At 45.4% G+C, this 71,942-nt stretch overlaps 2 protein-coding genes and 4 long non-coding RNA genes across 10 annotated transcripts; all 6 read right to left on the minus strand.

The window, feature by feature from the left end:
* Positions 1-16,972: 16,972 nt before the first annotated feature.
* On the minus strand, positions 16,973-18,949 carry LOC308175591 (uncharacterized protein). Of its 3 annotated transcripts, XR_013937962.1 has the most exons (9): positions 18,830-18,949; positions 18,688-18,748; positions 18,557-18,607; positions 18,201-18,245; positions 18,053-18,117; positions 17,814-17,931; positions 17,538-17,606; positions 17,365-17,444; positions 16,973-17,103 (listed from the first exon to the last, which is right to left on the minus strand). XR_013937962.1 is itself a non-coding variant. In XM_080551231.1 (8 exons), exons 1-8 carry the CDS (start codon positions 18,874-18,876, stop codon positions 17,101-17,103), a joined length of 459 nt encoding a protein of 152 aa, XP_080407357.1. In that variant the 5' UTR covers positions 18,877-18,949; the 3' UTR covers positions 17,039-17,100. The 3 variants fall into 3 exon arrangements, 2 of the variants coding, with proteins under 2 accessions (XP_080407357.1, XP_080407356.1); XM_080551231.1 differs by lacking the exon at positions 17,365-17,444 and having other exon boundaries at positions 17,039-17,103; XM_080551230.1 differs by having other exon boundaries at positions 17,046-17,444.
* A 3,116-nt stretch (positions 18,950-22,065) lies between these two features.
* LOC308175604 lies at positions 22,066-23,411 on the minus strand. Of its 3 annotated transcripts, XR_013937966.1 has the most exons (6): positions 23,294-23,339; positions 23,146-23,210; positions 22,907-23,024; positions 22,631-22,699; positions 22,458-22,537; positions 22,066-22,196 (listed from the first exon to the last, which is right to left on the minus strand). It is a non-coding gene; the product is annotated as an uncharacterized lncRNA (long non-coding RNA). The 3 variants fall into 3 exon arrangements; XR_013937967.1 differs by having other exon boundaries at positions 22,907-23,210; XR_013937965.1 differs by having other exon boundaries at positions 22,907-23,411.
* A 356-nt stretch (positions 23,412-23,767) lies between these two features.
* LOC308175606 lies at positions 23,768-25,734 on the minus strand. Its single transcript, XR_013937968.1, has 3 exons — positions 25,696-25,734; positions 25,003-25,153; positions 23,768-24,459 (listed from the first exon to the last, which is right to left on the minus strand). It is a non-coding gene; the product is annotated as an uncharacterized lncRNA (long non-coding RNA).
* A 3,306-nt stretch (positions 25,735-29,040) lies between these two features.
* Positions 29,041-30,056, minus strand: LOC308175593. The gene is made up of 3 exons (XR_013937963.1): positions 30,008-30,056; positions 29,756-29,917; positions 29,041-29,563 (listed from the first exon to the last, which is right to left on the minus strand). It is a non-coding gene; the product is annotated as an uncharacterized lncRNA (long non-coding RNA).
* A 431-nt stretch (positions 30,057-30,487) lies between these two features.
* On the minus strand, positions 30,488-31,393 carry LOC308175594. Its single transcript, XR_013937964.1, has 4 exons — positions 31,318-31,393; positions 31,117-31,212; positions 30,800-30,979; positions 30,488-30,576 (listed from the first exon to the last, which is right to left on the minus strand). It is a non-coding gene; the product is annotated as an uncharacterized lncRNA (long non-coding RNA).
* Positions 31,394-63,634: 32,241 nt separating this feature from the next.
* LOC308175602 (tripartite motif-containing protein 16-like) lies at positions 63,635-70,413 on the minus strand (the record flags this gene model as incomplete). The annotated part of the gene is made up of 6 exons (XM_080551238.1): positions 63,635-64,164; positions 66,577-66,636; positions 67,136-67,295; positions 67,820-68,053; positions 68,877-68,972; positions 69,838-70,413. 6 exons carry the CDS (start codon positions 70,411-70,413, stop codon positions 63,635-63,637), a joined length of 1,656 nt encoding a protein of 551 aa, XP_080407364.1.
* Between the last annotated feature and the right edge of the window lie 1,529 nt (positions 70,414-71,942).

The following is a 71,942-nucleotide window of genomic DNA, read 5'->3' on the forward strand; positions in this document are numbered from 1 at the left end:
TTGCTGAACTGCAAGCCCTCGAACAGCAGGCCCCCATCAAGGATGAACGGGCGCTGGATGACTTCGCGCTCCGCGTGCACACCTTGGTTGGAATGCTGAAGACGCAGGGCCCAGCTGGCGCCAGCGAGATCAACAGCACCTCCAACGTAGAGCGGCTGCTCCGCAAGATCCCACGCTTCCGGCAGGAGAGGTTCCGGCGACAGCAGCGCGTTCGTAACCCCGGGAAGTTGGGTCTGAGCATGGCTGCCTTCGCGGAGTTCCTACTGGAGGAAGTGCATGACACCAACGTAGACGCCATGGGTTACGCTGAGCCGAAGAAGGAGAGGGAGAAGGGAGACCGCTGGGACAGGCCGAGCTCGAACAGAGGACGCCCAGTAGGAGTGCTGCACACGGAGGAGGAGCCTCGGAGAGAGAGGAAAGCCCGACCTGAGGGAAAGGATTCCTCTCAACCCCCTCAAAAGGGACGGAGAGGTCCACCGCCATGTCCGTACTGCACCAGCGAGCACTGGTTCAATGAGTGCAGTGACTTCAACAACCTGAGTACCGAGGCCAAGCAGAGGTGGCTCGAGGAGAACAAGAGGTGCTGGAACTGTGGGCGCGACCATCTGGCTAAGAACTGCACCTTGAGGAGAAAGTGCAACCGCTGTGAGGAGGTCCACCTCAACATCCTACACGAGGTCTCCCTCGCCAGGTCCACGGAGGGCACCAGAAGCCCTAGGTCCGGTAGCGCACCGGAAGAGGAAACACCTGTCTACTATCTAGACCCAACCCAGAGCAGCGGCTCCAAGGTCCTACTGAAGGTGGTGAAGGTCCGACTTCACCACAACAACGCTGTGTACGACACGTACGCCGTTCTAGACGACGGGTCGGAACGGACCATCCTTCTCCAGGAGGCAGTGCGCCAGTTGGGGCTCCAAGGGACTGAGGAGAAGCTGACTCTGCGCACGATACGTCGCGACCTTAAAGAGGTCACCGGGGCGAGAATCAACTTCTCTATCTCCCCGGCGGGGCGGCCGTCGGACAGATATCGGCTTCAGAATGTCTTCACCGCAGACCAGCTAGCGCTCTCCCGCTACGACTACCCCCTGGAGAGATTACGCGCAAGATATTCCCACCTACGGCGAGTAGACCTACATCCGATAGAAGGAGCGGAGCCAACCCTTCTCATCGGCTCGGACAACGCTGCACTGATCGTGTCGCTCCGTCCTCCGCTGAGAGGACCACGAGGCTGCCCGATGGCTGTTAAGACTGCGCTTGGGTGGGCCCTCCAAGGCGCTACCGAGTGGAGAGATAGAGACGGGAGAGCTACGTCATCCCTCCATGTCCGAACCGAAGAAGTGCAGACCATCAACTGCCTTCACACCAGTGTGGACTCCATGAATGCGGCGCTACTAGACAACGTCCAGAAGCTGTGGACGCTAGACGTTGCGCCCTACAAGAATGAGAAGCTCTACGTACGGTCAAAGGAGGACGTCTACGCCATAGACCTCCTTAAAGCAAAGACAGTGCGTATCGAAGTCCAGGGCGTGAAGAGATACGTCACACCACTACTCCGAAGAGAACCCATGCCAGAGTTTCGAGTATCCCCTCGAACCGTCCTACAGTGTCTGACCAGCACTGAGAAGCGTATGAGGAAGGACGAGGTCCTTGCTGCTTCTTACAGAACGGAGATGAAGAAACTGACGGAGTCCGGTCTGGTGAAGAAGCTTGAGCCAGCCGAGGCGAACCAGAGTGCCGAGTCTTGGTACCTCCCGCACCACAATGTTCACCACAACGGGAAGAACCGAGTGGTCTTCAACTGTAGCTACCAGGTGGGGAAGCTCAACCTCAACCACTATCTTCTCCCTGGTCCAACCTTGACCCCAGCCCTCTTGGGAGTTCTGGTGCGATTCCGTCAGCAGCCGATCGCAGTCAGTGGTGACATTAAGCGAATGTTTCACCAGGTCAGGATGTTGGAGGAAGACAAGCCACTCATGAGGTTTCTCTGGAGAGAGGACCCGAGCGACCCCGACCCCTCTATCTACCAGTGGGAGGTGCTACCCTTCGGGACAACCTGCAGCCCCTGTTGCGCCACCTATGCGCTACAGACTCACGCCGCGCAGGAGACGGCACCTCCTGGAGTGTTTGACGCCGTCCATAAGAGCTTTTACGTGGACAACTGCCTCCACAGTTCGAAGACAGCCACGGAAGCCCGTCAGCTAGTCCAGGACCTGCGTGCTCATCTCCAGGAGGGTGGATTTGAGATCTGCCAGTGGGCCAGCAACGACCCGCAAGTCATCAGAGACCTCCCGAAGGAGGCCACCTCGACCAGCAGCGAGGCTTGGGTCTCTCACTCACCAGATGATGCTCAGGAGATGACGCTCGGACTTATCTGGCAGTTCCAGACCGACACTCTACGCTATCGCAATAAGCCTGCCAAGCCCCAACGCGTCACGATGAGAACGATATACAGCACTCTAGCGAGCCAGTACGACCCACTGGGATATATCGCTCCCTTCACGACGATGGCCAAGGTGCTTGTCCGGGAGCTGTGGGCCCAAGAACGAGGATGGGACGATCCTCTGCCTCGTCACCTAGAAGAGAAGTGGAAGGCCTGGGAGCAGGAACTTCCCACTCTCCAGCACATCAAGCTGCAGCGGAGCTACTTCCCTCCCTCCACGGACCTAGAGAGGAGTGTCATCACGCTACATGTATTCTGCGACGCCTCGGAGATGGCGTACGGGTCCGTGGCATACGTCAGAGCGGCAGAGCTTGGAGGTGAAGTCCACGTCTCGTTTGTCCTGGCACGTTCCCGAGTGGCGCCGAAAAAGCAACAGTCCATCCCAAGACTGGAGCTGTGTGCTGCCCTGAACGGCGCGCAACTGGGAAGGTTCCTGCTCGACGAGCTCCAGCTACCTCTGATGAGCGTCACCATGTGGTCAGACTCAACTACCGTCCTCCAGTGGTTGAAGTCCAGCTCATGTCGGTATAAGGTGTTCGTGGGCACCCGAGTCGCAGAGATTCTGGAGTTGACTGAGGTGAACTGCTGGCGTTATGTAGACACCAAGAGGAACCCTGCTGACGTCATCACGAGAGGGGCAACTCTCCAGGATCTGGCTGAGCCCCACCTGTATCACACGGGACCAGACTTCCTACAGGAGCGGGAGTCAGAGTGGCCAGCCACGCCGGCGTTAGCAGAAGACAGAGAGGACAAAGAGCTGCGTAAGACGTTGTTCTGCGGAGCCACCCAGGTCGTAGACCCTGAGACTACTCCGGGAGAGGAGTGTGAGACGCTCGAAGCGCTGCAGAAGAGGATGTTCTGCTCCAAGGCCGGTCTACCCCTAGATACTACGCTCAGCGCCGAAGATTACACCGCGGCGGAGCTCCTGGTGCTGCAGAGTGCCCAACAGGATGCCTTCTCCCGAGAGCTGGAGTGTCTCGAGAAAGGGAAGCCGATCCCCTCGGACAGTAGACTCCGCGGCTTAGCTCCAGAGCTCGACGGTGTTCTCATTCGCGTGGGTGGCAGACTGCGCCGCGCTCAAGATCTAGACCTAGACACGAAGCATCCCATCGTGCTTCCCACTAAGCATCAGGTCACCAGATTGGTCATCAAGCACCATGATGACAAAGTGCAGCACGCGGGTGGAGAGCGTGTCTTCGCGGAGGTACGACGGAGATTCTGGATACTCCATGGACGGGAGGCGGTACGGAGATATCAAAGGTCCTGCTCGGACTGCCAGAGGTGGCGAGCCACGCCGCCGCAGCCCATGATGTCCGATCTGCCCGAGGACCGGCTGCGACTGAGACAGGCTCCGTTCCACTCTACTGGGGTCGACTGTTTCGGGCCACTCCTAGTCCGAAACCGGCGAGCCTCCGAAAAGCGGTGGGGCATCATCTACACGTGCCTGACGACGAGAGCAATGCACCTTGAAGTTCTGCACCAGCTCACAAGCGACAGCTTCCTCATGTCCTTCAAGAGGTTCACCTCCAGGCGAGGGACCCCTAAGACCCTCCGGTCGGACAGAGGCACCAACTTCGTCGGTGGTGAGGCCGAGCTGAGGGCGAGCTACGCTGCGATGACTGAGGAGGCCCGTGACAGACTCGCCTCCCAGCAAGTGAAGTTTGAGTTCAACCCCCCAAATGCTCCACACTTCGGGGGAGCCTGGGAGCGGGAGATTCGCTCAGTAAAGAACGTCCTACGTACCATTCTCGGACAGAAGGTGCCTACCGATGAGGTGCTCGAGACTGTACTAGCAGAGATTGAGGGCATCTTGAACTCCCGGCCCCTAGGCTATACCTCCAGTGATGTAGCAGATCTGGATCCCATTACGCCCAACTTCTTGCTGATGGGGCGGCGAGACTCTGCACTGCCTCAGGTAGTCTACGACCCTGCAGAGCTCACCGGAAGAAGATGGTGGAGGCACAGCCAGGTGCTCGCGGACCAGTTTTGGAGGCAGTTCATACTGCACTACCTGCCGACCCTGCAAGTCAGGCAGAAGTGGACGAGGGAGAGAGACAACTTGTCCGAAGGTGCCGTGGTACTGGTGATCGACCAGTCCCTTCCACGCGCCGCCTGGCAGACAGGCAGAGTGACCAAGGTCCTGCCGGGTCCGGATGGAAGGGTGCGGACGGCCATCGTGGACGTTGGTGGTCGCACTTACACCCGACCTGTGGCACGCCTGATTGAGCTCCCTCAAATTACAAAGGACACTATCACCTCATACCTCACGCTGCTAGAGCAGCCTAGCCAGTGTGCCTTCCATAGTTAAATGAAACCGAGGGTTTCATGGGGCGGCTGTTATGAAGGCCCACAATTTAGAGCCAGTTAGTTTCCCCAAATCAGCCCTATTTTGCCCCTGTTATTTCCTTAATTATTTTCCATACTATTCATGTACGTTTTCATGAAGGTGTATGTATTGTTATTGTAATTGTATAAGTTCTGTCTTAGATTTGTTCAGTATTGTGCAAGCGCCAGATTAGTGGGCGTGGTTTTGATTGGCGTACGTGACTTGATGTATGTCCGGTTGGTGTCTATAGCGACGGAAGTGGTCTGTGCGTTAGTGTGACGAGAGTGAGAAGGAGAAGGAGAAGGAGCCCGAGGTGGAGATAGAGTACATCACAGAGGAACCAGAGATCTTCGACCCCAACTTCATCTTCTTCAAGAGGATCTTCGAGGCCTTCAAGCTGACAGACGACGTGAAGAAGAGTTCGGAGTTTTAGTGAGTTAACAGCGCTAGCCCAGTTTAGCTGTGTCACCGTTAGCCAGCCTTGCTAGCCGCCGGCTGCCAACGTTGGCGCATAGCGAGACCCAAGCCGGACAGAGCCGTCGCCTCCGAGGTGGATTGCGACCGACCGCTGACACCACCGGAGCTGACCGTGGACCACCGGACCTGAGCCATTCACACCTCGTCGTTTGCTACGAAGACGCCCCTTTCCCTTCAAATTGCAACGTCACTCCCCCCCCTTGTCTGCTGCCTTCCTCGAGTCACATGCGAGCTCCAATCAGGCCTCAACGCGCTCATTTCAGTCCGGGACTCTAAGCCTTTTCAGGCCAGGTACTGTGTGTGAGTGAGGGAGTGAGTGTGTGTGTGGCCGGCGGGGAGGGAGTATCTTGGGATGTATATATAATTTGTATAAATAAATGTGTTTGTTCATATTCGATACATTGCTGTGTGTTTAGTTGTCTGTATTGTTTAGTTTAACAGCAAATCTAGTATTGGGTTTAAGTATTGTCTTATCGTGTGATTAACTGAGTTATAGCTTGTATTATAATCTATTATATATATATAACTGTGATATGCTAGTCTAAAGGGTGGCTGGCGCCCCCTGCCTCTATCCTCCTACACTGCCGATTTAGCTCAGAGTTAGTTAGATAACCAGCCCTTCCTAAATTCTACAGTCCTTTAGCTACTCCCTGGTTACAGTTAAGTTACAGGTCGAATCCGCAGCACCGTTTAATGTGAAGGCGGGCAGATTTTTGAGCCCCCTAGCAACACATTTTGATTGGATAAAAGCTCTAACATAAAGGCCAGCCCTCCAAATCTCAATCGGAGACTGGAAGCAGCGCAACCAAGAGGAAAGCTATGAAATGAAGAGAATAGACTATGGGGAATCATTAATACATATTTGTGGAAAATATATATTAAAATAAAATGTATATTCTGATGATGTTTAGGCCAGCAGAGAAGGCCTTGCTGGCCCTGACGGCACACCACTGGTTATATCATGTTCTGACTAACAGCGGCTGTTTCTCCAGCGTTCCTGTCACATTGAATTTCGGAACGCCATTAAAATAAATCTGCCCTCCGTGTCTAATGTTATCTACAGACGTTACATGTTTTAAGGCTGATCTGTGCATGATACTGGTGCGTTTTGACATACTTCATGTTGCATTCCCCCCTTTGATGGCAGATGATGCCTGAAATTTACCTTAAGTTCAGCCGCGAAGTTCTTGCATGGTTTTCCTATCTCAGTGCAGACTGGCAGGGTAGGAGCACAGGATGATAGCCTACAGATCACCTATTCTGCCATGGTCTGATAATGAAGCATTGTTCTTTTTTGTTTGATGACTTTGATCCGTTAATAGTGTAAAACCGAGCGTCAATGCTTTTCTATGACACTACTGATGACGTATCAGGGTCTTGAAGGGTTGTCCCATTTCATAGGGAAAGATTTCAACCACTATGGCTTGTGGCTCTGTTCAGAGGCCTTGGCTCCAAAGCAAGTGGCACTCCAACACAGATAACATTTGCGTATCTGCAACTTCTGCACATGCTTCTGGTTAGGGGTGTAACGGATCGCCCCCCACGGTTCGGCACGCATGTGTACCGCGGATCAATTGCAAAATGTAACCAAGTAATAATATTACTTAATATTAGTTAATATCCCTTGTAAATCACAATGTAGAGTTGCCATGAAAAGATAGACGCGACAGTTGCGTGCTTTCTTTTACTCTAAAGCGCAATGATAGGTTGATAATGGGGGGAAAAATCCAGAACAACAAGGCTGCGTTCGTAAATTCGCTCTGGAATCTGATCAGCATTCATGGAACGCCTCTTGTCCAATCAAATTACTTGGTCCCTTTATGACGTCGGACCCAGTGTGCTCGCCGGCGCTCTCAGAGCAAATTTACGAACGCAGCCCAAGTGTTTCATGGCGAGTGCTGCTAATGTTGGCGACAGAGAAGAACTCGAAATGCCTCCCTCGTCATTTAAATCCCATGTATGGGAACACTTTGGCTTCTCTGTCAATTATAACAATGACGGACAGTGTCATTGGAAGTGTGGTTGATAAAAAAGTTACGGTGTTTAAGCGTTGTGCAACGAGAAAGTCGTACGAGCATGGCCACACATTTGACGGGAGTGTTGACGGGAGGCACGAAAAAGGCAGCTTGATAACTTCTGATAATGTAGCCAATTTTTTCATACCATGTTTAAAGTAAGGTTTCACTTTATTATATAGTTAAAAGTGGCAGAAAACATGTTTATTTGTCTGCTTTAAAGAGCCCAGTGATTCACTGCTGCAACCAGGTGCCTCCTCCCTCTCTCCAACTGCATCATTAAGTTGAATGAATGAATTAATGAATGAATGGTCTTTATTGTCATTAATATAGTACAGGTACCATACAACGAAATTTGTGAGGGGGGGCTCCCCTGGTGCTAGGAAAAAAATACTAAAAACAAGAAGGGAAAAGAGCTGGTTTACATAAATAAAGGCTACAGCTGCACAACAGCGGAGAGAAACGCGCTACAGAGAGTCGTGAGAACAGCACAGAAGATCACCGGCGCCCCCCTCCCCTCTCTGGAAGAGCTGTACAACACACGCTGTCTCAGGAAGGCCTCCAAGATCTCCAGGGACCCGACCCACCCTGGGCACGTACACTTTATCAGGCTGCCCTCGAAAAGGAGGTACAGGACCCCGGCCGCTAAGACAAACAGACTGAAGAACTGCTTCTACCACAGGGCCGTCAAGGCCCTGAACACAGCAAAGGCCTAAGTTCTGGGCCCAGGACAGTCTGGACGGATTGTATGGCAGCTAGTGCTGAGGCACAAACATGTACATTTCAAGCCTGCAAACTGTGACACTTTAAATAACGTGAAAAAATACTTTTGTGCAATATGACAACCCTAGTTGACTATCTGTGCAGTATAGTACAGTGGATTGTGTACATAGCCTTTATTTATGTAAACCAGCTCCTTACCTTCTTGTGATTTTATTCTTTTTCTAAAAGTTTTTTTTTTTTCCCTTTCCTAACACCAGGGGAGCCACCCCTCCTAAATTTCGTTGTTTGGTACCTGTACTGTAGCAATGACAATAAAGTCCATTCATTCATTCATTCATATATACACTATCCACTATACTATACTATACAAATAAAACACTGTGCTGTACTCTATGCTATGCTATAAATATCCTAACATTTCCTATCTCTGAACCTTATGTGCACGAGGGTTGTCATATTGCACATAGTATTATTGCACATTCACACATTGAATGTGTGTTTCTGTTTAATATGTAGCCTAATGTTTGAGTGTAGAATATGTTATGTATGTATACACACACACATATATATATATACCAGTTTTGACATCTTGAATGTTGTTGGGTTTTACACAGTAAAAGTGGTGTTTTTACAGAATTCGAGGAAAAAGCTTTTTATTTGTATTTGTATGTTTTGTGTTGATCCGAAAAATGATCCGATCCGTGACTCAAAAACCGTGACACGATCCGATCCGTGACTTAGGTGATCCGTTACACCCCTACTTCTGGTGCATACTGGGAACTGGAGTCCTAAGGTTATAAACACATATCACCAGACACACTGCTGACATATTTTAGTTTAACAAGCATGAGAGAGTGGCTCGTTTAGGTTAATGAGCATGTGACAATGAATTGGCTCAAGTTGTTTGCGTCATTGATAGGGCTGTCCCTAACGACTATTTTTCTAACGATTAATCTAGCGATTATTTTTCCGGTTAGTCGATTACTCTAACGACTAATTTAACAATTAGTCTAACAATATTTTTTTTTACTGTTCGATTAATGTATCACTTAATTTTCCTCAAAATAATGGCTGTATTGTCTCTCTCTGTTTAACAGTGTCTATATAAAGCACTCTGGGTAATAGCTGCTGCTCTTATAAAACAAAGCAGTGTATGACATGCACATTTCTCAGACGGCCGCCCCTTTAAATGATCAGCTGATGTATGGGGGCTGTCTGTGGGCCCACAATTAAACACAGACACCTTTAATTCGGCGAACTGCTACTACTACTACTGTAACTGCCTCTGTCAAACAGCCCCAGACACAGGGCAGACTCACTGCTATGTTTAGCCAACTTGAATGCCAACATGGCCATCAGGGTTTTTCCTGGCTCAAAATGAGGCGGAGGTGGTACCAGTGGTGTTTGACATCGGGGGGGACCCATGAAGCAGGGCTGTCTGGGGGTCCTTAAACATCAAACACTTAATTTCTTGCTTTCTGGTGAATTAATATGCACCAATTTGTGCCCTTTCTGCATCAATTTATGGTGGAATTATTTATGTAAAGGAAAACACAATATTCAGGCACCAGATGACCATTCAAAATATAATGTAATATAATGCAATATAAGGCTTTCTGTACTTTCAAATATGTATTCTCCTTGAGCAGTCAACATACTATCAGCTATTTTGCTAGCAGAAACGAAAGCTAACTTATTTGCGAAACAGCGCCCCCGCCACCATGTCGGCGCAGTGCAGCAATTGCAGTTAGAAATGACAGAAATCCACCGAGTGCAACGCTTGTAGAAAATACGACCGTCAGTTTGTCGAGAGCTGGAGGCGGCTAGAAATATGACGGAGGCGGCCGCCTCATAATTCTCTATGCAGGAAAAACCCTGGCCATTTAGAAGTCTGTCCATCACCACAACACATAGCTAGCGAGTAGCTACAAGGCTAGCTAACGTTACTCTCGCTGCTATGTTATGATTAGCTAAATTGATGCTAACGTAGCATGCGAGCTACGAGCTAGATAACGTAGGTGCGAGCACCACAATGACAATAGGCTACCTTAGCTAGCCAGCTACATAGCTAACGTTACTAACACCAGAAGACAAGACATACAAACTGTATAGAAGATTGATACATTGAAAAAGGCATGAATATTTTCTGTTTTTCTCCCTCCCCTCCACCCACCCCTCCCTCTCAAACATGTCTGCATGCATATATACATATAGATTTGCCCATCTACACACACACAAATATAAACAAGTTTACGACTAGCAGATCTTCTAGTAGGCACCCACTTCTTTACATATTTCATAGGGTTCCAACACTCAAGAGGAGGTCCAACTAGTTAAATAAAGATAAGAGCTGAGGTGTTTTCAATTCTCAGTTGTGTGCGCAAAGGTGTGACAACATTATTCATTTCTGAAAACCCTCTTTCCCAATCTGCACTACTCACAGGAATGGTATCAATTGCATGTCTGAGTTTAAGAAGGGCTTTCTGCATGGTGATCTGTGTATGGTCTATTATGTTTGGCAATATAATATGCTATATTGAAGACATTCTTAGTGGAGGCTAGACACTCCTCTTGTGTTTTCAGAAAGTTTGACTCCAAAGTGTTTTCACCCAGTTTTTTGTTTTGTTTGTTTTTCTACTATTTCTTCTGCTAGCTTGTGGCTCTGTGAGACACTGTGTTCTTGTATCTTCTTTCTCAAAGATTTCATTTGTTTCTCCCTGGTTCTGCCATATTGGCCAATGGAGTCCACCTGGAGTCCTTATCAAACTCTACCTAGCTATGACAGATTCAGTTAATCCATTAATCAGATACCCAAAGCTAAATATATAAGGTGCAATAAATTATTTTTAGAAACACTCCAGAGATGTGGTGTTACTTCTGGCACTGCTGAGTCTATGGAAGCAGCACTTGTTCTCATGTTGTTTCTAATCCTGTATATGTTCCTATTCTTACAGGAGAGAGCTCCAACCCAGACTCAGACATGGAGCCCAGCTCCACCGCATCAGGAAGCCATAAACAACACAGACGGAGGAGGAGGAGCTCAAGACAGAAGAATCACCACTGTTTAGATTGCAGTGAGAGTTTCATTTGTCCAACTCACCTTAAATCACAACCACAGACTCAAGGAGGACAGAAGACTCACTCTTGTCTTCAGTGTGGAAAGAGATTTGGTTGTATGAGCAAACTAAAGAGACACCAGAGAATACACACAGGAGAGAAGCCATTCTGCTGCTCCCAGTGTGGGAAGGGTTTCAGTGATGCAGGAAACCTAAAGAAACACCAGAGAATACACACAGGAGAGAAGCCATTCTGCTGCTCCCAGTGTGGCCAGAGTTTCAGTCAGGCAGGAGACCTAAAGACACACCAGAGAATACACACAGGAGAGAAGCCATTCTGCTGCTCCCAGTGTGGGCAGAGTTTCAGTCAGGCAGGATCCCTAAAGACACACCAGAGAATACACACAGGAGAGAAGCCATTCTGCTGCTCCCAGTGTGGGAAGAGTTTCAGGGATGCAGGAAACCTAAAGAGTCACCAGAGAATACACACAGGAGAGAAGCCATTCTGCTGCTCCCAGTGTGGGAAGGGTTTCAGTCACACAGGAGACCTAAAGAGACACCAGAGAATACACACAGGAGAGAAGCCATTCTGCTGCTCCCAGTGTGGGCAGAGTTTCAGTAAGGCAGGAAACCTAAAGAGACACCAGAGAAGCCATTCTACTGCTCCCAGTGTGGGAAGAGTTTCAGTCACGCAGACGCTCTAAAGAGGCATCAGAGAATACACACAGGAGAGAAGCCATTCTGTCCTGTGTGGACACATTGACATTGTTTAATGATGGGGGGGGGGGTTTAAATGTGATTTTCTTATTTTTTATGTTATGAAAGTTTAAAGGTTGAAGAGCCTCAATGTAACAAACTACAGTTTTAAGATCACTTTCTTATACTTATAGTTTGTTGTCTCAGTGTTATGTTTGTATTTCTGTTCAGTTCAGTTGTGTACGTGTTTTTGTAGTCCACTAAATCTAGGACTACAATTCCCCAGATGTCTAGCCATTAGGTGAAATATTTGACACGTGTGTTGTGCATTGGCTAATAAAGTGATGCTGTTTGAACCCTTTATACTCCTGCATTCACTTGTCACTGCTTTATGCCTGAAGAAGGTCTATGACCGAAAGCTTGCAATAAAATAATGATTTTTGCACAGATTTCAGTGTGCGGATGCTGCTTTATTCACTCTAAAACAATTCATAATCAAAGAGTGTAAAAGCTGTACAGTAATAATAATAATAACTTTTATTTGTATAGCGCTTTTCCTGCAAGCGTTGCAGCTGAAAGTGCTCCAATCGTTATATAATCATAATATAATTATTTAGTCATTTAAAGGCAATATTAAAAAGATGGGGTTTTAGCCTTGACTTGAACATATGTGCTGAGGTTGCATTCCTAATGTAAACTGGCAGTGCATTCCACAATTTGGGAGCATAAAATGAGAATGCAGCCTCACCACCTTACATGTGGTACACAGAAAAAAACAGCGTCAGATGACCAGAGAGCTCTATTGGGCTGATCTGCTAGCGAAAGGTCTGAACATATTCTGGTGCTGTGCCAGTGAGAGCTTTATAAACAAGCAGAAGGATCTTGAAATATATTCTGAACTTAATGTGCATGGCTTTTATTTACCTCAACACAAGAGAGCACCATGCTATTATAGAGACAGACTGTTATAGAGACAGGCTGTTATAGAGACAGACTATTATAGAGACAAGATGTTATAGAGACAGACTATTATAGAGACAGACTGTTATAGAGAGAGGCTGTTATAGAGACAGACTATTATAGAGACAGACTGTTTCAGAGACAGGCTGTTATAGAGACAGACTATTATAGAGACAGACTATTATAGAGACAGACTATTATAGAGAGAGGCTGTTATAGAGACAGGCTATTATAGAGACAGACTATTATAGAGACAGACTGTTATAGAGACAGACTTTATAGAGACAGACTGTTATAGAGACAGACTATTATAGAGACAGACTGTTATAGAGACATACTATTATAGAGACAGACTATTATAGAGACAGACTATTATAGAGACAGACTGTTATAGAGACAGACTATTATAGAGACAGACTGTTATAGAGACAGACTATTATAGAGACAGACTATTATAGAGACAGACTGTTTCAGAGACAGGCTGTTATAGAGACAGGCTGTTATAGAGACAGACTATTATAGAGACAGACTATTATAGAGACAGACTGTTATAGAGACAGACTATTATAGAGACAGACTATTATAGAGACAGACTGTTATAGAGACAGACTATTATAGAGACAGACTATTATAGAGACAGACTGTTATAGAGACAGACTATTATAGAGACAGACTATTATAGAGACAGACTATTATAGAGACAGACTGTTATAGAGACAGACTATTATAGAGACAGACTGTTTCAGAGACAGACTATTATAGAGACAGACTGTTATAGAGACAGGCTGTTATAGAGACAGACTATTATAGAGACAGACTATTATAGAGACAGGCTATTATAGAGACAGACTATTATAGAGACAGGCTGTTATAGAGACAGACTATTATAGAAAGAGGCTGTTATAGAGACAGGCTATTATAGAGACAGACTATTATAGAGACAGGCTATTATAGAGACAGACTATTATAGAGACAGGCTATTATAGAGACAGGCTATTATAGAGACAGACTGTTATAGAGACAGACTATTATAGAGACAGGCTGTTATAGAGACAGGCTGTTATAGAGACAGGCTGTTATAGAGACAGACTATTATAGAGACAGACTATTATAGAGACAGACTGTTATAGAGACAGACTATTATAGAGACAGGCTGTTATAGAGACAGACTGTTATAGAGACAGGCTATTATAGACACAGACTATTATAGAGACAGACTATTATAGAGACAGGCTGTTATAGAAACATACTTTTATTGAGACAGACTATTATAGAGACAGACTATTAAAGAGAGAGGCTGTTATAGAGACAGACTATTATAGAGAGAGGCTGTTATAGAGACAGACTATTATAGAGACAGGCTATTATAGAGACAGACTATTATAGAGACAGACTATTATAGAGAGAGGCTGTTATAGAGACAGACTATTATAGAGACAGGCTATTATAGAGACAGACTATTATAGAGACAGACTATTATAGCGACAGGCTATTATAGAGACAGACTATTATAGAGACAGGCTATTATAGAGACAGACTATTATAGAGACAGACTATTATAGAGACAGACTATTATAGAAACAGACTATTATAGAGACAGACTGTTTCAGAGACAGGCTCTTATCTTTTCAGGAAGGTACAGTATGTCTAATATGCAAGGTCATTTATCCTATTTAGTGCCCCAAAAAAGTAGCTTATACCTTAGGTAGATTGTCAGTCAGATAATAATTATATTTAAGACACCCTGACCCTATTTCTTGACTCAAAGTGAACTTTAAACATTTCATGAGGAAAAATATGATACTATCAGCTCCCACAAACGTTGCTAATCATTAACAAAAAGGCCTCAAAGAAATGAGAGAATCACACTGAACATTTCTACCATAACATGAACGATACCACAACCACATATGATGATTTAATTAACAACAATTAATTAGCAATAACACATCTTCTTCTTCGGCGTATGGGTTGTTGTTTTCCACTCCACCAGGCTCGGGGCCGAGGGGCTACCCTTTTACCACCCCGAGACCTGGTTGAGGGAGTAGGGTCCATCTGCGCGCAACAAATGAGTAGGGTCCATCTGCGCGCAACAAATCCAACACCCGGAAATGTGTTATGCAAATATGCAGGCGCGGTATGATGACGTATGGTACATCACATTTCCGGGTGATGGATTTGATGCGCGCAGCGCAGATGGATACACTAGGAGTAAACCATGAATCGCCTTACTACGGCCTTACTACGGTGAAAACTACGGAAAAAAACTAATATGTAGAGTACAGTCCTATCAATTGTTCGAAAAGGAGTAGGAAGAAGCCTGTCCTACCCCTGTTTATACTTAACAATTATGCTTACATTATATAATACAATTAATTAATACATATATTTCAGTATCATCCGTTCTAATACTTTTTCATTAAAAATAATTTAAACCTTTTTTTAAATAGAGCAATAGAGCAATATTTCTGCTTTCCTTCATATTTTCTTCATATTTTTGACATTAGGAACAAGTTATTAGTGTGATCACGATATCCGACCTCATGTACAATCTGTACTGCAGTAAAAATGTGGAACGCCCTTCCTATAATCTTAAAGGAGTGCAAAACACTGCCCACCTTCAAAACCACTCTCAAAAAACATTTACAGGAGGCTGCAATCCGTAACTGGACCCTCTAAATCAAAAATCAGATTAAAAGACCCGAACTACCCACTGTACATACTTTGTGTTTTGTCCCCCGCCCCCACCTGTGGTGTATGTCCCCACCTGCCCTACCCGCTGTACATACCTGATGTTTTGTTGTATTGTTCTTCCCATGATGGATGTATTTTTATCTTGTAGATAGTAATAGTTATTTGTCTGTATTATCTTGTAGATAGTACTAGTTTGTTTTGTCGGTCTTACATGTAACGATGAATTGAGAATCAAGGACCCCAATTGAAATAAGCCAGTGGCTTTCTTGGGTTTTTATCCTGTTAGTTGACCTTGTATGTAATATGTACTTTCATGTACCTACTTCTGCAAATCTTCTAATAAAGTTTTCAATCAATCAATCAAAATCCTCATAGCTTTTTTCTGTAGTGTAATCAATGGGTTTAAAGTGCTTTTATATTCATTTCCCCATATCTCCACACAGTAACTCAAATAGGGTAAGACAAGACAACAATATAGAGTATACAACATCCTCTGTTCCAGAATATGTTTTGCCCTGCACAATACTGCAATACTCCTTGATACTTTGGATCTAACGTATCTTATATGAGATTTCCAACAGAATTTACTGGGCTTAAAGTGCAGACTCTCAGCTTTAGGTTAAGGGTATTCACATCCAAATTGAAGGAAGGGTTTATGAATTATAGCTCTTATGTATAATAACCAAAAGTAATTAGACAATTGACTCAAAAGCTGTTTCATGGGCCAGTGTGGGCTATTTATTCCTTCATTATTTCTTTATCAATTAAGCAGGTAAAAGGTCTGAGTTGATTCCAAGTGTGGCATTTGCATTTGGAGGCTGTTGCTGTATACGCACAACATGCAGTCAACAGAGCTCTCAATGCAACTGAAACAGGCCATCCTTAGGCTGTAAAATGCACTTCAATTACATCTGGATTGTTTCATTTCAAATCCTTTGTGGTGGCATACAGAGACAAAATTATGGAAATTGTGTCACTGTCCAAATACTTCCAGACCTAACTGTATATAAATAAAAGAATGTCAATGACCCCAGGTGAGGGACTTTATTAGGTCAAACAGGTTTGAGGGGTCAGGCAAAGGACTTGGTGGAGTCAGGCAAGGGTCAGGCGATCATCGTTGTAATCCATGGAGCAGGGCAGGAACCGTGGTGCAAGGTGCTGGGCTGGAGGTGTCCATGGTGCTGAGTGCACACTGATGAGCTAAATAAAACATTCTATTTCTGATGTCAACAGCACTAGGGCTCCTTCACAAAACCCTTACTGGAATCTTCATACACTCTGTGAATTAGTCTTTACTTTCTGATGAGTCAACAGCAATAACCCCATCCAGTGCGACATGTAGATAGCATATATTTAGAATATGTAAAATGCAAACACCAGAAATGCAAGAAAGTTTATGAGGTATACCAAATGGAATTAATAACAAGTGTTACAACCCTTCTGTCTAGAGTAAAATAAGGGCCTAACAGGGTAGAGTGCAGAATGTACAGGTGTGTTGCAACACAAATGCCCCAAAAAAGTGTACAAGGGATCAAATCAATTCAAGCTTTATTTGTATAGCGCATCTCACAAGATACGACTCAATGCGCTTCAATCAAGACATCATTGCTGATTGCACTTTAGCACAAGTGCTCTTTCAACATTGTCTCTATGGTCTTTCAGCTTCCTTTTCTTCTCACATTTTCGACCATATAATGGTGAGACAGCTGCTTCTCACTGTTGAGACAAAATGTTATAAAGAAGTGATTAATAATTAATTTAAGAAACTCACATTCATCAGTGGTTGCAAACTGTCATGGAATTTGTATTAGCACTCTCCTCATGTTTCCAAAATGCATTGCAAATGCAATGCACTAACAAGTCATTGGTCACTCTTCGTTGGTGTTGAACTTGTTGAGCCCTTTCCTAAAATAATAATACAGTGCTTAACCATGTTACAATGAAAAGGTGCAGTTAAGTACTGAATGAGTCACTCACTTTCTTTCCTTGATCATTCTACCTCAAGTGTCCTGATATAAAGTGTGGTTTCACTTTCCAGGCTTCTGACATCTTTGTCCCTGGTAACAGGATACACACATAAGCATGACTATGTGTACAGCTGTGAATGGTGGATAGTATGTTTGTATGCAATAAACTTCATTCACACTAACCAATTCTTTAGGAGGAAAGCTGTAAGGCCTCTTGAAGTATGTGTGGTCCTCGTCAGTGTCCAGTGGCATCTGTACAGAGTCCACCATTATTGCCAGTATGTTTTACATGAAAGGGTTAACTACTTCAAAAAGAGATCCAGGCTGGATTCAGAATGACACAGTACCACTAAACATATTGCATGTGCCATAAAGTTGCATGGAGTATGTGTTTTAGGAGCAGTAGCCCATTCAGAAACAGGCACACGGTCATAGATACTTAGTGAGAGATGCACTGACCATGGTGTTGCTTGCATGACTCCTTTTAACACTTGAATAGGTCCTGAATACAGGTGGGACACTGTCGTGAAGGGTCGCTCTGCCTTCCTCACTAAAGTGAGCAAACTTCCTTCCATATCTGAAATTAACACACATTATCTTCACCGGAAGGTTGAATTGTAGGGCCAGGTGTTACCCCAAAGTCCTCTTGATAATAAATGTACAAATACAATTATTATTTTTGTAGCACTGCAGCATACCCTTCCAGCCCAAGGTTTTCCACCAGGACAATACACCACCACCTTCTCAGGAGAGACATGTCATCCTAAAGAAAGAGCAGTTACTCAATTTGCATTCAAAGTCTTATAGCATATTGATATAATGGGTTCTTGTTTTCTTAATACTTACAATGCTGAAGTCAAAGGTAGCCTCCATGGCGAAATACCAGGCATACTGTAATGAGAAAAGACACAAAGACAAGATTACCATGTGACAGCTTATAACTCAGTGAGAAGGTAGTCACACACATCCAATGAAATGTACATGGCTGATAACTCCATAGGAAAGTGATATGAGAGGTCTGCACACATGAATGTTCCTTAATACCTTTTATTGCACACCTTTTTATTTGCAAATGCACAAACAGAATGTTGGTCAGGACTAAGTGGTGGTCAGTCATTGTTACATACATTTACACATTTTTTTGATGGTTTTAAGGAACAATCAAGTGTGCCATATCACTTGGTGGCATTACCATAACTCACCATTATCATGAAGACACCACAGTCATTGCCACTGGTCTGCCTCGGAAGCCCCTGTACGAAGAAAAGTTAGTTAGAGAATAGTAGGTAATTATGACTATAGCTATAATATGATAGTAACATTCAAACAATACCTCCAAATCCAGACCAGTCTTCTCTGTCCAGGATCCCGCAACAATTTTCTCAGCAACACCCCTGGGCAACCAAGAATAAAACTAAGTCAAACAAAGAAGTACACACCTCCTACAGGAGAGAAAAAAGGAACAACATTCGTACCACTGCTGCTTCAGAACCACTTCACACCATGCAAGTCGGTCGATCATGCTTATTTGCAAAAGTTCAATGAGGAGGATTTCTCTGTGTTTCTCTTTCCTTGTGTTGGAAATGTGTCTATTTAAGTCCACTCCAGCTTTCGGGAAGCCAATCCTTTCTGAATGTTGGACAAACAATCAGTACATAATGCATGCATTGCCACAATGCCTCCTGATTGAACACAAGTCTTTAGAAATGGCAGTAACATTAGACAGGTCAGGGGACCGCCAGGACACACATCATAGGCAGGTCAGGGGACCGCCAGGACAAACATCATAGGCAGGTCAGGGGAACGTGACCGCCAGGACACACATCATAGGCAGGTCAGGGGAACGTGACCGCCAGGCAGGTCAGGGGAACGTGACTGCCAGAGCAAAAAATATTTGGGGCAACCTTAATAGTGTTCTGTAGGCTTCAGAGGTGAATCCCCTTGGAGTTTTGAAATACTGCGAATCTAGAAAGAAAATTTCTTTCTGGTGTGGCCTCATTACCTACAGGGAATAACGCATTCTGGACAATAAGCAAAAAGGACACTTTGGGGGTAATACAATAGACACAAACTCACAAGCAAATGGCATATGAAGGTTAAAGCTGAGAAATGCTCAACTACATTGTATGTCTTTATAATCTACTACTGTGGATGTCATATGTTGCATATAAAGTTATGCTCTGTATATATATAGGAAAGCAGAAATATTGCTCTATTGCTCTATTTAAAAAAAGGTTTAAATTATTTTTAATGAAAAAGTATTAGAACGGATGATACTGAAATATATGTATTAATTAATTGGATTATATAATGTAAGCATAATTGTTAAGTATAAACAGGGGTAGGACAGGCTTCTTCCTACTCCTTTTCGAACAATTGATAGGACTGTACTCTACATATTAGTTTTTTCCCGTAGTTTTCACCCGGAAATGTGATGTACCATACGTCATCATACCGCGCCTGCATATTTGCATAACACATTTCCGGGTGTTGGATTTGTTGCGCGCAGATGGATACTATAGCAACAAATCCAACACCCGGAAATGTGTTATGCAAATATGCAGGCGCGGTATGATGACGTATGGTACATCACATTTCCGGGTGATGGATTTGATGCGCGCAGCGCAGATGGATACACTAGGAGTAAACCATGAATCGCCTTACTACGGCCTTACTACGGTGAAAACTACGGAAAAAAACTAATATGTAGAGTACAGTCCTATCAATTGTTCGAAAAGGAGTAGGAAGAAGCCTGTCCTACCCCTGTTTATACTTAACAATTATGCTTACATTATATAATCCAATTAATTAATACATATATTTCAGTATCATCCGTTCTAATACTTTTTCATTAAAAATAATTTAAACCTTTTTTTAAATAGAGCAATAGAGCAATATTTCTGCTTTCCTTCATATTTTCTTCATATTTTTGACATTAGGAACAAGTTATTAGTGTGATCACGATATCCGACCTCATGTACAATCTGTACTGCAGTAAAAATGTGGAACGCCCTTCCTATAATCTTAAAGGAGTGCAAAACACTGCCCACCTTCAAAACCACTCTCAAAAAACATTTACAGGAGGCTGCAATCCGTAACTGGACCCTCTAAATCAAAAATCAGATTAAAAGACCCGAACTACCCACTGTACATACTTTGTGTTTTGTCCCCCGCCCCCACCTGTGGTGTATGTCCCCACCTGCCCTACCCGCTGTACATACCTGATGTTTTGTTGTATTGTTCTTCCCATGATGGATGTATTTTTATCTTGTAGATAGTAATAGTTATTTGTCTGTATTATCTTGTAGATAGTACTAGTTTGTTTTGTCGGTCTTACATGTAACGATGAATTGAGAATCAAGGACCCCAATTGAAATAAGCCAGTGGCTTTCTTGGGTTTTTATCCTGTTAGTTGACCTTGTATGTAATATGTACTTTCATGTACCTACTTCTGCAAATCTTCTAATAAAGTTTTCAATCAATCAATCAAAATCCTCATAGCTTTTTTCTGTAGTGTAATCAATGGGTTTAAAGTGCTTTTATATTCATTTCCCCATATCTCCACACAGTAACTCAAATAGGGTAAGACAAGACAACAATATAGAGTATACAACATCCTCTGTTCCAGAATATGTTTTGCCCTGCACAATACTGCAATACTCCTTGATACTTTGGATCTAACGTATCTTATATGAGATTTCCAACAGAATTTACTGGGCTTAAAGTGCAGACTCTCAGCTTTAGGTTAAGGGTATTCACATCCAAATTGAAGGAAGGGTTTATGAATTATAGCTCTTATGTATAATAACCAAAAGTAATTAGACAATTGACTCAAAAGCTGTTTCATGGGCCAGTGTGGGCTATTTATTCCTTCATTATTTCTTTATCAATTAAGCAGGTAAAAGGTCTGAGTTGATTCCAAGTGTGGCATTTGCATTTGGAGGCTGTTGCTGTATACGCACAACATGCAGTCAACAGAGCTCTCAATGCAACTGAAACAGGCCATCCTTAGGCTGTAAAATGCACTTCAATTACATCTGGATTGTTTCATTTCAAATCCTTTGTGGTGGCATACAGAGACAAAATTATGGAAATTGTGTCACTGTCCAAATACTTCCAGACCTAACTGTATATAAATAAAAGAATGTCAATGACCCCAGGTGAGGGACTTTATTAGGTCAAACAGGTTTGAGGGGTCAGGCAAAGGACTTGGTGGAGTCAGGCAAGGGTCAGGCGATCATCGTTGTAATCCATGGAGCAGGGCAGGAACCGTGGTGCAAGGTGCTGGGCTGGAGGTGTCCATGGTGCTGAGTGCACACTGATGAGCTAAATAAAACATTCTATTTCTGATGTCAACAGCACTAGGGCTCCTTCACAAAACCCTTACTGGAATCTTCATACACTCTGTGAATTAGTCTTTACTTTCTGATGAGTCAACAGCAATAACCCCATCCAGTGCGACATGTAGATAGCATATATTTAGAATATGTAAAATGCAAACACCAGAAATGCAAGAAAGTTTATGAGGTATACCAAATGGAATTAATAACAAGTGTTACAACCCTTCTGTCTAGAGTAAAATAAGGGCCTAACAGGGTAGAGTGCAGAATGTACAGGTGTGTTGCAACACAAATGCCCAAAAAAAGTGTACAAGCGATCAAATCAATTCAAGCTTTATTTGTATAGCGCATCTCACAAGATACGACTCAATGCGCTTCAATCAAGACATCATTGCTGATTGCACTTTAGCACAAGTGCTCTTTCAACATTGTCTCTATGGTCTTTCAGCTTCCTTTTCTTCTCACATTTTCGACCATATAATGGTGAGACAGCTGCTTCTCACTGTTGAGACAAAATGTTATAAAGAAGTGATTAATAATTAATTTAAGAAACTCACATTCATCAGTGGTTGCAAACTGTCATGGAATTTGTATTAGCACTCTCCTCATGTTTCCAAAATGCATTGCAAATGCAATGCACTAACAAGTCATTGGTCACTCTTCGTTGGTGTTGAACTTGTTGAGCCCTTTCCTAAAATAATAATACAGTGCTTAACCATGTTACAATGAAAAGGTGCAGTTAAGTACTGAATGAGTCACTCACTTTCTTTCCTTGATCATTCTACCTCAAGTGTCCTGATATAAAGTGTGGTTTCACTTTCCAGGCTTCTGACATCTTTGTCCCTGGTAACAGGATACACACATAAGCATGACTATGTGTACAGCTGTGAATGGTGGATAGTATGTTTGTATGCAATAAACTTCATTCACACTAACCAATTCTTTAGGAGGAAAGCTGTAAGGCCTCTTGAAGTACGTGTGGTCCTCGTCAGTGTCCAGTGGCATCTGTACAGAGTCCACCATTATTGCCAGTATGTTTTACATGAAAGGGTTAACTACTTCAAAAAGAGATCCAGGCTGGATTCAGAATGACACAGTACCACTAAACATATTGCATGTGCCATAAAGTTGCATGGAGTATGTGTTTTAGGAGCAGTAGCCCATTCAGAAACAGGCACACGGTCATAGATACTTAGTGAGAGATGCACTGACCATGGTGTTGCTTGCATGACTCCTTTTAACACTTGAATAGGTCCTGAATACAGGTGGGACACTGTCGTGAAGGGTCGCTCTGCCTTCCTCACTAAAGTGAGCAAACTTCCTTCCATATCTGAAATTAACACACATTATCTTCACCGGAAGGTTGAATTGTAGGGCCAGGTGTTACCCCAAAGTCCTCTTGATAATAAATGTACAAATACAATTATTATTTTTGTAGCACTGCAGCATACCCTTCCAGCCCAATGTTTTCCACCAGGACAATACACCACCACCTTCTCAGGAGAGACATGTCATCCTAAAGAAAGAGCAGTTACTCAATTTGCATTCAAAGTCTTATAGCATATTGATATAATGGGTTCTTGTTTTCTTAATACTTACAATGCTGAAGTCAAAGGTAGCCTCCATGGCGAAATACCAGGCATACTGTAATGAGAAAAGACACAAAGACAAGATTACCATGTGACAGCTTATAACTCAGTGAGAAGGTAGTCACACACATCCAATGAAATGTACATGGCTGATAACTCCATAGGAAAGTGATATGAGAGGTCTGCACACATGAATGTTCCTTAATACCTTTTATTGCACACCTTTTTATTTGCAAATGCACAAACAGAATGTTGGTCAGGACTAAGTGGTGGTCAGTCATTGTTACATACATTTACACATTTTTTTGATGGTTTTAAGGAACAATCAAGTGTGCCATATCACTTGGTGGCATTACCATAACTCACCATTATCATGAAGACACCAACAACAGTAGTTTATGGAATGTTCATAGTGGACCATGACCCTCCCCAATCTTGAATAGGAGGAGATGTGTGGTTCCAACACTGAAAAGAAAATGCGTCCCTGTTCTTGGCCAGGGTTCACCTCAACACTGAGTGGTGCAGCTTCTTCACCAGCAGCCAGCTTCCTTCTCAGACACACACTCTCTGTGTCCTTGCTAAACCATTTGTTCAGGACCATTTCTGAGAGAATCCCTTCATCAAGATCAATGGCTGACTTGGTGTTCACAGGACAGTACACCAAGGACCGAACATGGTTGCAGTCAAAACCCGATAGGCTACTTCGACGTGCATAGTCATATGCCTTGCTGCATGTCTCTAATTCACAGGTTACCTGGTTATTACCCCAGGAACATTTTTGGACATGAATCCAGTGCACAGGACCCCTAAAGGTCTTGGAAACAGCAAACATTCCCTTTTTGTTATCTATGCAGAATGATTGTAGATGGTGATTTGCTGTAATGTCTAATGGATTTGATGAGTGGTACCTTTCGATGTGCTTCTTGACGTTCTTCTTGTTGAGTACTAAGTTACAAAAACAACATGTTGTTGATTGGTACCTTGACCTCGATATCTGGGGGGCTGTCTGAGACGTAGTTGCTGGAGCCGTCGTCCCCACAGCAGCTGGGAGTTGAGTGCAACACTTTTTTAAGTGATTAAGAAAATACTCCTTACGCATAATGACTCGGGGGCAAAAGCCACAGTGATAATGGCTGTTGGTCACACAGTCACAGTGGCATTTATAAAAAGCATATCCTAAAAGAAATAAAGAAAGTGATTTAGAAGATAGGCCTACTAGAAACATACCAATAAGTTGTATTTTTGTAAATACATAATTTGAAAAAAGGTGTTTGTGAGAACAATACATAATCATGTCACTAACAATAATAGACCCCTGGTCTGAGGTAGATTACTCTTCCTGCTACGACTGGTGAATTGATGATTCACTTGCTTAGTCAAATGTATTGATTAAAAGTCGCTTTGGAAACAGGCGTCTGCTAAATGCCCAAACTTTTATTAAATAAAAATTCGATAACATAGGGTCCATGCCTATAACTTGAACTTTTGCATTTGAATTAATAATTAAACCCACATTAGGTAATTAATTCAGCGTTGCTAACAGGTCAGAACCGTAATATAAATCTAATGTGGAATGTGAAAGCTCACACAAACATCAAATGAGCCCACAATGTCTGATCTAAAACTAATTTACACCAAGGATGTGCTGGGGCACAGAAATAACACATTAACACCATTTAAAATTCAAATGATGACATGATAATATATAGGTGGACTTACCTCCATATTTCACAGCAGAACTATGGTGGAACTGCATATGAGATAGAAGAGCAGGGTACTTCCCTGCCTTGTGACAACATGGACACTGGAATGTGTCCAAGTCCAATCTCTTAAGCGCAGGATATTGTCCATCTGGAAACATCATGTTGGTCTATGGAAGAATAAAATATAATTAGGTGAATGTATCGAATGTGACTCCAAATAACTTTCATTTCCTTTAAATTGAATATTTCATTCCTTTAATTCATCTTGCTTGAAAATATGTGACCTGAGCTCAAAATATTATATGTGCAACCTACATACAACAGTGAACACACTACCAAAGTTCGAAAATAGCATATAGTTCATCTTTAACTTAGTGTTAGTTGTAATAATTACCACGTGAAAGTCATTCCCTTCCCCCCACCTGAGCGCGGCGTTTTTTAGCCCTGCCGGCTGTACATGTTTATCTTTGTTTTGTCACTATTTGCACTTCTGGTTATATGCATAACTGCATTTTGTTGTTGGTACTTGTACTCAGCAATGACAATAAAGTTGAATCTAATCTCATATCTGATAACGCTAAACCACATAGAATTACCCAATTAGATGAACAAAACTACAGCCAAATGCGTAACACATGCAACAACCTAAATAATAAATACATATATGAAAACTATAACATGTTCATTAATAATATTTCGAAATTCTCACCTGAGCTGCATTTGCCATTGTACTTGTAATTCTTCTTCTAGCGAACTATCAGATCCTTCAAAATCTCGCGGATTCTCGCGGTTTCTTTTACCGACGCGCTTACGATGACGTGGCCCAACACATTTCCGGGTGTTGGATTTGTTGCGCGCAGATGGATACTATAGGATACTTGGGCCAACGGGATGCATGGTCTGTCGGTATTAGATGACGAGACGATGACGTGGCTTCTGGAGGGGTGTCCAGAAATATAGCCCGGGTGAGCCCCTCAACCCAAGTATATCCAGCTGCAGACATCAAATCTATCACCCGGAAACGTGATGGACCATACGTCATCATACCGCGCCTGCATATTTGCATAGACTACATCATCGCCTTACTACGGTGTAAACTACGGTGGAAACCATGACCACATTTCCAGCAATGGATTTGGTCACAGACAGAATTTGTGTTATTTTAGCTGTTTACCAAAACATCTTAGTTACAGTCATACACAAGTTACAGTCATATAATGCATATGAATGAATGAATGAATCTTTATTTCGAACATGATTTAAAAATAAAAATAATAAATAACAAATAACTAATATGTAGAGTACAGTCCTATCAATTGTTCGAAAAGGAGTAGGAAGAAGCCTGTCCTACCCCTGTTTATACTTAACAATTATGCTTACATTATATAATCCAATTAATTAATACATATATTTCAGTATCATCCGTTCTAATACTTTTTCATTAAAAATAATTTAATCCTTTTTTTAAATAGAGCAATAGAGCAATATTTCTGCTTTCCTTCATATTTTCTTCATATTTTTGACATTAGGAACAAGTTATTAGTGTGATCACGATATCCGACCTTATGTACAATCCTCATAGCTTTTTTCTGTAGTGTAATCAATGGGTTTAAAGTGCTTTTATATTCATTTCCCCATATCTCCACACAGTAACTCAAATAGGGTAAGACAAGACAACAATATAGAGTATACAACATCCTCTGTTCCAGAATATGTTTTGCCCTGCACAATACTGCAATACTCCTTGATACTTTGGATCTAACGTATCTTATATGAGATTTCCAACAGAATTTACTGGGCTTAAAGTGCAGACTCTCAGCTTTAGGTTAAGGGTATTCACATCCAAATTGAAGGAAGGGTTTATGAATTATAGCTCTTATATATAATAACCAAAAGTAATTAGACAATTGACTCAAAAGCTGTTTCATGGGCCAGTGTGGGCTATTTATTCCTTCATTATTTCTTTATCAATTAAGCAGGTAAAAGGTCTGAGTTGATTCCAAGTGTGGCATTTGCATTTGGAGGCTGTTGCTGTATACGCACAACATGCAGTCAACAGAGCTCTCAATGCAAGTGAAACAGGCCATCCTTAGGCTGTAAAAACAAAACAAAAATCCATCAGAGAGATAGTGGGAACATTAATACTGGCCAAATTAACTGTTTGGTACATTCTGAGAAAAAAAGAATGCACTGGTGAGCTCGGCACCACAAAAAGGTCTGGACGTCCATGGAAGACAAGAGTGGTGGATGATCACAGGATCCTTTACATGGTAAAGAAAAACCCCATCAAAACATCCAGCCAAGTGAAGAACAGTCTCCAGGAGGTATCCATATCATTATCCATATCATTATCCATGTGTACCACAAAAGAAAGACTTCACACAAGCAAATACAGAGGGTTCACCACAAGGTGCAAGCCATTCATAAGCCTCAAGAATAGAAAGGCCAGATTAGACTTTGACAAAAAACATCTAAAAAAGCCAGCCCTGTTCTGGAACAGCATTCTTTGGACCGATGGAACTAAGATCAACCTGAACCAGAATGATGGGAAGAAAAAAAGTATGGAGAAGGCTTGGAACGCCTCATGATCCGACGCATACCACATCATCTGTGAAAAAATGTGGAGGCAGTGTGATGACATGGACATGCATGGCTTCCAATGGCACTGGGTCACTAGTGTTTATTGATGATGTGAAGACAGAAGCAGACAGATGAATTCTGAAGTGTTTAGGGATATTCTGTCTGCTCAGATTCAGACAAATTCAGCAAAGTTGATTGGATGGTGCTTCACAATACAGATGGACAATGACCCAAAATATAGTGTGTAAGCAACCCAGGACTTTTTTAAGGCAAAGAAGTGGAATATTCTGCAATGGCCAGAGTCAATCACCTGATCTCAACCCAATCAAGCATGCATTTCACTTGCTGAAGACAAAACTAAAGGCAGAAAGACCCACGAACAAACAACAACTGAAGACTGCTGCAGTAAAGGCCTGACAAAGCATCACAAAGGAGGAAAGCATTTGGTGATGTCCATGTGTTCCAGACTTCAGGCAGTCATTGCCTGCAAAGGATTCTCGACAAAGTATTAAAAATGAACATTTTACTTACGTATGATTGTTAATTTGTCCAATTACTTTTGAGCTCCTGAAAATAGGGGACTGTGTATAAAAATGGTTGCAATTCCTAAATGTTTCATACAATATTGTTGTTCAACCCCTTGAATTAAAGCTGAAAGTATGCCCTTCAATTACATCTTGATTGTTTCATTTCAAATCCTTTGTGGTGGCATACAGAGCCCAAATTATGGAAATTGTGTCACTGTCCAAATACTTCCAGACCTAACTGTATATAAATAAAAGAATGTCAATGACCCCAGGTGTGGGACTTTATTAGGTCAAACAGGTTTGAGGGGTCAGGCAAAGGACTTGGTGGAGTCAGGCAAGGGTCAGGCGATCATCGTTGTAATCCATGGAGCAGGGCAGGAACCGTGGTGCAAGGTGCTGGGCTGGAGGTGTCCATGGTGCTGAGTGCCCACTGATGAGCTAAATAAAACATTCTATTTCTGATGAGTCAACAGCACTAGGGCTCCTTCACAAAACCCTTACTGGAATCTTCATACACTCTGTGAATTAGTCTTTACTTTCTGATGAGTCAACAGCACTAACCCCATCCAGTGCGACATGTAGATAGCATATATTTAGAATATGTAAAATGCAAACACCAGAAATGCAAGAAAGTTTGAGGTATACCAAATGGAATTAATAACAAGTGTTACGACCCTTCTGTCTAGAGTAAAATAAGGGCCTAGGGTAGAGTGCACAATGTACAGGTGTGTTGCAACACAAATGCCCAAAAAAGTGTACAAGGGATCAAATCAATTCAAGTTTTATTTGTATAGCGCATTTGTCACAAGATGCGACTCAATGCGCTTCACGTAATGACAGATGTTCAGTGTCCAGTATAGTGTAGTGTTCAGTGTTGTGTCCAGTGTCCAGGTTCCACTGATAGCTTCGTCAAAAGGACGCAAGGGTAAAAAACCTGTGCACTGTGCATCAAGGAAAAGTGCCACTAGACCGTAGGGGTCTAGCCGGTGTGTATCTTATAAGTGATGTCAGAGACCAGGAACAGTATAAAAGGCTCTTTAAAAACAGCAGGGTCCGATGGGATAGGATAGTACGATAAACTCTTGACCGGGGCTCCGCCCAGGGTTGACTCCAGACTGTACCCCGTCGCCTATGGGGAGGTCCGGCGCATCCTCACGACCCAGCGTGGCTCCAATCACTTAGCTGAGGACAGGAAAGAGTGACTCAGCAGGTTGCACGAGTGACAGGCAACCACACAGTCCACAGTCCATCAATTGGCTCTCAGCTATGCTAGACAGTAGGGTTAGCCCTCAACCTCCAAAGTAAGCAAACAAAAAGTCACTTAACTTTGGGAAGGGCGCTGGCTGCACCCTCCCAAGTTTCCCAACAGGCCTCTGGAATCACAACCCCCAGTGGTCAGACACGGACAGCTCCGTTGGTGGCCAGTCGTCCCTCTGCTCGGGACCACAGCTCGGCGCCAAAAAGTCAGCTCTCAAAAACAAGAAAAAAAGCAATAAAAATAGGGGAAATATTACTTAGAATAAGCAAAATTATCTGCCAACAGAACAGGAAAATTTCACTTGCCAAGATTGTCTTAAAACAAGTAAGAGATATCTTAAAACTGGTGCAGTCAGACAGAAAACAAGCTTATATTGCCTTGATTTAAGATATTTAATTACTTACTTAGATTAACTTTTTGCATTGTGGCGTGTATCAGGTGTTCTCTCGTTCCAACGTCGCAGGTCCCTCTGGTACTCAGCAGGTTTTCGTCTGGTGGTCGTCTAGTTGTCGCTCTCTGTCTTGTTGTCGCTCTCTGTCTCGTTGTCGCTCTCTGTCTCGTTGTCGCTCTCTGTCTCGTTGTCGCTCTCTGTCTCGTTGTCGCTCTCTGTCTCGTTGTCGCTCTCTGTCTCGTTGTCGCTCTCTGTCTCGTTGTACGTAACCCTCGTTCCCAAACCACTCTCCCCTCCTACTGTTTGCTGGTGCCTTAAATAGAGAGCAAAGGGGAACAGTGTCACTCCCAGTCCCCAATCACTGCTAACCAGCAGCGTGTGTATAGTTGAGGAGTAGGAACAACAGAAATGGTGCGCTTCTACCGCCAGGAGGGAAACAGAACACACATAAAAAGGTTCTGTGTGAAGAGACAGCAACAAAAATAGACAGGTTCTTTTCTTTGTTACCCCGTGACATCATTGCTGTTTGCACTTTATCGCAAGTGCTCTTTCAACATTGTCTCTATGGTCTTTCAGCTTCCTTTTCTGTTCTTTGCTCAAATGTTTGACCATAATGGTCAGACAGCTGCATCTCACTGTTGAGACAAAATGTTATAAAGAAGTGATTAATAAATAATTTAAGAAACTCACATTCATCAGTGGTTGCAAACTGTCATGGAAATTGTATTAGCACTGTCCAGCTTACCTCAAGTCATACTGTGGTCCACATGTATACATTTCCATGGCTTTCTCATTGGAAACACCGTTTACAGCTGCAATGGCGTGGACTGTTGCCTGTGTCATGAAGTGATTAAAGCCACACGTTTACCAGTTATAGTAAAATGTAGACATCTAAGAAGGTTGTGCCATGTTGCAGGTGACAACTAAGCAAGACCTGATATGAGCAAATGGCATTATAAGATCCTACTGGATATTGACCATGAGTTAAAGTGTGACATATGTTATAATATGAAATATGGAGTCTATAAATAAATAAAAAGTGTCAGTGAATTGTCACCTCTGGCAGAAGCACATCAATGACGAATGCCGACGGATCAGCCAATGTTGTCTGTGTTTTTTTTACCACTCCTGAGAGGAAGTTAACTAGTCTGTCCATTTTGTCATCATCGTCAAAGAAGATGACGTCTGTGGCCTTCTTTTTTGCCCAAAGAGACTTGACTTGTCCTGCCATGATTGCCTGCAAATATATAGTTTGTTGGGAGGATGCTCTATGTAAATGTACAATCACTACACAAATATAAAACATTTAACTTTCATTATTTATATTATGCTTAAATGTGTCACTTTACTTAGACATTTCAGTTGCAAACTCACTTCAAGATGTTGCAGTAAGCCTTTGTCCTGAGTGATGAAATCCACTAACAAGTCAGTGGTCACTCTTCGTTGGTGTTGGGCTTGTTGAGCCCTTTCCTAAAATGTAATAATACAGTGCTTAACCATGTTACAATGAAAAGGTGCAGTTAAGTACTGAATGAGTCACTTTCTTTCCTTGATCATTTGCACTTCCTTACTTACCTCAAGTGTCTTGATAGAAAGTGTGGTTTCACTACCCAGGCTTCTGACATCTTTGTCCATGGTAACATCACTTTCCTAAATGGATACACACATAAGCATGACTATGTGTACAGCTGTGAATGGTGGATAGTATGTTTGTTAGGGTGTTAGGTCACGTGACAGCAGTGGCGGGCGGTGCATTTCACACCTAGGCCTTCAGTGATGTCCGACACATTCCTACCTGAATTATTCTACCTCTTAATACCATCGTTATGACGCCATGGCTCTAGAAACTAGACAGAAACACAGTATAACCGGGCGTTGCATCACCTTAACATAGTCAGACAAGTACAACAGAGTTATATTAATATTTCCGAAGCATTTTTAATAAATAAATCCGCATTTACAATGAAGAGTGTTAAACTAACATCTTTAAGATTGCTACATTACCCACGTCTGTCGTCTCGTCCACCATAATAGCGACAAAGGGTGCCTTTTTAATCTCCATTTTGATCTCTTCTCCCATCACTTTAGCAATAGCAAAAATCAGGTCGTTTTGTATTTTGCCTGACGTCCCAGTAAACACTTTGTTTGTGGACAGGTGGTAATGTAAATCTGGGTTGTTTTCAGCCAGAAAAGAAAGAAGCTCAACGTAGTTTCCTGTTTGTGGACTCGGCGCTTTTATCGTGTCCCCTAAATGAAAGTTATTGTTTACCCAAAAACAGGACACAATCGATCAGTATTATCGATCAGTCAACGAAAGCTTTCGTTGTTGAGCTCCGTTTCCCTGCGCACTTTCAAAAGTTTCACATCTACCGGCATAGTTACGCATCTCAATAGTGAATATCAATAGTGCGTATCAATAGTGCGTATCAATAGTGCGTATCCAATCAAAAGACGTGCTGGGTGCTGACATCATTGAGCCTTACAGCAGGCGCCGTTGTTGCTTTTGCTCGCATCTACGTAGGTTTTCCCAGGAACGCCACAGGTTTTCTCGTTCCAACGTTAAGTTACAGGTCGAATCCGCGGCACCGTTTAGCGTGCAGGCGGGCAGATTTTGGAGCCCCCTAGCAACACATTTTGATTGGATAAAAGCTCTAACATAAAGGCCAGTCCTCCAAATCTCAATCGGAGACTGGAAGCAGCGCAACCAAGAGGAAAGCTATGAAATGAAGAGAATAGACTATGGGGAATCATTAATACATATTTGTGGAAAAAATATATTAAAATAAAATGTATATTCTGATGATGTTTAGGCCAGCAGAGAAGGCCTTGCTGGCCCTGACGGCACACCACTGTGTGACAGAATGTGGACGCTAGGAATAATTCTACAAAAATAACATGCTACTACAATATCAAATGCACTTTTGTGGCATTTCTATGACAATATATTGTCACATTTCAACATAAAAATATACCTCTATGTGTTTTTTAAAGTGTTGTATTATTTTGTCAATGTCCGTTTTAATAATCATAAGTTATGAGATCATGTTTACAGCGACAGACCCGTAGAACGCTCGGTTTCATGAGATTTCACTTTTTAATGCTCCCCGCAAAACCTAGTGTGGCCAAATCTCTTTCTTTCGCAAACTGCAGTAATAAAAACTGGACTGGAGTCAAGTGAGTTTTCCTTGGCAAGACTCATCCCGACCTCCACAAGTGTGTTGTGAAAGCAGACAACGAATATTGACTGAAATACAAGGTAAGAACCATTTTACTTCGATATTATGACAGGATTTCTTACAGATATGTATTCACAACATAGCTAGTTAGAAACTGCAAGTTCTAAGCTAAATTTTGATATACAGGTTGTTGGTGGTTGATCCAGATCCGTGATGCGATCCGGGTTTTCTTTTATGGTGACAGCCACCGCAGCCTGAAACAGCAGCGGGCTTTCAGTGGAGCAACGCGGCAGCAGCTGGTGTACAGATTGTTTACCTTTGCCTGCTTGTGGCTCTGTCAGTATGTGAAGCGCATTGAGTCACATCTTGTGAGAAATGAGCTATATAAATAAAACTTGATTTGATTTGATACAATGTCTGGAATCTAATTTCTTTCATTTGACATTGGTTTAGTCATAATATAAAACAATGTCTATAGTACAGCTAAGGGCTAAGCCTATTGAGTGTTAGCTGTCCTTTGATCATATATCATCTTTGATTATAACTCATTGTTTATTAAATAAATAAATAAATAGTTAGCCTACATGAATATGGGCTTTTCATAACTCAGCATGGTCACAATACTGATTCGCCTATTATAGAAATAGTTTTCATAATATGGATTTAGTAATTATCACAATTACTAAAAATCATGTTCAACACAAAGGGAGCAATGTTACTTATACTATAATAGTATACTATAATAAGTTAACACTTTATTTTAAGTGATTGGGGTTTATGGAGCTGTTAAAACGGTTTTTAATCAAGATTTTCCCACAGATCTGCGTAAATTAACATGTACATTTGCATATTATTCATTTAATTAGCATACTATTTTCATATTTATTTATTTTAAATGTCATGCATAGTAGTTTCTATCATCCCTGAAAATGTCATTACAGTGTGACCAACCTATCTTAAGCTATGAAGTAAAGTATGTAAAATATAGTGATAAAAAGGTCCATTTGGTGCCATTCCGGAAGACAGGTGTCCATTGTTAGGTGCGCGACCTTTTTGACCCTGTCTCGGTTCACAAAATGGGTTGTATCTCAGCAACCGTATGTCCTATCTTCATAAAACAAAGTGCTCTGTGCTTCTGAGAGTATACTCTAGAACAATGTATATCAATTGTACCAGCAAAAGCAATCTTTAAAATTGGTACCTAACACCCTATTTGTATGCAATAAACTTCATTCACACTAACCAATTCTTTAGGAGGAAAGCTGTAAGGCCTCTTGAAGTACGCGTGGTCCTCGTCAGTGTCCAGTGGCATCTGTACAGAGTCCACCATTATTGCCAGTATGTTTTACATGGAAGGGTTAACTACTTCAAAAAGAGATCCAGGCTGGATTCAGAAGGACACGGTACCACTAAACATATTGCATGTGCCATAAAGTTGCATGGAGTATGTGTTTTAGGAGCAGTAGCCCATTCAGAAACAGGCACACGGTCATAGATACTTAGTGAGAGATGCACTGACCATGGTGTTGCTTGCATGCCTCCTTTTAATACTTGAATTGGTCCTGAATACAGGTGGGACATTGTCGTGAAGGGTCGCTCTGCCTTCCTCACTAAAGTGAGCAAACAAAACTACGTGTGAAACAGCCAAATGCGTAACACATGCAACAACCTAAATAATAAATACATATCTGAAAACTATAACGTTCATTAATAATATTTCGAAATTATCACCTGAGCTGCATTTGCCATTGTATTTGTAATTCTTCTTCCTCTTCGTGTTAAATGTCCTTTAAAATCTCTCTTGCGTTAAGATCCTTCAAAATCTCGCGGTTTCTCGCGGTTACTTACCGACGCGCTTACGATGACGCGCTCCAACCAAATGGTACATCACGTTTCCGGGTGATGGATTTGATGTCTGCAGCTGGACCCTTCTCCGTTGGCGAATTTGCGAGAAGGGTCCAGCTGCGGACATCACGCCTATCACCCAGAAGCTTGATGGACCATATTTGGTTGGAGCGCGTCATCATACCGCGCCTGCATTATTGCATAGGCTACGTCATCGCCTTACGACGGTGGAAACCAAATAAACACATTTCCAGCAATGGATTCTACAGTTAGGCCCATATATATATTTGGTCACAGACAGAATTTGTGTTATTTTAGCAGGAAACGCTTGCCTCAGGCTGATTCACCAAATGGCTACTATGAAGGTATGTTTTTTTCAAATCATTTATGCAAGAAATGTTTATACTAAGGATAGTTGATTGTTGAAGTGACTGGATGAAAAGGTAATGTTGTGGCTTATATGCCTTGTTGTGATTTTAATAGATAGCTGGAACTCAGCCATATGTTTTACGTACCATTTTCTAGCATTGACTAATTTTAGATGCACTTGAATTCTACAGGGAAAGGAGGTTTTCATTGCTGACCTTCATGTAACCGCAACGTGGGTCCAGCCCCACAACTGTGATCCCATGAGCCATTTCCCAGTAAGTCAAATGATTGAGCCGGTATTTGAATAAGATAAACAGCTATGTAGACAACAGTGTATCCAGCATTACAATTGGCATGCCCTTCATGGGACATCAGCACATTAGCTGTGTTGGTCCTAAATACCGTCTTTTTTTTTTTTACTTGATTTCATCAAGGTAAATTAAATGGTTTCCTAACACTAAGCCAAAAAAACCACTACATGTATGAGAAAGGACTTCATCAAATTATCATGTAATTCATAATCATGCACACCCCAGTTAAGTGTTGGATAAAAATGATAAATGCAGTACATGGTTTTGAACAGGAACATGCTGATCAGAAGGATGCCCTTATCCTTCCACTGTGGGTTCCAGGCCACTTTGTCCTGTGTGTAAGTGTACTATACCCATATATATATATACAGAGCATAACTTTATATGCAACATATGACATCCAGAGTAGTAGATTATAAAGACATACAATGTAGTTGAGCATTTCTCAGCTTTAACCTTCATATGCCATTTGCTTGTGAGTTTGTGTCTATTGTATTACCCCCAAAGTGTCCTTTTTGCTTATTGTCCAGAATGCGTTATTCCCTGTAGGTAATGAGGCCACACCAGAAAGAAATGTTCTTTCTAGATTCGCAGTATTTCAAAACTCCAAGGGGATTCACCTCTGAAGCCTACAGAACACTATTAAGGTTGCCCCAAATATATTTTGCTCTGGCAGTCACGTTCCCCTGACCTGCCTGGCGGTCCCCTGACCTGCCTATGAACTTTGTCCTGGCGGTCCCCTGACCTGCCTATGATGTTTGTCCTGGCGGTCCTCTGACCTGCCTATGATGTGTGTCCTGGCGGTCCCCTGACCTGTCTAATGTTACTGCCATTTCTAAAGACTTGTGTTCAATCAGGAGGCATTATGTACTGATTGTTTGTCCAACATTCAGAAAGGATTGGCTTCCCGAAAGCTGGAGTGGACTTAAATAGACACATTTCCAACACAAGGAAAGAGAGACACAGAGAAATCCTCCTCATTGAACTTTTGCAAATAAGCATGATCGACCGACTTGCATGGTGTGAAGTGGTTCTGAAGCAGCAGTGGTACGAATGTTGTTCCTTTTTTCTCTCCTGTAGGAGGTGTGTACTTCTTTGTTTGACTTAGTTTTATTCTTGGTTGCCCAGGGGTGTTGCTGAGAAAATTGTTGCGGGATCCTGGACAGAGAAGACTGGTCTGGATTTGGAGGTATTGTTTGAATGTTACTATCATATTATAGCTATAGTCATAATTACCTACTATTCTCTAACTGTAACTTTTCTTCGTACAGGGGCTTCCGAGGCAGACCAGTGGCAATGACTGTGGTGTCTTCATGATAATGGTGAGTTATGGTAATGCCACCAAGTGATATGGCACACTTGATTGTTCCTTAAAACCATCAAAAAATGTGTAAATGTATGTAACAATGACTGACCACCACTTAGACCTGACCAACATTCTGTTTGTGCATTTTCAAATAAAAAGGTGTGCAATAAAAGGTATTAAGGAACATTCATGTGTGCAGACCTCTCATATCACTTTCCTTTGGAGTTATCAGCCATGTACATTTCATTGGATGTGTGTGACTACCTTCTCACTGAGTTATAAGCTGTCACATGGTAATCTTGTCTTTGTGTCTTTTCTCATTACAGTATGCCTAGTATTTCGCCATGGAGGCTACCTTTGACTTCAGCATTGTAAGTATTAAGAAAACAAGAACCCATTATATCAATATCCCAGAGGAGGAAGAACAAGGCACAGGAGAGCAACCTGAATCCAACACATCACGACCACCAGCAGAGAAGAAGATCCAGGGGCGAAGGCCATTAGTCAAGTGGCCAAAGTCCTGCAACAAGACGCTGTGGAAGGAGGTCAACACTGATCTCTGCAACATCCTAGAAGGGATCAAAGGCACCACCATGAAGAAGTTGGAGAGAATGGGCAACCTCATCTATGCCTATGGAGTGGAACAGTTCGGAGTGGTCGAAGGCAAACGATCTACTCAGTCAATTCCCACCAAGTCCAGAAGGCAGACAGAAATAGACCGACTAGTCAAGGAGAGGAGGCAGCTGAAGAAGCAATGGAGGAAGGACACAGAGGAGGAGAAGGAGGGAATAAACCTGCTGCAGGAAGAGATTAAGAGCAGGCTTGCAACACTGAGGAGAGCTGAAAACCTCCTGAAGAGGCGCAGAAGGAAGGAGCAAACAAGATCACGCTTCTACAAAGATCCTTTCAAATTTGTGAAGACTCTCTTCACAAAGGAGAAGAGCGGAAGTCTCTCAGTGGCAAAGGCCCACATGGAAGAACATCTGAAAAAGGGCTGCACAGATGACCGACACCAGGAAGAGGTCACGCTCCCACCTGACATGCCACCAGTCAATCCACCAGAGCACGAACTAGATATCAGTCCACCCAGGTGGAGTGATGTAGGCAACACTGTGCGTAGAGCAAGGGCCGCGTCAGCTCCAGGTCCCAACGGAGTTCCATACAGGCTCTACAAAAACGCACCAGATGTCCTGAGATTCCTCTGGAAGCTGATGAAAGTTGTGTGGCAAAAGAAGGCGATACCAACGTCCTGGCGGAGAGCCGGAGGGATCCTTATCCCCAAGGAAAAGGACTCAACAGAAATCGGACAGTTCCGGCAGATCAGCCTTCTAAATGTCGAGGGAAAGATCTTCTTCAGCGTGGTCGCTCATAGGCTGGCAGGATACCTGCAAAGAAACAACCTGATTGACACGTCAATCCAGAAAGCAGGCATCTCAGGCTTCTCAGGGTGTGTCGAACATGCTAGTGTCATCTGGCATCAGATCCAAGTCGCCAAGAAGGAGGGAACGGATCTCCACGTGGTGTTCCTGGATCTCGCGAATGCCTTTGGCTCAGTCCCTCACAACCTCCTGTGGACAGCCTTCGACTACTTCAGGATCCCACCAGCTCTCACAACCCTTGTCAAGGCCTACTTCCAGGACGTCCAGCTCTGCGTGACCACAGCAGAGTACACCACAGCATGGCAACATCTGGAAGTGGGAATCATGGCCGGCTGCACCATCTCCCCGCTGGCCTTCACCCTGGCCATGGAGGTCATTATTCGGGCCTCTCGATGGGTGGTTGGCGGACAGCGAATAAGACCTGGGCTGAGGCTGCCGCCGATCAGAGCCTACATGGATGACCTCACAACACTCACCACGACCAAGGCTTGCACAGTACGGCTACCAAGAAAGCTCCAGGAAAACATTGAGTTGGCTCGCATGAAGATCAAGCCGAGCAAGTCCAGAAGCATCTCCATTGTCAAGGGGAAGCTGTCAGACCACCGCTTCCACATTGGCAAAGAACCCATTCCAACGGTCTCCGAGAAGCCTGTGAAGAGCCTAGGTCGTTGGTATGATGCCTCCCTCAAAGATAAAGAGCAAGTAGAGCAGCTCAGGAAGGAGGTAGCCAGCGGCCTGGAGAACATCGACAGAACCCTGCTTCCTGGCAAGCTGAAGCTCTGGTGCATGCAGTATGGACTACTTCCACGTCTCCTGTGGCCACTAACCCTCTATGAAGTTCCTCTCTCAAAGGTGGAAAAGCTGGAGAGACTGGTCAACTCATATGCAAGGAAGTGGCTTGGCCTTCCCAGGTGCCTCAGCAGCATTGGGCTCTACGGCAAAGGGATGTTACACCTGCCCATTTCCAGTCTGACAGAGGAGTACAAGTGTGCCAAAGTCAGACTAGAGATGATGCTTCTGGATTCGAATGATCCATTTGTAGCCCAAGCTGCCCCCATCCTGGCCACTGGGAGGAAGTGGACCCCATTGGCTGCAACTGAGCAGGCAAAGGCAGCACTCAGACACAGGGACATTGTGGGCCGAGTGCAGGAAGGGAGGAGTGGTCTTGGCCTCGGGATTAGTACACCGGCCTGGAGCAAGGCCAATCCATCTCAGAGACGCAAGCTGGTGGTCCAGGAGGTACGTCGGGAAGAGGAAGCAGGAAGGCGCGCACAAGCTGTGGCGCAGGCAAAGCAAGGGCAGTGGATGGCATGGGAAGGAGTGGAAAAGAGGAAGATCTCCTGGAAAGATCTGTGGGAGATGGAGGCATTCAGAGCGAGCTTCACCATCAGGGCTGCCTACGATGTCCTGCCTTCTCCTGCAAACCTAAGCCAGTGGTATGGCGAAGACCCCACGTGCCCTCTATGTCAAAGTCCAGCAACACTGAAGCACATCTTAGTGGGATGCAAGACCAGCCTCACCCAAGGCCGTTACACCTGGCGGCACAACCAGGTGCTAAGGTGTCTTGCAGCAGTGCTGGAAAGTCAACGGACAAGTGTGAACGCCCTTCCTCCCCCGTCATCCCGGCGGCAGCCAGCACCATTTGTTCGGGAGGGCAAGGGTCAAGCCAGCCTCACCACCATAAGACCAGACACTGGGCAGCTGGGCAGAGCACGGGACTGGAAGCTGCTGGCAGACTTGGACAAGAAACTCTGCTTCCCAGCTGAGATCGCAGCCACCAACCTGCGACCAGACCTTGTGCTGTGGTCAGCCTCGCTCAAGCTCGTTTACATCATCGAGCTCACTGTGCCCTGGGAGGGTGCAGTGGAGGAGGCCTACGAGCGGAAGAGGCTGAGGTACACTGAACTCGTAGCAGATGCCCAACAACAAGGCTGGACAGCGAAGGTACGCCCAGTGGAAGTAGGCTGCAGAGGGTTCGTAGCCACCTCAACATCCAGGCTACTCAAGGAGATGGGAGTGCGAGGGAAGACCCACCGGCAGGCAATCAAGGACCTCTCCAGGGCTGCTGAAAAGGGGAGCCAGTGGCTGTGGATGAAGAGAAAGGACTCGTCCCGGGCGTTCAAATGAGCTGATCGCATCTAGGGAGTGAACCTAGGACGCTGGGATTCACTGCTGAACCCTCTGGAGGTGTCGTGGGCTTATCAGCGAAACATTCATGAAGGAGGGCGCCCACTTGACAACCCAAAGGATGCCATCGCTCATTTGAACACCACAGAGTCTCATCGGTGCCTTAAGTATGTATCTATCGAGGGATATCAACATCTAGTCCTACATAACAGATATGCTATAAGACTTTGAATGCAAATTGAGTAACTGCTCTTTCTTTAGGATGACATGTCTCTCCTGAGAAGGTGGTGGTGTATTGTCCTGGTGGAAAACCTTGGGCTGGAAGGGTATGCTGCAGTGCTACAAAAATAATAATTGTATTTGTACATTTATTATCAAGAGGATAACACCTGGCCCTACAATTCAACCTTCCGGTGAAGAGAATGTGTGTTAATTTCAGATTTGGAAGGAAGTTTGCTCACTTTAGTGAGGAAGGCAGAGCGACCCTTCACGACAGTGTCCCACCTGTATCCAGGACCTATTCAAGTCTTAAAAGGAGGCATGCAAGCAACACCATGGTCAGTGCATCTCTCACTAAGTATCTATGACCGTGTGCCTGTTTCTGAATGGGCTACTGCTCCTAAAACACATACTCCATGCAACTTTATGGCACATGCAATATGTTTAGTGGTACTGTGTCATTCTGAATCCAGCCTGGATCTCTTTTTGAAGTAGTTAACCCTTTCATGTAAAACATACTGGCAATAATGGTGGACTCTGTACAGATGCCACTGGACACTGACGAGGACCACGCGTACTTCAAGAGGCCTTACAGCTTTCCTCCTAAAGAATTGGTTAGTGTGAATGAAGTTTATTGCATACAAACATACTATCCACCATTCACAGCTGTACACATAGTCATGCTTATGTGTGTATCCATTTAGGAAAGTGATGTTACCATGGACAAAGATGTCAGAAGCCTGGATAGTGAAACCACACGTTCTATCAAGACACTTGAGGTAAGTAAGGAAGTGCAAATGATCAAGGAAAGAAAGTGACTCATTCAGTACTTAACTGCACCTTTTCATTGTAACATGGTTAAGCACTGTATTATTACATTTTAGGAAAGGGCTCAACAAGCCCAACACCAACGAAGAGTGACCAATGACTTGTTAGTGGATTTCATCACTCAGGACAAAGGCTTACTGCAACATCTTGAAGTGAGTTTGCAACTGAAATGTCTAAGTAAAGTGACACATTTAAGCATAATATAAATAATGAAAGTGAAATGTTTTATATTTGTGTAGTGATTGTACATTTACATAGAGCATCCTCCCAACAAACTATATACAGTATTTGCAGGCAATCATGGCAGGACAAGTTAAATCTCTTTGGGCAAAAAAGAAGGCCACAGGCGTCATCTTCTTTGACGATGATGACCAAATGGACAGACTAGTTAACTTCCTCTCAGGAGTGGTAAAAAAAACACAGACAACATTGGCTGATCCGGTGGCATTCGTCATTGATGTGCTTCTGCCAGAGGTGACAATTCACTGACACTTTATTTATTTATAGACTACATATTTCATATTATAACATATGTCACACTTTAACTCATGGTCAATATCCAGTAGGATCTTATAATGCCATTTGCTCATATCAGGTCTTGCTTAGTTGTGACCTGCAACATGGCACAACCTTCTTAGATGTCTACATTTTACTATAACTGGTAAACGTGTGGCTTTAATCACTTCATGACACAGGCAACAGTCCACGCCATTGCAGCTGTAAACTGTGTTTCCAATGAGAAAGCCATGGAAATGTATACATGTGGACCACAGTATGACTTGAGGTAAGCTGGAAACATGAGGAGAGTGCTAATACAATTTCCATGACAGTTTGCAACCACTGATGAATGTGAGTTTCTTAAATTATTTATTAATCACTTCTTTATAACATTTTGTCTCAACAGTGAGAAGCAGCTGTCTCACCATTATATGGTCGAAAATGTGAGCAAAGAACAGAAAAGGAAGCTGAAAGACCATAGAGACAATGTTGAAAGAGCACTTGCGATAAAGTGCAAACAGCAATGATGTCTTGATTGAAGCGCATTGAGTCGCATCTTGTGAGATGCGCTATACAAATAAAACGTGAATTGATTTGATCCCTTGTACACTTTTTTTTGCCATTTGTGTTGCAACACACCTGTACATTCTGCACTCTACCCTGTTAGGCCCTTATTTTACTCTAGACAGAAGGGTTGTAACACTTGTTATTAATTCCATTTGGTATACCTCATAAACTTTCTTGCATTTCTGGTGTTTGCATTTTACATATTCTAAATATATGCTATCTACATGTCGCACTGGATGGGGTTATTGCTGTTGACTCATCAGAAAGTAAAGACTAATTCACAGAGTGTATGAAGATTCCAGTAAGGGTTTTGTGAAGGAGCCCTAGTGCTGTTGACTCATCAGAAATAGAATGTTTTATTTAGCTCATCAGTGGGCACTCAGCACCATGGACACCTCCAGCCCAGCACCTTGCACCACGGTTCCTGCCCTGCTCCATGGATTACAACGATGATCGCCTGACCCTTGCCTGACTCCACCAAGTCCTTTGCCTGACCCCTCAAACCTGTTTGACCTAATAAAGTCCCACACCTGGGGTCATTGACATTCTTTTATTTATATACAGTTAGGTCTGGAAGTATTTGGACAGTGACACAATTTCCATAATTTGGGCTCTGTATGCCACCACAAAGGATTTGAAATGAAACAATCAAGATGTAATTGAAGTGCATACTTTCAGCTTTAATTCAAGGGGTTGAACCAAAATATTGTATGAAACATTTAGGAATTGCAACCATTTTTATACACAGTCTCCTATTTTCAGGAGCTCAAAAGTAATTGGACAAATTAACAATCATACAGTACAGGCCAAAAGTTTGGACACACCTTCTCATTCAATGCGTTTCCTTTATTTTCATGACTATTTGGTACATTGTAGATTCTCACTGAAGGCATCAAAACTATGAATGAACACATAGGAATTATGTATTTAACAATAAAGTGTGAAATAACTGTCTTATATTTTAGATTCCTCAAAGTAGCCACCCTTTGCTTTTTTGTTGTTAATAAAATATATTATAATAATATTTAATATAATATGTGTTAATAATAATATGTTATTATATATATATATGTATATATATATTTAATATTATTATTATATATTTTATTAACAACAAAAATATATTTTATTAACAACAAAAAAGCAAAGGGTGGCTACTTTGAGGAATCTAAAGACATATTTAGAGTTATTTCACACTTTTTTGTTAAGTACATCATTCCACATCCTTCCTCATCCTTCAGTGAGAATCTACAATGTAAATAGTCATGAAAATAAAGGAAACACATTGAATGAGAAGGTGTGTCCAAACTTTTGGCCTGTACTGTAAGTAAAATGTTCATTTTTAATACTTAGTCGAGAATCCTTTGCAGGGAATGACTGCCTGAAGTCTGGAACACATGGACATCACCAAATGCTGGGTTTCCTCCTTTGTGATGCTTTGCCAGGCCTTTACTGCAGCTGTCTTCAGTTGTTGTTTGTTTGTGGGTCTTTCTGCCTTTAGTTTTGTCTTCAGCAAGTGAAATGCATGCTTGATTGGGTTGAGATCAGGTGATTGACTCTGGCCATTGGAGAATATTCCACTTCTTTGCCTTAAAAATGTCCTGGGTTGCTTACACACTATATTTTGAGTCATTGTCCAATGTCCATCTGTATTGTGAAGCACCATCCAATCAACTTTGCTGAATTTGTCTGAATCTGAGCAGACAGAATATCCCTAAACACTTCAGAATTCATCTGTCTGCTTCTGTCTTCTGTCACATCATCAATAAACACTAGTGACCCAGTGCCATTGGAAGCCATGCATGTCCATGTCATCACACTGCCTCCACGTTTTTTCACAGATGATGTGGTATGCGTCGGATCATGAGCCGTTCCAAGCCTTCTCCATACTTTTTTCTTCCCATCATTCTGGTACAGGTTGATCTTAGTTCCATCGGTCCAAAGAATGCTGTTCCAGAACAGGGCTGGCTTTTTTTGATGTTTTTTGTCAAAGTCTAATCTGGCCTTTCTATTCTTGAGGCTTATGAATGGCTTGCACCTTGTGGTGAACCCTCTGTATTTGCTTGTGTGAAGTCTTTCTTTTATGGTACACATGGATAATGATATGCCTACCTCCTGGAGACTGTTCTTCACTTGGCTGGATGTTTTGATGGGGTTTTTCTTTACCATGTAAAGGATCCTGTGATCATCCACCACTCTTGTCTTCCATGGACGTCCAGACCTTTTTGTGGTGCCGAGCTCACCAGTGCATTCTTTTTTTCTCAGAATGTACCAAACAGTTAATTTGGCCAGTATTAATGTTCCCACTATCTCTCTGATGGATTTTTGTTTTGTTTTTACAGCCTAAGGATGGCCTGTTTCAGTTGCATTGAGAGCTCTCAAATACAGCAACAGCCTCCAAATGCAAATGCCACACTTGGAATCAACTCAGACCTTTTACCTGCTTAATTGATAAAGAAATAATGAAGGAATAAATAGCCCACACTGGCCCATGAAACAGCTTTTGAGTCAATTGTCTAATTACTTTTGGTTATTATATATAAGAGCTATAATTCATAAACCCTTCCTTCAATTTGGATGTGAATACCCCTAACCTAAAGCTGAGAGTCTGCACTTTAAGCCCAGTAAATTCTGTTGGAAATCTCATATAAGATACGTTAGATCCAAAGTATCAAGGAGTATTGCAGTATTGTGCAGGGCAAAACATATTCTGGAACAGAGGATGTTGTATACTCTATATTGTTGTCTTGTCTTACCCTATTTGAGTTACTGTGTGGAGATATGGGGAAATGAATATAAAAGCACTTTAAACCCATTGATTACACTACAGAAAAAAGCTATGAGGATTGTACATAAGGTCGGATATCGTGTTCACACTAATAACTTGTTCCTAATGTCAAATGCCTTAAAGCTCATGGATTTATTCAAATTTAAATTGGCACAGTTAATGTATAAAGCAAAGACTCAAGAACTCCCACGTAACATTAACAAATTATTTATAGAGAGGGAAAAGGGGAGAGGTCATTTGAGAGGTAACCACAACTTTAACAAGGGTTATGCTCGCACCCATCTCAGGAGCAGGTGCATATCATTCTACGGAGTTACCATATGGAATGGCTAGAGGAAAATATGAAGGAAAGCAGAAATATTGCTCTATTTAAAAAAAGGTTTAAATTATTTTTTTTTGTTAAATACCAAAATGAGGAAAGGGAAGGTTGTTAATCTTCTGGAAACTAAGGTGTGGTTTTCTGTGTCTTTTTCTTCTGTATTACATTGTGGATACTGATGTTTGTTATTTATTTATTTTGTGTTGTTTCAGTATTAAGAATAGAAAAATGATGTTTATTTATTTATTTTGTGTCAATATTAATAATGAAAAAGTATTAGAACGGATGATACTGAAATATATGTATTAATGAATTGGATTATATAATGTAAGCATAATTGTTAAGTATAAACAGGGGTAGGACAGGCTTCTTCCTACTCCTTTTCGAACAATTGATAGGACTGTACTCTACATATTAGTTATTTGTTATTTATAATTTTTATTTTTAAATCATGTTCGAAATAAAGATTCATTCATTCATTCATTCATTCATATTCATTATATGACTGTAACTTGTGTATGACTGTAACTAAGATGTTTTGGTAAACAGCTAAAATAACACAAATTCTGTCTGTGACCAAATATATATGGGCCTAACTGTAGAATCCATTGCTGGAAATGTGTTTATTTGGTTTCCACCGTAGTAAGGCGATGACGTAGTCCGAACCAAATATGCAAATATGCAGGCGCAATATGCAAATATGCAGGCGCGGTATGATGACGCGCTCCAACCAAATATGGTCCATCAAGCGTCCGGGTGATGCGCGTGATGTCCGCAGCTGGATATACTTGTAATTTTGCTCTGAGAGCGCCGGAACGCACGCTAGGTGCAACGTCCTAAAGGGACCACGTAATTTGATTGGACAAGAGGCATTCCATGAGTGGTGATCAGATTTCCAGAGCGTATTTACGAACGCAGCCTCGGTTATCTCCGTTTTGGAATGATCGCTGGTAGCATTGCGCCGATCTTTTCCCATTGACATCATGGTGTCAAGTAATGTATAAATAAATGTGCTGAATTGATATGCCCTTTTGTGTTTTCATGTATATATGCAGGGATGTTCAAAGTATTTTACTTTCAACCAGGTATCTGATTCTGACCACCTGTAGTCACTTACTTAATCATAGGAACTAGTTAACCCAATTCTTGTTGCACTGAAGCAGGTGGTTGATTGACTGTGTCCCCTTGTCTAAATGTAAGGGGTATCCTATGGTTGTCTAGTGGTGATGTTAGGATTGACTATGTGTACCCTTGTCTAAATGTAAGGGGTATCCTATGGTTGTCTAGTGGTGATGTTAGGATTGACTATGTGTACCCTTGTCTAAATGTAAGGGGTATCCTATGGTTGTCTAGTGGTGATGTTAGGATTGACTATGTGTACCCTTGTCTAAATGTAAGACGTATCCTATGGTTGTCTAGTGGTGATGTTAGGATTGACTGTGTGTACCCTTGTCTAAATGTAAGGGGTATCCTATGGTTGTCGAGTGGTGATGTTAGGATTGACTGTGTGTACAGTCTAAATGTAAGAGGTATCCTATGGTTGTCTAGTGGTGATGTTAGGATTGACTGTGTGTACCCTTGTCTAAATGTAAGGGGTATCCTATGGTTGTCTAGTGGTGATGTTAGGACTGACTGTGTGTACCCTTGTCTAAATGTAAGGGGTATCCTATGGTTGTCTAGTGGTGATGTTAGGATTGACTGTGTGTCCCCTTGTCTAAATGTAAGGGGTATCCTATGGTTGTCTAGTGGTGATGTTAGGATTGACTGTGTGTCCCCTTGTCTAAATGTAAGGGGTATCCTATGGTTGTCTAGTGGTGATGTTAGGATTGACTGTGTGTACCCTTGTCTAAATGTAAGGGGTATCCTATGGTTGTCTAGTGGTGATGTTAGGATTGACTGTGTGTACCCTTGTCTAAATGTAAGAGTATGGTTGTCTAGTGGTGATGTTAGGATTGACTGTGTGTACCCTTGTCTAAATGTAAGAGGTATCCTATGGTTGTCTAGTGGTGATGTTAGGATTGACTGTGTGTACCCTTGTCTAAATGTAAGAGGTATCCTATGGTTGTCTAGTGGTGATGTTAGGATTGACTGTGTGTACCCTTGTCTAAATGTAAGGGGTATCCTATAGTTGCCTAGTGGTGATGTTAGGATTGACTGTGTGTACCCTTGTCTAAATGTAAGAGGTATCCTATGGTTGTCTAGTGGTGATGTTAGGATTGACTGTGTGTACCCTTGTCTAAATGTAAGAGGTATCCTATGGTTGTCTAGTGGTGATGTTAGGATTGACTGTGTGTACCCTTGTCTAAATGTAAGGGGTCTCCTATGGTTGTCTAGTGGTGATGTTAGGATTGACTGTGTCCCCATGTCTAAATGTAAGGGGTCTCCTATGGTTGTCTAGTGGTGATGTTAGGATTGACTGTGTGTACCCTTGTCTAAATGTAAGGGGTATCCTATGGTTGTCTAGTGGTGATGTTAGGATTGACTGTGTGTACCCTTGTCTAAATGTAAGGGGTATCCTATGGTTGTCTAGTGGTGATGTTAGGATTGACTGTGTGTACCCTTGTCTAAATGTAAGAGGTATCCTATGGTTGTCTAGTGGTGATGTTAGGATTGACTGTGTGTACCCTTGTCTAAATGTAAGAGGTATCCTATGGTTGTCTAGTGGTGATGTTAGGATTGACTGTGTGTACCCTTGTCTAAATGTAAGGGGTCTCCTATGGTTGTCTAGTGGTGATGTTAGGATTGACTGTGTCCACATGTCTAAATGTAAGGGGTCTCCTATGGTTGTCTAGTGGTGATGTTAGGACTGACTGTGTGTACCCTTGTCTAAATGTAAGGGGTCTCCTATGGTTGTCTAGTGGTGATGTTAGGATTGACTGTGTCCCCATGTCTAAATGTAAGGGGTCTCCTATGGTTGTCTAGTGGTGATGTTAGGACTGACTGTGTGTCCCCATGTCTAAATGTAAGGGGTCTCCTATGGTTGTCTAGTGGTGATGTTAGGACTGACTGTGTGTACCCTTGTCTAAATGTAAGAGGTATCCTATGGTTGTCTAGTGGTGATGTTAGGATTGACTATGTGTACCCTTGTGTGACGGTCAGATAGGGAACCCAAGCGCAGACACAGACAGAGACAGGTTAAGGTAAAATAAAGTATGATTTATTTAAGGGGGTAGGCAGAGAATGGTCGTAGGGCAAGCGGGGGGTCAGGCCGGGAGGTCAGGCAGGCAAGAGGGCAGGTAGGACATGCAGGCAGGAGGGCCGGTAGGGCAGGCAGGCAGGAGGGCCGGTAGGGCAGGCAGGCAGGTAGGAGGGGGGCAGGTAGGGCAGGCAGGCAAGAGGGCAGGTAGAGCAGGCAGGCAGGCAGGAGGGCAGGTAGGGCAGGCAGGCAGGAGGGCAGGTAGGGCAGGCAGGCAGGTAGGAGGGCCGGTAGGGCAGGCAGGCAGGTAGGAGGGGGGCAGGTAGGGCAGGCAGGCAAGAGGGCAGGTAGGGCAGGCAGGCAGGCAGGAGGGCAGGTAGGGCAGGCAGGCAGGAGGGCAGGTAGGGCAGGCAGGCAGGTAGGAGGGGAGCAGGTAGGGCAGGCAGGCAGGCAGGAGGGCAGGTAGGGCAGGCAGGCAGGAGGGCAGGCAGGCAGGCAGGAGGGCAGGTAGGGCAGGCAGGCAGGTAGGAGGGGGGCAGGTAGGGCAGGCAGGCAGGCAGGAGGGCAGGTAGGGCAGGCAGGCAGGAGGGCAGGTAGCAGGAGTCCGGTAGGGGTACTGGGGGGTAAAGGCAAAAACAGGGGTAAGTAGGAGGCAGGTACAGGCAGGGTAGTAATTAGGTAGGGGAGCTGGAAGCGTATCATACGGTAAACTGAAGCTACGATCTGGCAGAGTAGTGAAGGCTGGACCGGGTCTTTATACAGGGCTAACGATGAGATAATGTGGGCTGGTGGTAACCGGTTTTATCTTTGAGACATGGAAGGTGGGATGGATTCGCATGGAGCGGGGCAACCAGAGGCGAACAGCAGAGCGGGTGATAATTCTGCTGATGGGGAAGGGTCCGATGTACCTGGGGGCTAGCTTGCGAGACTCTACTCTGAGGGGTAGGTCTCGGGTGGAGAGCCAGACCTTCTGTCCAACCCGGTAGCGGGGAGCAGGGACACGATGGCGGTCAGCTTGGCGTTTATACCTGGCCACAGAGCGGACCAGGGTAGTCCGTGCCTTCCTCCAGGTCTGGCGACAACGGCGAATGAAGTGTTGGGCCGAGGGTACCCCGACCTCTACCTCCTGGTCAGGAAAGAGAGGGGGTTGGTATCCGAGGGCACACTGGAAGGGTGAGAGGAGCGTGGAGGAGTTGGGAAGGGAATTGTGGGCATACTCCACCCAGGGTAATTGTTGACTCCAGGTTGTAGGATTGGAGGAGGACAGGCAGCGCAGGGCGGTCTCCAGGTCTTGGTTGGCCCGCTCTGACTGTCCATTGGACTGGGAGTGGAAGCCCGATGACAGGCTCAGGGTGGATCCAATGAGGGCACAGAACGCCTTCCAAAACTGAGAGGTGAATTGTGGACCCCGGTCCGATACGATGTCTGATGGTAGTCCGTGGATGCGGAAGACGTGCAGGACCATCAGCTGAGCCGTCTCTTTTGCCGAGGGCAAGCCAGGCAGCGGAATAAAATGAGCAGCCTTGGAAAAGCGATCTACCACCGTCAGGATGGTGGTATTTCCCTCGGACGGTGGTAGCCCGGTGACGAAATCCATCGATATATGGGACCAGGGGCGACGGGGGACCGGCAGGGGCTGAAGGAGACCAGTGGGAGGCCGGTGCAGGTTCTTGTTCTGGGCGCAGACGGGGCAGGCCGAGACGAACTCCCGGGTATCCCCCCCCATCGTTGGCCACCAGAAGTGTTGCCGTAGGAAGGCCAAGGTGCGGTTTACCCCCGGGTGGCAGGTCAGACGATTGCTGTGGCCCCACTGTAGGACCTGGGAGCGAACAGCGTCAGGGACGAACAGGCGGTTCTCTGGGCCGTTGCCAGGATCAGCCTGGTCAAGCTGTGCACGGCGCACCAGAGACTGGATCTCCCAAGTAACCGCTGCGACATGGCAAGTGGGAGATAGGATAGGTTCCGAGTCTGAGCAGGTCTCGTCCCCCGTGAACTGACGGGAAAGCGCGTCAGGCTTGATGTTGCGGGACCCAGGACGGTAGGTAAGACTGAAATTGAAGCGCCCGAAGAAGAGAGCCCATCTGGCTTGCCGGGGGTTCAACCGTTTGGCAGACTGAATATAGGACAGGTTCTTATGGTCCGTCCAAACAATGAAAGGGACGACCGCACCCTCCAGCCAATGACGGCACTCTTCCAGAGCCAGTTTAACTGCCAACAACTCTCGGTTTCCCACATCATAGTTCTTCTCTGCGGGGGAAAAACGGCGAGAGAAGAAAGCACAGGGATGCATCTTGCTGTCAGCCTTGGGTCTCTGAGAGAGAACAGCTCCCGCACCTGTGTCCGAAGCGTCCACCTCCACAACGAACTGTAGGACAGGGTCCGGCTGGATGAGGACAGGGGCGGAGCTGAAGCGTTCCTTAAGGTCCTTAAAGGCTCTCTCAGCCTCCTCAGTCCACCGAAAGGATACAGCGGTTGAGGTGAGGGCTGTGAGAGGGGCAGCGATGCGGCTATAGTCCCGGATAAAGCGCCTGTAAAAGTTGGCGAAGCCCAGGAACCGCTGCAACTGCTTCAGAGTGGTTGGGGCGGGCCAAAGAGTAACCGCGGTGACCTTGGTGGGGTCCATCTGAACCTCGCCCTGGGCAATAATGTAGCCCAGGAAGGAAACCGAGGGGACGTGGAGCTCACATTTCTCCGCCTTGGCGAACAGCCGATTCTCCAGCAGCCGCTGAAGGACTTGGCGGACGTGTTGCTGGTGGGTGGCAAGGTCCTTAGAAAAAATTAAAATGTCATCCAGGTAGACAAAAACAAAAATACCAATCATGTCTCGAAGAACGTCATTTATGAGGTTTTGGAAAACCGCGGGGGCGTTGGTAAGGCCAAAAGGCATGACAAGGTACTCGAAATGGCCTAGGGGGGTGTTGAAAGCCGTCTTCCATTCATCCCCTTCACGGATGCGGACCAGGTGGTAAGCGTTGCGTAGGTCCAGTTTGGTGAAGATGGTGGAGCCGTGAAGGGGGGCGAAGGCAGAGCTAATAAGAGGCAAAGGATACTTGTTCTTGACAGTGATGTTATTAAGGCCTCGATAATCGATACAGGGCCTCAAAGTGCCGTCCTTCTTCCCCACAAAGAAAAACCCAGCACCCACAGGAGAGGAAGAAGGACGAATAGCACCGGCGGATAATGAGTCCTGGATTTAGGTCTCCATGGCCTCACGCTCCGGCCGGGACAGATTGAACAGCCGGCTACTAGGAAGGGGTGCGTCGGGAAGGAGGTTGATGGCGCAATCATAAGGGCGGTGGGGGGGTAGTGACTGGGCATGGTGTTTGCTGAACACCGGAGCGAGGTTGTGGTACTGCACAGGCACAGAGGTTAGGTCAGGAGGCTCGTGAAGCGGGAGTGTCTTGGTGGGGGCAGGGCTCCGAGCAGCACGAAGACAATGGGTGAGACAGTGAGGGCTCCAAGAACTAACCTGGCCCGTGGGCCAGTCAATCTGCGGATTGTGGGTCTTGAGCCAAGGATAGCCGAGTACCAAGGGTGTGAGGGGACAGGCAATAATGTGGAAACTCAACTCCTCCCGATGGTTGCCTGACAGGAAGAGGGTAACAAGGGGGGTTTTAAACTCAATTTGGGCTAAGGAGGTGCCATTGAGTCCCTTAGCTTTGAGAGGTGTTTCTAAATGGACCAGTTCAATCCCCAGCTGCCGTGCCACATCAATATCCATAAAACTCTCATCTGCCCCGGAGTCAATAAGGACAGAAAAGGGCTGGGATTGGCCCTGCCACAGAAGATGAGCCTGAAGTTGGGGACGAGAGAGAGGGGAAGATATATAGGTCTGGCTCGAACGTACCTCGTCTATTACGGTCGAGCCTGCTCGTTTAACGGGCGGAGAGGACAAGATGACAGAAAATGCCCCATAGGCCCACAGTATAGGCAAGCCTTGGAAGTCACTGGGCGAGTACGTTCCTCTGCTGTTAAGCGAGCCCTACCGAGTTGCATGGGCTCAGGCTCGGCCATCTCCATCCGTACTCGGGAGGATCTGGCATAGGACAGGAGAGAGGATCGGGGCGGGGCTGAGGAGGAGGAAGTGGGCACTACCTGACGTTCAGACCATTCCCTACGGCGCTCCCGAAAACGGTTATCAAGACGAATAGCCAAATTGATGAGTTGTTCCAGACTCTCTGGTTCGTCCCGGGAAGCAAGTTCGTCCTTAAGTCTCTCACTTGTGAAAAGGAACTCTGGAGAGCCTCGTCATTCCACCCGCTCTCCGCCGCGAGGGTACGGAATTCGATGGCTAGTTCAGCCACACTACGGGTCCCCTGACGGAGGGAGTGAAGGCGTCTGGCGGCGTCCCGACCAGCGACATGATGGTCAAAGACCCTGCGCATCTCCCCAACGAAGTCTTGGTAAGAATCGCAGGTTACTGTCTGTCTCTCCCAGACCGCCGCAGCCCAGTCGAGAGCGGGACCCTTCAGTAGTCCAATGAGGTACGCAATACGAGTGCGGTCCGAGCTAAAAGCCTGGGGTTGTAGTCCGAACAGTAAGGAGCACTGTAGTACAAACGAACGACAAGAACCGAGGTCGCCACCATAGCGCTCGGGGAGTGGAGTCGTGGGTAGAGAGTGGGATGGTGCGTGAACGGGCATAGGAGGACCAGGGGAAGGAGCAGGGGAGCTGTGAGTGGTGTCGGATCTGATGACCGTGGAAGTGAGTCTCTTAAAGTTTTTGATCATCTCCACAACCGCCTCCTCTAGCCGTTCCAGGTGTTTAGTACGGGTAGAGAACTGCTCTTCCAGGGCCATAAGGGTATCAGAGTGTTGCCCCAGCAGTTTGCCCTGTTCTGTGAGGGCTCGTAGGACCGATGCTGTGTCTGCTGGGTTCAGTTCCATGGCCAGATCGTACTGTGACAGTCAGATAGGGAACCCAAGCGCAGACACAGACAGAGACAGGTTAAGGTAAAATAAAGTATGATTTATTTAAGGGGGTAGGCAGAGAATGGTCGTAGGGCAAGCGGGGGGTCAGGCCGGGAGGTCAGGCAGGCAAGAGGGCAGGTAGGACAGGCAGGCAGGAGGGCAGGTAGGGCAGGCAGGCAGGTAGGAGGGGGGCAGGTAGGGCAGGCAGGCAAGAGGGCAGGTAGGGCAGGCAGGCAGGCAGGAGGGCAGGTAGGGCAGGCAGGCAGGAGGGCAGGTAGGGCAGGCAGGCAGGTAGGAGGGGAACAGGTAGGGCAGGCAGGCAGGCAGGAGGGCAGGTAGGGCAGGCAGGCAGGAGGGCAGGTAGCAGGAGTCCGGTAGGGGTACTGGGGGGTAAAGGCAAAAACAGGGGTAAGTAGGAGGCAGGTACAGGCAGGGTAGTAATTAGGTAGGGGAGCTGGAAGCGTATCATACGGTAAACTGAAGCTACGATCTGGCAGAGTAGTGAAGGCTGGACCGGGTCTTTATACAGGGCTAACGATGAGATAATGAAGAACAGCCGGACAGCTGCACACCTGAAGCCACTCCTGCCAATTAGAGGGAGAGAGAGAGAGAGGGAGAGAGGGAAACAGTACCCCCCCCTCTACGAAACAGTACCCCCCCCTCTACGAGCGCCACCTGGCGCAACTCTAGGGCGGTCTGGGTGCTCCTCGTGGAAGGAGGTGATGAGTGTAGGATCCAGGATTTGGCCGCGAGGGATCCAGGTACGCTCCTCCGGGCCGTAACCCTCCCAATCCACCAGGTACTGGCAGCCCCGACCCCGACGGCGTACATCCAGGATACGCCGGACAGTGTAGGCTGGGTGGTCGTCGATGACCCTGGGTGGAGGTGGGACGGGAGGTGGGGGGGTCAGTGGGCTGGTGGTAACCGGTTTTATCTTTGAGACATGGAAGGTGGGATGGATTCGCATGGAGCGGGGCAACCAGAGGCGAACAGCAGAGCGGGTGATAATTCTGCTGATGGGGAAGGGTCCGATGTACCTGGGGGCTAGCTTGCGAGACTCTACTCTGAGGGGTAGGTCTCGGGTGGAGAGCCAGACCTTCTGTCCAACCCGGTAGCGGGGAGCAGGGACACGATGGCGGTCAGCTTGGCGTTTATACCTGGCCACAGAGCGGACCAGGGTAGTCCGTGCCTTCCTCCAGGTCTGGCGACAACGGCGAATGAAGTGTTGGGCCGAGGGTACCCCGACCTCTACCTCCTGGTCAGGAAAGAGAGGGGGTTGGTATCCGAGGGCACACTGGAAGGGTGAGAGGAGCGTGGAGGAGTTGGGAAGGGAATTGTGGGCATACTCCACCCAGGGTAATTGTTGACTCCAGGTTGTAGGATTGGAGGAGGACAGGCAGCGCAGGGCGGTCTCCAGGTCTTGGTTGGCCCGCTCTGACTGTCCATTGGACTGGGAGTGGAAGCCCGATGACAGGCTCAGGGTGGATCCAATGAGGGCACAGAACGCCTTCCAAAACTGAGAGGTGAATTGTGGACCCCGGTCCGATACGATGTCTGATGGTAGTCCGTGGATGCGTAAGATGTGCAGGACCATCAGCTGAGCCGTCTCTTTTGCCGAGGGCAAGCCAGGCAGCGGAATAAAATGAGCAGCCTTGGAAAAGCGATCTACCACCGTCAGGATGGTGGTATTTCCCTCGGACGGTGGTAGCCCGGTGACGAAATCCATCGATATATGGGACCAGGGGCGACGGGGGACCGGCAGGGGCTGAAGGAGACCAGTGGGAGGCCGGTGCAGGTTCTTGTTCTGGGCGCAGACGGGGCAGGCCGAGACGAACTCCCGGGTATCCCCCCCCATCGTTGGCCACCAGAAGTGTTGCCGTAGGAAGGCCAAGGTGCGGTTTACCCCCGGGTGGCAGGTCAGACGATTGCTGTGGCCCCACTGTAGGACCTGGGAGCGAACAGCGTCAGGGACGAACAGGCGGTTCTCTGGGCCGTTGCCAGGATCAGCCTGGTCAAGCTGTGCACGGCGCACCAGAGACTGGATCTCCCAAGTAACCGCTGCGACATGGCAAGTGGGAGATAGGATAGGTTCCGAGTCTGAGCAGGTCTCGTCCCCCGTGAACTGACGGGAAAGCGCGTCAGGCTTGATGTTGCGGGACCCAGGACGGTAGGTAAGACTGAAATTGAAGCGCCCGAAGAAGAGAGCCCATCTGGCTTGCCGGGAGTTCAACTGTTTGGCAGACTGAATATAGGACAGGTTCTTATGGTCCGTCCAAACAATGAAAGGGACGACCGCACCCTCCAGGCAATGACGGCACTCTTCCAGAGCCAGTTTAACTGCCAACAACTCTCGGTTTCCCACATCATAGTTCTTCTCTGCGGGGGAAAAACGGCGAGAGAAGAAAGCACAGGGATGCATCTTGCTGTCAGCCTTGGGTCTCTGAGAGAGAACAGCTCCCGCACCTGTGTCCGAAGCGTCCACCTCCACAACGAACTGTAGGTCAGGGTCCGGCTGGATGAGGACAGGGGCGGAGCTGAAGCGTTCCTTAAGGTCCTTAAAGGCTCTCTCAGCCTCCTCAGTCCACCGAAAGGATACAGCGGTTGAGGTGAGGGCTGTGAGAGGGGCAGCGATGCGGCTATAGTCCCGGATAAAGCGACTGTAAAAGTTGGCGAAGCCCAGGAACCGCTGCAACTGCTTCAGAGTGGTTGGGGCGGGCCAAAGAGTAACCGCGGTGACCTTGGTGGGGTCCATCTGAACCTCGCCCTGGGCAATAATGTAGCCCAGGAAGGAAACCGAGGGGACGTGGAGCTCACATTTCTCCGCCTTGGCGAACAGCCGATTCTCCAGCAGCCGCTGAAGGACTTGGCGGACGTGTTGCTGGTGGGTGGCAAGGTCCTTAGAAAAAATTAAAATGTCATCCAGGTAGACAAAAACAAAAATACCAATCATGTCTCGAAGAACGTCATTTATGAGGTTTTGGAAAACCGCGGGGGCGTTGGTAAGGCCAAAAGGCATGACAAGGTACTCGAAATGGCCTAGGGGGGTGTTGAAAGCCGTCTTCCATTCATCCCCTTCACGGATGCGGACCAGGTGGTAAGCGTTGCGTAGGTCCAGTTTGGTGAAGATGGTGGAGCCGTGAAGGGGGGCGAAGGCAGAGCTAATAAGAGGCAAAGGATACTTGTTCTTGACAGTGATGTTATTAAGGCCTCGATAATCGATACAGGGCCTCAAAGTGCCGTCCTTCTTCCCCACAAAGAAAAACCCAGCACCCACAGGAGAGGAAGAAGGACGAATAGCACCGGCGGATAATGAGTCCTGGATTTAGGTCTCCATGGCCTCACGCTCCGGCCGGGACAGATTGAACAGCCGGCTACTAGGAAGGGGTGCGTCGGGAAGGAGGTTGATGGCGCAATCATAAGGGCGGTGGGGGGGTAGTGACTGGGCATGGTGTTTGCTGAACACCGGAGCGAGGTTGTGGTACTGCACAGGCACAGAGGTTAGGTCAGGAGGCTCGTGAAGCGGGAGTGTCTTGGTGGGGGCTGGGCTCCGAGCAGCACGAAGACAATGGGTGAGACAGTGAGGGCTCCAAGAACTAACCTGGCCCGTGGGCCAGTCAATCTGCGGATTGTGGGTCTTGAGCCAAGGATAGCCGAGTACCAAGGGTGTGAGGGGACAGGCAATAATGTGGAAACTCAACTCCTCCCGATGGTTGCCTGACAGGAAGAGGGTAACAAGGGGGGTTTTAAACTCAATTTGGGCTAAGGAGGTGCCATTGAGTCCCTTAGCTTTGAGAGGTGTTTCTAAATGGACCAGTTCAATCCCCAGCTGCCGTGCCACATCAATATCCATAAAACTCTCATCTGCCCCGGAGTCAATAAGGACAGAAAAGGGCTGGGATTGGCCCTGCCACAGAAGATGAGCCTGAAGTTGGGGACGAGAGAGAGGGGAAGATATATAGGTCTGGCTCGAACGTACCTCGTCTATTACGGTCGAGCCTGCTCGTTTAACGGGCGGAGAGGACAAGATGACAGAAAATGCCCCATAAGCCCACAGTATAGGCAAGCCTTGGAAGTCACTGGGCGAGTACGTTCCTCTGCTGTTAAGCGAGCCCTACCGAGTTGCATGGGCTCAGGCTCGGCCATCTCCATCCGTACTCGGGAGGATCAGGCATAGGACAGGAGAGAGGATCGGGGCGGGGCTGAGGAGGAGGAAGTGGGCACTACCTGACGTTCAGACCATTCCCTATGGCGCTCCCGAAAACGGTTATCAAGACGAATAGCCAAATTGATGAGTTGTTCCAGACTCTCTGGTTCGTCCCGGGAAGCAAGTTCGTCCTTAAGTCTCTCACTTGTGAAAAGGAACTCTGGAGAGCCTCGTCATTCCACCCGCTCTCCGCCGCGAGGGTACGGAATTCGATGGCTAGTTCAGCCACACTACGGGTCCCCTGACGGAGGGAGTGAAGGCGTCTGGCGGCGTCCCGACCAGCGACATGATGGTCAAAGACCCTGCGCATCTCCCCAACGAAGTCTTGGTAAGAATCGCAGGTTACTGTCTGTCTCTCCCAGACCGCCGCAGCCCAGTCGAGAGCGGGACCCTTCAGTAGTCCAATGAGGTACGCAATACGAGTGCGGTCCGAGCTAAAAGCCTGGGGTTGTAGTCCGAACAGTAAGGAGCACTGTAGTACAAACGAACGACAAGAACCGAGGTCGCCACCATAGCGCTCGGGGAGTGGAGTCGTGGGTAGAGAGTGGGATGGTGCGTGAACGGGCATAGGAGGACCAGGGGAAGGAGCAGGGGAGCTGTGAGTGGTGTCGGATCTGATGACCGTGGAAGTGAGTCTCTTAAAGTTTTTGATCATCTCCACAACCGCCTCCTCTAGCCGTTCCAGGTGTTTAGTACGGGTAGAGAACTGCCCTTCCAGGGCCATAAGGGTATCAGAGTGTTGCCCCAGCAGTTTGCCCTGTTCTGTGAGGGCTCGTAGGACCGATGCTGTGTCTGCTGGGTTCAGTTCCATGGCCAGATCGTACTGTGACAGTCAGATAGGGAACCCAAGCGCAGACACAGACAGAGACAGGTTAAGGTAAAATAAAGTATGATTTATTTAAGGGGGTAGGCAGAGAATGGTCGTAGGGCAAGCGGGGGGTCAGGCCGGGAGGTCAGGCAGGCAAGAGGGCAGGTAGGACAGGCAGGCAGGAGGGCAGGTAGGGCAGGCAGGCAGGTAGGAGGGGGGCTGGTAGGGCAGGCAGGCAAGAGGGCAGGTAGGGCAGGCAGGCAGGCAGGAGGGCAGGTAGGGCAGGCATGCAGGAGGGCAGGTAGGGCAGGCAGGCAGGTAGGAGGGGAGCAGGTAGGGCAGGCAGGCAGGCAGGTGGGCAGGTAGGGCAGGCAGGCAGGAGGGCAGGTAGCAGGAGTCCGGTAGGGGTACTGGGGGGTAAAGGCAAAAACAGGGGTAAGTAGGAGGCAGGTACAGGCAGGGTAGTAATTAGGTAGGGGAGCTGGAAGCGTATCATACGGTAAACTGAAGCTACGATCTGGCAGAGTAGTGAAGGCTGGACCGGGTCTTTATACAGGGCTAACGATGAGATAATGAAGAACAGCCGGACAGCTGCACACCTGAAGCCACTCCTGCCAATTAGAGGGAGAGAGAGAGAGAGGGAGAGAGAGGGAAAGAGAGAGAGAGAGGCACTGCCCACTACCTAGAGGTAGAGGGCGTGACACCTTGTCTAAATGTAAGGGGTCTCCTATGGTTGTCTAGTGGTGATGTTAGGATTGACTGTGTGTACCCTTGTCTAAATGTAAGGGGTATCCTATGGTTGTCTAGTGGTGATGTTAGGATTGACTGTGTGTACCCTTGTCTAAATGTAAGGGGTATCCTATGGTTGTCTAGTGGTGATGTTAGGATTGACTGTGTGCACCCTTGTCTAAATGTAAGAGGTATCCTATGGTTGTCTAGTGGTGATGTTAGGATTGACTGTGTGTACCCTTGTCTAAATGTAAGAGGTATCCTATGGTTGTCTAGTGGTGATGTTAGGATTGACTATGTGTACCCTTGTCTAAATGTAAGGGGTATCCTATGGTTGTCTAGTGGTGATGTTAGGATTGACTATGTGTACCCTTGTCTAAATGTAAGGGGTATGGTTTGTGGGGGGGGGGGGGGGCTTGCGGGGATATCCCTTATTTTCCCTTATTTTTGGGAAAGGAGGTAGTCGTTGCTGAGTGAATAGACACACAGTGGTTGATGAATGACCTCATAGATCCTGACTGTTATCAATGTGTTCCTTTGATCAGAAGTGTATGGAATCCCCACTAACCAATCAGGGTTGTTCATCATGCGGTCACTCTTTGACTGGCAGGCGCGTCTCTTCATCATGTAAATGAGAATAATAAAACACTTCCTCAACCAATCAGGGCTTCGCTTCTTTTGTTGTGTTATGTTTTAAATGGGTAATGAAGAAGATAAAGATGATAAGATTAAAAGCAATCATTGCATTGGCAGTCCAGTTATTGTTGTCATTGTTTCTATGGTATTAAAATATATATATATATATATATATTAGTGTTGAAGCTCGTCCACTGTGCAAAGGTAATTATTGACAAGCAAAACAACAAAACAAGTAGAAGAGCTCATATAACTCCTATTTTAGAGACTCTACACTGGCTTCCTGTTAAGTTCAAGAATAGATTTCAAGATCCTTCTGCTTGTTTATAAAGCTCTCACTGGCACAGCACCAAATATATCTGAGAGACCTTGTGCTAGCATATCAGCCCAATAGAGCTCTCAGGTCTTCTGACACTGGTTTTCTCTGTGTACCACATGTACAAAAGAAGAGATTTGGTGAGGCTGCATTCTCATTTTATGCACCCAAATTGTGGAATGCACTGCCAGTTTACTTTAGGGATACAACCTCAGCAAATATGTTCAAGTCAAGACTAAAAACCCTTCTTTTTAATATTGCCTTTAAATGACTAACTAATTAAATTATTATTATTATATAATGATTGGAGCACTTTGAGCTGCAACGTTTGCAGGAAAAGCAATATACAAATAAAAAGTAATTATTATTATTATTATATGACTCAAGGAAGTTGAGAGAGGGAGGGCACGATAGCGCTACTGGTAAACACCTCACACACCTCACACACACACACACACACACACACACACACACACACACACAGAGAGGGGGTCAACATCATGGTTAAGAGAGAGAAAGCGAGGGAAACATTATCGAAAAAAACTACTCAAGGAAGTTGAGAGTTTCGTCTGACTCAAGGAAGAGATTCAGAAATGTGTAAAATGTCTAGTATGCACAGCACAGGACTTCCTCATTCTGGGAGGGCACGGGAGCACTACTGGAAAACACCTCACACACCTCACACACACACACACACACACAGTCAACATCAGGGTCAATGAGTTGTCCCACACACAACTTGACCTCTGGCCTGTGTCTGACCCCGGTGTACACTCAGACACACACTCAGACACACACTCAGACACACACTCAGACACACACTCAGACACACACTCAGACACACACTCAGACACACACTCAGACACACGCTCAGACACACGCTCAGACACACGCTCAGACACACACTCAGACACACACTCAGACACACACTCAGACACACACTCAGACACACACTCAGACACACACTCAGACACACACTCAGACACACACTCAGACACACACTCAGACACACATTCAGACACACACTCAGACACACACTCAGACACACACTCAGACACACATTCAGACACACGCTCAGACACACACTCAGACACACACTCAGACACACACTCAGACACACACTCAGACACACAATCAGACACACACTCAGACACACACTCAGACACACATTCAGACACACACTCAGACACACACTCAGACACACACTCAGACACACACTCAGACACACACTCAGACACACACTCAGACACACGCTCAGACACACACTCAGACACACACTCAGACACACACTCAGACACACACTCAGACACACACTCAGACACACATTCAGACACACATTCAGACACACACTCAGACACACACTCAGACATTTACATTTACATTTTTGGCATTTAGCAGACGCCTTATTCCAAAGCAACTTACAATCAATACATTTAAATGCTAAGCATGTGAATCATCAGTCCACCATTCGTTGCAGGAAGAGTAATCTAGCTCAGGCCCGGGGCCATTGATAGAAGGAAAAACCTTCTCCGATCACCTTCTTCTAAAACCTAGTTTTTTTTGGTTTTGTTTTTTATACTGGAGAAACAGAGAAACAGTACAAGGGGGGCAATAGAAGTTCTTAGGGACACAGTAGAGGGGAAAGCGGGTGTCTTTAGGAGACGTAGTGCTGAGGGGCAGAAGATGTCTCAGGAGGAGCAGTTAAGGTGTAACCTGAAGAGATGGGTCTTCAGTCTACGACGGAAGATGGGTAGTGACTCTGCCGTTCTGACAGCCGTGGGGAGCTCATTCCACCAGCGGGGAGCCAGTGTTGTGAAGAGACGTGATCGGGCAGCACGACTGCTGTGCAGAGGTGGTGGGGCCAGTCGGCCAGCCGAGGTGGAGGAGTGGAGTGAGCGGGCTGGAGTTTGGGGGGTTACCATTTCCTTCAGGTAGGCAGGGGCTGTCCCTTAGCTGCCTGATATGCAAGCACCAGAGTCTTGAATCTGATGCGAGCTGATATCGGGAGCCAGTACAGGGTGCGAAGGAGAGGGGTGACATGAGAGTATTTGGGGAGGTTGAATACCAGCTGGGCAGCAGCGTTCTGGATGAGCTGCAGAGGTCTAATGGCGGAGGCGGGGAGCCCAGCCAGGAGTACGTTGCAGCAGTCAAGGCGGAAGATGACCAGTGCCTGGGTCAAGAGTTGCGCTGACTCTCTGGTAAGGAATGGTCGTATCCTTCTGATGTTGTAGAGGAAGAATCTGCAGGAGCGAGCCGTTGCTGCAATGTTCTCTGCACAGGATGGTCGGTTATCCAGGATCACTCCAAGGTTCTTGGCTGTCAGGGAGGGGGTTACAGTAGAGTTCTCCACTGTGATGGAGAAGTATTGGAGAGGGCAGGCTTTCCCGGGGATGAAGAGGAGCTCGGTCTTGTTAAGATTGAGCTTGAGATGGTGGTCAGCCATCCAAGTTGAAATGTCAGCGAGACATGCAGAGATACGGGTTGCCACGTGTACATCAGACGGGGGGAAGGACAGGAAGAGTTGAGTGTCGTCTGCGTAGCTGTGGTAGGAGAGCCCATGTGAAGAGATTACCGAGCCATTGGTGTGTGGACAGAGCAACTGAAGCAAGCTATTAAGACAGCAGGTGTAGAGTGAGAGGAGGAAAGAGTGAGTGAGTGTGTCTCTCTGGATACTTTTCCTTGTATGATATAGGTATGATATATATATGCATATCTGTCTCATAGAAATATAACTATCTTTTTTTTTAAATTATTTTTTCCTCATGATAGTTTTGGCAGATCAGTACATCCATATGTCCAGTAGATGGCGGCAGATACACTCCTATTACCACCCAGATCAACACGTCGACACTGTTCAACAACCTGTTGGCATTAAACAACCATGCAAACTAAAAGGAAGAACACTGCCACATTGCTCAATGGGAGGATTTCTTTAATGTTCATTGATGATGCATGATCATTCAGGTTCATTTTTAATCAGACATATCCAGTAGCTGGCTGTTCTACTGGGCTTCAATAGACCAGAAACACTGGACCAACATAGTTCTGTAAACTGTTCTGCAATAACATCAAATACGTACATAATGATAAAGGTAGAACACGATGACTCTGCAAAAACAAACAGAGAATATCCCACATCATAGATTAGTGACATCATCAATAATCTCACATTGTCGACTTTACAGAGAGAGCTCAATCTGAGAGTCAATCCTCTGAGATTCATAGAAGAGGGAAATCATTCAACCCTGTAATACTACAAATAATAACAATAATAATAATAACAATAATAACAATAATAATAATAATAATGATAATAATAATAATAATAATAATTATTATTAAACCCCTAAAGACCAAATCACAGAGAAAGATATTTCTTCAGGTTAGTAGGTTGTGATAAAGCATCACTCTTATAGGACCTCTACTCCAGCTCACACAGCTCAGCACTGTAACCATGGTAACCATACAACCCAAACCCAGGATAGAGGGTCTGAGTGAAGGTGGTCTGGACTCTGTGGAGGAGGGTCATTGTGTCAGAGGAGACGCTGTAGAAGGACAGAGCACCTGCCCTGTGATCCAGGTACACTCCTATTCTGGAGGACCGAGGGCCTGATACTGCAGTCTGAACGCTATTGTGATAGAAACTGTAACCATCACTAGAGCAGTCTAACCTCCAGGACTTGTTATTGTATCCTAATAGACAGTCTTTACCTGACCTGCTGATGTCTTTATATGAGACTGCTGTATAAACCCTCCCACTCCCCCTCCTCTCAACCTCCCAGTAACAGCGTCCAGACAGACCCTCTCTACACAGCACCTGACACAGGTCAGTGAATCTCTCTGGATGATGAGGATATGACTGGGCTTGTCCACGTGTCACCTTCCTGTTCCCCTCAGACAGAGAGAGTTGTCTGTGTGCTGTGTTTGGGTCCAGTGTGAGCCGACAGGAATCTGGGAGAAGAGCAGAGCAGAGACCAAATCAGAGAAATAAGGAGTTATAGAAATAATGAGTCTCTGCCTCTCCTAGAGCTCTCTAGTAGTCCGGCCATACCTGTCAACATTGGGATTTGAAAATAAGGGATATTTTCCAAAAAATAAGGGAAAATAGGGGATATCCCCCCTGCGCACCCCCGGGTCATCCTCTCCCCCCCCCACCATCCACAAACCATACCCCTTACATTTAGACTGTACACACAGTCAATCCTAACATCACCACTAGACAACCATAGGATATCCCTTACATTTTTGTACACACAGTCAATCCTAACATCACCACTAGACAACCATAGGATACCCCTTACATTTAGACTGTACACACAGTCAATCCTAACATCACCACTAGACAACCATAGAATACCCCTTACATTTAGACAAAGCTATACACTGTCAATCAACCACCTGCTTCAGTGCAACAAGAATTAAGTAGTTCCTACATTAAGTAAGTGACTAGGTGGTCAGAATCAGATACCTGGTTGAAAGTAAAATACTTCGAACATCCCTGCATGAAAACACAAAAGGGCATCTAAATTCAGCACATTTATTTATACATTACTTGACACCATGATGTCAATGGGAAAAGAGTGGCGCAAAGCTACCAGCGATCATTTCAAAACAGCAATAATCGAGGCTGTGTTCGTAAAAAAACGCTCTGGAAATCTAATCACACTCATGGAATGCCTCTTATCCAATCCAATTACTTGGTCCCTTTATGACGTTGCACCTAGTGTGCGTTCCGGTGCTCTCAGAGCAAAATTACGAACGCAGCCCAAGAAACGAGAGGAAACAAGTCAACTCTGACATTGATATAGCGATTGTGCGCATGCGTCTAACGTCTAACAATTAAGTGTTACATTATATTGTATTATAGGTTAAAAATAAGGGAGATTTACGGGAAAATATTTAAACGGGAGCACAGCGGGAAAGAAAGGTAAAATACGGGAGAATCCCGGGAAAAACGGGAGGGTTGACAGGTATGAGTCCGGCTAATATGTGAAAACATCGTTTCTTTTTCATAAAAGCACCAAACTTGCTACTCTTGTACAGTTTGGGGTCCTGAACATTTTCAGACGTGGAGCCCTCGCAAAAACTCCTTCTAGTGGCCGTGGCGGCCATTTTCCTTTCCGCCATAGCCGAATTGTGTATTTTGCTTCATATCTCCTGAACAAACATGATAACACAGAACATGTGATGTCTACCCCTATGTGATGTCTACCCCTATGTTTTGAAGGTCAAGGATTACAATGATACCATATACAACATCATAAAGCTTTCAGGTGAATAGTTAGTGGTGACCTCAGACCTCATAATGTGCCAGGGATCACAGAAGCAGACACAAGGGAACAAGTTTAAGGAAGTTTAATAAAGAAATAAAGGTGCCACCACACACTACCCTGACACCTATTCTTCACTGTCTCCACAGTCTCCTCCACACTGACACAGAGCAGTGCACTTTAAGGAGGCTTTTCTGCACTTGCAATGCCCCCGGCAGCCTTTCTCATATATATAATAATAATAATAATAATAATAATAATATATATAATAACTCTCTCTACTCTGTCGCTCCCTCCCTCCCTCTCTCCTTCCCTCTCTCACCCTCTTCTCCCTCTCTCTCTCTCCTCACTCCCTCCCTCTCTCTCTCTCCATCTCCCCCCTCTCTCTCTCCATCTCCTCCCTCTCTCTCTCTCCATCTCCCCCCTCTCTCTCTCCATCTCCTCCCTCTCTCTCTCTACATCACCCCCCTCTCTCTCTCCATCTCCTCCCTCCCTCTCTCCATCTCCCCCCTCTCTCTCTCCATCTCCTCCCTCCCTCTCTCCATCTCCCCCCTCTCATTCTCCATCTCCTCCCTCTCTCCATCTCCCCCCTCTCTCTCTCCATCTCCTCCCTCTCTCTCTCTCCATCTCCCCCTCTCTCCATCTCCTCCCTCCCTCTCTCCATCTCCCCCCTCTCTCTCTCCATCTCCTCCCTCCCTCTCTCCATCTCCCCCCTCCCTCTCTCCATCTCCTCCCTCCCTCTCTCCATCTCCTCCCTCCCTCTCTCTCCATCTCCCCCCTCCCTCTCTCCATCTCCCCCCTCCCTCTCTCCATCTCCTCCCTCCCTCTCTCTCTCTCCATCTCCTCCCTCCCTCTCTCCATCTCCTCCCTCCCTCTCTCTCTCCATCTCCTCCCTCTCTCTCTCCATCTCCCCCCTCTCTCTCTCCATCTCCTCCCTCCCTCTCTCCATCTCCTCCCTCCCTCCATCTCTCATATTCCAAGTTTCATGCATTTATGAAATTTACCCTAAAATGTAGCACATTACCCGCACTATAGTTCTGTGTCAGGGTTTGTGGAGAGAGACTGTCAGCTACTTCAGGATAAACACACTCACATCGGATGAACTGGGCTCTGGTCCTGGGCTCTGCTGGCAGGAAAACATCCACTGTATTCACTACAGAGAGAGAGGTGGGGGGGGGGGGGGAGGGAGAGAAGAGAGAGGGGAAGGAGAGAGGTAGAGAGACAGGGAGAGAGAGAGGGATGTAGGAGAGGGAGGGAGTGAGAGAGAAAGAGAGGGAGATAGAGGAGTGGGAGGGAAGGAGAAATAGGGAGGGATGGGGGAGAGAGGAGGGAGGGAGAGAGGGAGGGTGGAGAGGGAGAGAGAGGGAGGAGATGGAGAGAGAGAGAGAGAGGGAGGAGATGGAGAGAGGGAGGGAGGGAGGAGATGGAGAGAGAGGCAGGGAGAAGAGGGAGAGAGAGGGACAGAGCAGAGGGAGAGAGAACAGAAGGAGGGAGAGTGTTGTGGGAGGAAGAGAAAGAGAGAGAGGAAAGGAGAGAGGGAGAGAGAGTTATTATAGTATATGACACTGTGTATAAAGTGATGATTAGGACTAAGGTTAGACTAGGTCTAAAGTTGATTGTGTGAAGGAACTACAGGTAGAGTTTTGACCCACCTGTAGTTGAGATCTTGGGCCACTCCCCCTTAAAGACGTCCTCTAGTTTCTCTCTCAGCTCAGACACAGCCTCAGTCACATCTCCAAACAACTGAAGAGGGCCCTCAATGATGCTGGGGAAGTCTGAACACACACTGGGACTGGAGAGAGACTGACAACTCTGGAGAGAGAGAGAGAGAGAGAGAGAGAGAGAGAGAGAGAGAGAGAGAGAGAGAGAGAGAGAGAGAGAGAGAGAGAGAGTGAGAGAGAGAAAGAGAGAAAGAGAGAGGGAGAGAAAGAAAGAGAGGGAGAGAGAGAGAGACACACACATTGAGAGACAGGGTGAGAGGAGAGAGAAGAAGAGAGGAGAGAGAGGAGAGAGAGGGAGAGAGAGAAAGAGAGAAAGAGAGAGAGAGAGAAAGAGGGAGAGAGAGACACACACAGAGAGAGACGGAGAGAGAAGGAGAGAGGAGAGAGAGAGAAAGAGAGAGAGAGAGAGGGGGAGAGAGAGAGAGAGGGAGAGAGAGAGAAAGAGAGAGAGAGAGACAGGGAGAGAGAGAAAGAGAGAGAGAGAGAGACAGGGAATGAGAGAAAGAGTGAGAGAGAGGGAGAGAGAGAGAGAGAATACATGAACAGTAATGTAAAACAGAATAACTGAACAGTAATCTCCCTTCAGTATTGCAGATGGAGGGTCAGTGTCGTTACCTGGAGGAAATGGATGTGATCCTCTGTGTGTGAAAGCTGCTCCAGCTCAGCGTCTCTCCTCCTCAGCTCAGCGATCTCCTGCTCCAGTCGCTCCAGGACTCCTTCAGCCTGACTCACTGCTGCCTCCTGCTGGGCTCTGATCAGCTGCTTAACCTCAGAGAGCCTTCTCTCAATGGAGCGGATCAGCTCAGTAAAGATCCTCTCACTGTCCTCTACTGCTGCCTGTGCAGAGCGCTGTTAGGACACACACACACGCACGCACGCACGCACGCACGCACGCGCACACACACACACACACACACACACACACACACACACACACACACACACACACACACACACACACACACTGTTAGTGCAAATTATTAATAATGGCAGCCTGTTTCGTTTCAAGATGTATAAGAAAATATATGTAATATTCTTCTGCAGAAGGAGGAAGTTTACAGGTTCGTCAGACACATCTGAACGATTCAAAGTTCCTCTCAAAGTCCAGATCATTCATTTCATCTCAGTATTTATACACTCATGGGTGTGGACTTGTACATTGAGGAAGATGATGGGGGATGAAGGTTAAGGGGGAATCGGCCCCCACTTTCTCCTAGTTACACAAAGGTGAAAAGGGAACACAATAGCCACAAACTGGTTTAGTCTGGTCTTAGAGTACTGGGTCTGGGGAAACACAAAAGTCCTTTGGCTTGGTCCATCTCGGGAGAAAAGAGAGCAATCAGGTCTTTGTAATCATTTAAATGTGTCTGTTGTCTAGCCAATGTCAAACTTCAAGTAGAGAAACTGATTTCATTGTGTGGTTACAACAGGAAATCAGTTTATATAGCTTTGCCCTAGATATCTGAAGTTTGAATCTTAAATGTAGAAAATGTCTTTTACATATAATAATTTTCTCTCACAACACACACACACACACACACACACACACACACACACACACACACACACACACACACACACACACACACACACACACACACAGAGTGGGATTGGAGAGTGGCTGACTGGAGGAGAGCAGTGAAATGGTGCGTCTCCTCTGGTCAATACTCACTCTGAGAGACTCCACAGCCTGTTGGATCTCCTTCAGTTCCTTCTCTCTCTCCTGGACTCTCTGCTGGACTTTCTGCTGACTCATCCCCAGCTGCTTCTGTGGACAAACACACTTTAATAAATACTGTGCATATTTACATTGCTTGAATTATGATAAACAATAACTTCACACACTATCATGTTTACTTTATAAAAGAGTGTTGTGATTATAAAGTAATCACTCATATTGAAAGAACACTTCTGGTTTCATGAAATACATTTAGAATCGGCTGATAAAGAAAAGGCTGGATGCTGGACTATGAAAAGTCATGGAGGCAGATCTCCTGATGGTTACTTGGGACAGAGAGAATAGAAAGCTAGACAGGAAGTGACACGAGTACAATCAGTGTTGGGGGGGGGGGGGGGGGGTCTCTCTCTTTTAAATCACAATATTAGAAATCCTAAAAGACAATTTCCCAAATATAAAATTCATAACCAGCATTATTAGCCATTGAAACAGAGCTACAGTCATGTAATACAGCTCTGTCTGTCTGTAACACGTTGTGGCTTTGGAAAGGAGGAGGTTTCTCTCTCTTGAGAAGGAATATTTCACAATATTAGAAATCCTGACAATTTCATAACCAAATATTTAATTCATAACCATTTTAGCTTTTTTATTAGCCATTGAAACAGAGCTACAGTCACACAGTTACACAGTTATGATTAACTCATAACTGATTGTTATGAGTTAATCATTCTCCCTGTGAAAACCTGTCTGACAAGAACCAGCTTGTAAAACAATGACACCAACATCCTTTACCCTCTCCAATACACAAACACAGTAGTGTGGAAGAGACTTTGGATCTCTGGAAGTCCAATGATGTGATATTGTCCTCAATCATAATCAAAATGAGTTATTGTCCTTTTCTGTTCAATGTGTTCTACATGTATCAGAGTCATTAATGAGTAGTTCTGGTTCTTACCTGTTTCTCAGTCCTTTCTGCTGCAGCTGAGACTGTATCATGGCCTTTATGTTCATCCATGGAACACAGATAACAGATACACTGCTGATCAGTACGGCAGAACACCTCCAGCAGTTTGTCATGACGAGAGCAGATCTTCTCCTGCAGCTGTGTGGAGGCTTTGACCAGCTTGTGCTTCTTTAATGGAGCTACATCATAGTGAGGCTGGAGGTGAGGCTCACAGTAAGAGGCCATGCACACCAGACAGGACTTGAGGGCTTTCTGCTTTCTCCCAGTGCAGAAATCACACTCCACATCTCCAGGTCCAGCATCACAGTGAGCAGGAGGAGCAGCTTGGAGTCCTGTGTTCTTCAGTTTCTCCACTAATTCAGCCAACAGAGTGTTTTTCTTCAGAACAGGCCTTGGAGTAAAGCTTTCCAGACACATGGGGCAGCTGTAGACCCCCTTCTGATCATCCTGGTCCCAGCAGCCCTTAATACAGCCCATACAGTAACTGTGTCCACAGGGAATAGCCACCGGAACCTTCAGTAGATCCAGACAGATCGGACAACTGATGGAGTCCAAACTCTCTGCCATGCTGCTGCTGCACACACTACCAGACTGAGCGGCAGAGAAGTTTCGTTTCTCTAGAAGTGATTGAGTTTATGGGCGGGACTACTTCCTGGTTCTGTGTGTGTGTGTGTGTGTGTGTGGAGGATCTGTTTTCACCGCTTCAAAATAAAAGCGCAAGTTAAAACATGAATGGAAAGTGATTGGATCACAATGTATTCTCCTATTCATGCTGAAATTAGGACAAATGACTCAATAGAAAGTATATATACAATTTTGGAAAAGTAATTTTGATCTTTAAAATGGTAGGCTACATATTGGTGCAATTACATCTAATATTTAACACAAGCCTCTAAGTACGGACACGTTTTACGGAAGTTCCATTATTAGTTCCATTCCATTGGGTTCAGGGTTAGCTCGCCATCCAATACATCCAACAATCCATCCTGGTCCACAGGTATGAGGTAGAGAGGGAGAAGAGAGGTAGAACAACCTGACCTATAAGAGGCCATATGAGGAATAATGCAATTACTATTCATTCATTCATTACAATCAAATTCTAAAGGTGCAGTTGTACAATATTTCATTTCATTCAAAAGATACATTTCAGTCAGCATAGAATAACCAATGCGTCATGTTATTATTTAAATAAAGGCTTCATAATTATATAGCACTTTAAGACAGATCACCTTTGGTTAAGGCACACAGTCACAGTATCAAATAGCATCTATACAAAAATAGCTTTAGTAAACAAACAATTGTTACATTGAGACACAGGGCCATAATTGAATCATTAAACACCCTCAAAAAGACAACAATACATATAATCAAAGCTTTACATTACCCTGTTACTTGTTTTAAATGGGCAAGTAATTTAGCTGCAATTTGACAGGTCTGCATAGACGAATGTTGTTGTCAATGCTAACCGCGGCTATTGAGTGAGTAGTGTAGTAGTTGCTAATCGCTAAGCTAGCGTTAGCTACGTTTCTGTTACTGATCTACATTGCGGATTTATCACGATATGACGGTTGCTAGATCATAACACATTAACCAAAGTCCACACACATGACTCACCGTTGAATCTCTGTTCTATTAGTCAAACACCGCCGTAGTCACCACGCCAAACACACCAGCCAGCTCACAGGTAGAGAGGGAGTGACCCAGTAAACAATTCGCGACCCGGATGTTATAGGCGTGCTGTGGAATTAGGTAACCAGTTGCTGCTGGGTATTGTAGTTTTAACCATGGGTTACAAACAGAAGACGAAAAAACCGTCAGATCAGATATATAAACAGGTTATTTTGATAAACTGGACACATTTTGGGAATATATATGGTTACTTTCTCGCCTGAAAACACATTCAAACTTCATAAAATGACATGTTAACACTTGTATCGCCAAAATTACAGCTTTTAGCCAATGGAGGTTAAAATGGACGATTTAAATTGCCCGCTGCTAGCCGGTGCGAAATGCATTCTGGGAAAAAGGCGGTGAAGGCTGCGCTTTTTTCTAAAAAAAGACGTCAAGTGTGAACGCCCGCTAATAGATGAATGTCA

This window comes from Nansenia antarctica, assembly GCF_963989245.1.
Source record: "Nansenia antarctica genome assembly, contig: SCAFFOLD_25, whole genome shotgun sequence".
In the NCBI taxonomy this organism is placed as follows: Eukaryota; Metazoa; Chordata; class Actinopteri; order Argentiniformes; family Microstomatidae; genus Nansenia; species Nansenia antarctica.

Coding starts and splice junctions, on each gene's coding strand:
- LOC308175591 (XM_080551230.1), bottom strand. CDS start 18,876: ATGATCGACCGACTTGCATGGTGTGAAGTGGTTCTGAAGCAGCAGTG. Junction 18,608..18,687: donor AGACTGGTCTGGATTTGGAG/GTATTGTTTGAA, acceptor TTCTTCGTACAG/GGGCTTCCGAGGCAGACCAG. Junction 17,932..18,052: donor GAAAACCTTGGGCTGGAAGG/GTATGCTGCAGT, acceptor TGTTAATTTCAG/ATATGGAAGGAAGTTTGCTC.